Here is a 72,089-nt window from a genome sequence, read left to right as displayed (position 1 = left end):
CCATAGGCAGGACCTAGTCCCGGGCCAGCCCCTTTTCTTAGAATAAAGGTAGGAGCGTGTCCCCTTCCCAAATTGGATAATTCTGAATCTTGAACTACTTTCCACGAAAGGAACTCTTGACTTTTTCTGAAGACTCTCCCTTGTGGCTAAGGAGTAGCCACCCTGCACCAGCAGGCACCACCTAAGCGCTTGCGGTTTGCTGCACGTCCATCCTCCGGATCCAGACTGACCAGCTCGACGAGACCCGGATTCCCTGCCATCTCTGACCTCTACCTGCATCATCAGCCCAGCTGAGATTCGTGGGTGTGATGAGACCTGCGGGACCGGCCATCATCAAAACCTGCACGACGCTTGCCTAGCACGACCACCGAGGGACCCTCGAGTAAGTGCTCCTGGGGTTTGAGAAGCCCCAACCCTGAGCAGCTCCAGCACCGAAGACCAGCCTCCCAGCATCCCCGAGATCTGCGTGGGGGCCCTTCTGCTCTTTGTCGCTCACCGCGTTATTCGGTCACGTGCCTATTGGCTAGTGGCCCTCCTAACGACGCACCACAACATTTCCGTCGCTGGTCTGGTTGCTCCAGACTGGCCTTGGCTCCCCTCCACCAGAGGAGCACTCCGGACCCCTCTGGTCCACTCCAGACGCCATCGTGACTCCACCGCATGGGTTTGCCTTTGCCAAGGGTTGTTGCCCCAATCCTGGGTCCAGCATCGCCGACAGCCGACACCTTCGTGGGACAGCTCGCCCCTTCTGCCTGGTCGCCGACAACGCCTCCTGCACCAAGGGACAGCAGAGTCCAGCGTCACCTGATCGCGGTGACTACCTCCGGTGCCCTCCTGGTGCCCACTCAATCACTGGCTAGTGATTAAGAACTGAGTCCCCTCTGCTTTCAGGTTATCTCCATCACTGATCCAGGCTTGGATCCTTCCGAATATCGACACTGGTCGCCTGCTAGCAACTTCTTCTTTCAGGCTCCTGAGACTACAACGAGGACTCCCGACATCTTGCCGAACCTCACGCAGCCGCAGCCTCTGGGCTAGGTAACCCGAGCATTTCGGTGCTCCATCGCAGGTTCGCTCTACAAGTGTCCAACTCCTTTTTCGTTTAGTCCCACTGATCGGATCTCTCCGGAATCAGTAACTTTAGACTCTCTAACCATTCACATTCCACTGTTAGTGTATATGGTTTTTCATGCCCCTCGGGCATTTGTGTAAATTGTGCAACTTGAAGTATTTCCTTAAGAGTTTTGTATTGTGCTTAGCTCCCTGACTCATAAGGAGCCAGGGTAGTCTTGTTATAAATAAATATCCTTTATTTTCATAACAACTTGTGTGGTGTCCTTTCACGTGGTGTTCAAGGGGTAAATGTGGTGGTAAAACAGCTGGCTTAACACGCCCTCTAGAGTTTAGCCTAAAGACTGCTCTTGTCCATGCTACTAGGATAGCTGGTCTATAAGGTTGACTTACAACCAATCATCAATAAGGGTCGTTTGGAATGATACACAGTGATCACTAGAATAGTGAGCACTACATATCAGGCCAACTTCTCACAAACAACACCTCCCCTGTCTCTATAGCAGACATTACCAAGCTCTTTCATACTGCCGCGAAAGCCCCAACGCCGACACCACTCCTCATGGTAGTAGCCTACAAATGCTATTGCCGCAGCCTCTACCTCACTAGAACCCTGGTTCCTTATGCTCCGGCCATTCCACTGGAGGACTCCCCTAGCGGGCTGGGGGTGCTCACCACCCATGAGCTAGTGGACTGGCATGCTGCGGACATACAGATTTTGGGTGACCTCTATCAGGACAGCACTCTCATGGACTACGAATCACTGGTCGATGAAGCGGGCCTGCCACCTAGGCAATTCCTCAGACACCGTTCCCTGCTCGCGACATTGACTGCTAGATGGGGGGACATGGCGGTGGAACCGAGCCAACACCTCACCATACAGTATCTACAAGTGATGGGGCGGGGTAGGCACTTGATACGTCGGTTTGCTGCCTCCCTACGCACGCATGCGGCGATCAGCCAAGCTTCGCTTCGCCGTAAATAGGAGATTGACCTGAGGAGGCCACTGGACGACAGGGAATGGGGCAAGATACTGCAGAGCCCAATACGCGTACCCTGCAACATGCGGTTCCCCCAGATACAGCTGTTTATACTCCACAGGGCATACCTCACACTCGAAATGATTAATAGATACTTCCACCGCATAGATGCGGCTTGCCCCCGCTGTGCGGAGTTGGGAACTGGGCTGGTGCACATGCTGTGGCGTTGCCGCAAGCTGCGCTCATATTGGGAGTCAGGCCACGAGGCGCTGCATATATGCACAGGCCGCACCATACCATTTGAGTGGCCCGTCTACCTACTACACCTATTTCACAGGACACCAGCCATGAAAGTCACCTCCCGTTTCCTTGACTTGGGGTTGGTGGTGGCTAAACGGCTACTCACCAAACACTGGAAGGCACCGGACCCACCACACACACGGGCATGGTGGTTCTCACTCCAGGCATGGGCCAAAGCAGAAGGCATAGCTCTCCTGAGGGAGGAAACACTGGGGCTTCGCAGGACACCTATCACAACACAGAGGGAAGGTTTCTTACAGGCCTTGACGTGGATTGAGGGGGACACAGCAGAGAGACACACTGCCCAGGAGGGAGGGGTGTCCCTGGAGATGGTTAAGCGAGTGCATGCGGTAAGTTAGCCTGCCAAGTAGTCAGCAGCGTAATGACTGATGCCCAGGGTGGACAATATCAGGTTTCCTATGTGAGACTGCTCGTTTGGGGGGTGCTTGGGGGTGGGGAGGCGGAGGGGCTGTGGAAATAATGTGAAATATATGTTTGCAGGTCGGACTCTGCTGCTGTTCTTGGTTGCTGGGGGTTCTGGACGTTTTGCCTCCTGTTTATGTTCCATTTTGTTATCTGTACCCACAAGTATCCTGACGGATTTGTGTAGACTCTGTGCACTATACCACTGGACCTATCATACCAAAGCATGACATTGTGTATCGTACTGGGGATCGTATTATTACCACTTGGTCATTGACACCATTGACTGTCGGGTGAGAGGTCCCCATGTTTCACTGGTCTAGCCTACTGCTTTATGATATGGTCAATGTTAATTGAGTCCTGGTACCTGTCTGTAAGCTGTAAAACTTGTAAAACAATAAACAGATTTTTCAACAAAAAAAAAAGAACTGTTTGTGACAATAAACAAACTCAACATACATACCCTGTCTGCAAGTTACTTCCCTGCATCAGTATATCACTATGAAATGTTACCATTGTACAGTAATTGGAGGAGTCCAAAATGACAATCCTGGTGTGTATGTTCCAGCATCACAGAGAGTTAACAGGGTGTCAATCGTGCACAACTTGACTTCACAAGGATAAATTCTGGCTCACAATACATCAATGGTTGTGTCAAATAGCATGCAAACCATGATTCACAGGGTATACTTATCATTAAAAATGGAAAGTTCATGTGTTTGTAAGTGCCAAATAATGAATTTCATGGTTAATTCGGTGTTAAAGTTTCAGGACAATTCTGAAAATTGGGCATGGAATGTTGATCAAATCTGAGAAGTGGGTGTTGAACGGGGCTCAATTCGGAAAAATGGGTAATAAAATGGGTGCAAATGTTACATTTGGGTGTGAAATGGTGCCAGGCATGAAAATATATCTATGCATGCATCCAAGACATTGAATGAGCCACCAGCAGAGCTCACATGCACACCATCTCTGGACACCTTCAGGAAGACCGTCAAGACCGGTCTCTACTTTGAACAAATCAGCTCATTGGCAGCATGACCCAACAGACAAGATGAACTATCTGACCATCTCCATGCACCCCGTTGTGGACAAAGTCACTGAGAGACACATAAACACCCAGCTGACTGGCTACATTGAAGAGAACTCCGTCATGGACCACTCCCAGTCTTGTTTGGGTATCAAGCACAGCACCAAGAACTTACACCATGCTGACAATGATTAAATATGCATGTCACTTGACCTGTGTCACATTGTGGACAACACATCCTAATACACCTCTATGCAGCCACAAACACCCTCTCACACTCCACACACCACATGCCAGACACCACCACAAGGAGATACAAGGAAAAGCCCTCTCCTGGAGTACAACATGGAGCGTCACTAACACACATGTTTTGCAATATGCTCATGTCCCCACTCACTGCCATTGCTAGACAGCATGGGGTAAGCATATCATCCCACACAGATAACACACAGCTCCTCCTCCCCCTCAAGAACAATGCAGAAGACTCAAAAGCCAGCTCCCAGGAATGAATGTCGGAACTAGCAGATTGGATGGAACACCTCGGAATAAAGATCAACTGTGAGAATTCTGACCTCCTCATCTCCGCTCCATCTACATCCGAATGGGACAACCTCTGGTGGTTGACAGCCCTGGTGAGCCCGCCCTCACTGACAGACCATGCACGCAAGTTTGGCATCATCCCAAGTACACCATCATCCTGACCAGCAAGATCTCCATTGCATGCTACAGCTGCCTACAGACCGAACCTAATCCATCACAACGTATAACCCCAGGAAGTATAACAATTGACCAAAACGCACTCATCCACAGCAGACTGGACTACTGCAACAAAATCTACGCAGGGAGATAAAAAACACAACTACACAAGTTATAACACAGCATGAAAGTGGCAGACACACCTGTCTTCAGAAATCCACATCCCAAACACAAGAGGCAACACATACAGAACATCCAATATAGCACCAACAAGGAGAAAGTAAGCCGCTACTACTCACACACACATTAAATTCACTACACATCATCTGCCACAAAGACATCCATGACAGAGTCAACCTCAACATCCCCAAGAGGAACAGCTGCTCTGACAACCTTGCCCTTGCAGACTCGACCAGGATCGGCAAATCACAAGGCAGAGGGAGAGCTGCCCACTACGCCGCAAGCAAAGCCATGGACGAGATGAAAGTCAAATTCACACAATCTCACACCCAGCATGCTACCATGCGGAACAACAAGACATGTCTAATTGGATGAGTTGGAGCTGCACTCCTACTCCCCCACAGCGCTTTGGGAGCCGCACGTGTGAGTAGGGCACATCATGCCCACCCATATTGTCGGATTATATGCACACATACTCATCACCTACATATCACCCCAGGGGACTACTACCCTTACAATTCACACATCTTTTTGTAATGAATGTCTGTGAAATTACACAAAGATGTAATGTCACATGCCATTTTGGGTGTTGACTGTCTTGGAACATAAAAGGTAGTCTGCGTATACCCCTGAGGAAGTGTTGGCTATGGAACAACAATTCCCATTCTGTTGTGTGCAGTGGGATACACAGTACCTGGGCCTACAACTTGCTCTGACTCTTGCCTGTACAGCGGAGCTCGAATATGCAACACTGTTGGATGAGACGGATAAGGCGCTGGACGCCTGCTCAAAACTGAGCCTCACGTGGTTTCGAGGCATAGCGGGAATGTAAATGTTGAGTCTTCCACGCATTTCCATAGTATGTCAATTTGGACACCTGGTGTCCCACCACCGTGCACTCACACAATTGCAAGCCATCATAACTAAGTCTGTCAGGGAGGGCAAGCGGACTTGCCTCCCACATGTGCAGCTTACATGGCTGAAAATTAAAGGCTGCCTGGGATTGCCCCTCATTGGTGGCTACTAACAAGCCACATACCTCTGATATATAGTAGAATGGAATAGGCTGCTATGGGAGAAGCAATGGAACTTCATGGACCAGTCTGTGGTGGGCAAAAACATCTATATCTAACTGTGGCTAGCCCATAAGCACTGGCCCTGGGGCTTGTACTCTTTGCCGGTTAGGGCGCCCACCCACAAGGTCTTGGACAGGATGGCTGTATGAAAGGGGTGGGCCTCTTTCCCCTCACCAACGAACTACAGCATGGATTAGCCCTGGGCCAAAATTCCGTTCCGTTCGCAGTAATTGCGATAATTTGGCATTTTCACGTTCCGCGGAAAGCGCAAAAATGTCAAAATTTCCGCAATCCGCAGCTTAGCGATAATTTGTTTCTTGCTCGCGCTGTAAAAAACATACATTCTCGTGTGCGCGCGATCGCCTTACCTGAATCCCCGCGTTCGTGACAAGTTTTCCCGACCCGGTCGCGTTCTCCACGAGATGTTGGATGTTGATAGCCATTTTGCGCTGTCTCGCGACAGTTCGCGCCCGCATTAACGTAATTTGTCGCACGAACACGTCATTTGTCGCGCGATCACGTCTTTCTTCTCGCGATCATGCACCGCGAGAGTATGAGAAGATTGAGATCTCGAACACGTCATTCTACAGCGCGAGCGAGAGAGTGAGGACGCAGGCATGTCTAATCGAACGCGAAAAGGAGAAAGAGACCCCGAACACATCATATCCAACGTGACAGGGAGCGAGAGAACGCGATCAAGTCATTTTCGACATGCCATCGATATCCGGCAGAAGTCATGTGAAGCTCGAGAACGCGAACATGTAAAATTTTCAATTTGGAGAAGAATATCAGCTCTAGCAGCATGAAACCATCTGCAAAAGATGATTTTGGATGAAAACAACTCCTCAGATTGACATTTGGCTGTCCATTTTTGTGCAAGGAGCCAATTTTTAAAAAGGTGGGGAGAGGGAGGAAGTGACACAGAATCTCCAACTTCCTGTTCCTGTCCAGCAGGCTCCTCCCAGTGCTGTGCCCATCTCCTACTCATTCTGCCTTTGGATTTTGAGCTGGAAAGATCACTCTTTTTGTCTGCTGCATCATTGCAATTGGATTTGACGATTTTTTGATTTGGATATTTTACAAGTAAGTGTCTGTTTGATTGGGGGCATTGCAGTTCTTGTAACTACAATTTATTTTTGGTAACTATCATTATTCCTTTTTTTTTAAATGTTGTGGGTAGTACTAGTCAGTAGTAGGCCCGAGCATGGGCATGGCCTAATGGGTGTGTGTGTGCATGATGAAGCAACTGTTCCTTTATTGTTTTTTGAATTTATTTCATTTTCAAGCATCATTTAAGGGCATGGATGGCATTGGATTGAGTTGGGGAAGCGTGTTTTCTTGGGGTGGCCTTTCTGATGTTGTTGGGCCTGGCCATGTGGCTGGTGGCCATTTTGAAGCCTAGGCCAGCAAGCTTGCCTGGCCTTGTCTGCCAACAGGCCTGCTTTTTCATCCACTAGGATCAGAGCAGGTAGTCACAGCTTTATTAATCAAGTGTTTTCTGTGTGGTCTGTTGAATTTAGACATCATTTAGGGCATGGATGGCATTGGATTGAGTTGGGGAAGTGTGTTTCTTTGGGGTGGCCTTTCTGATGTTGTTGGGCTGGCCATGTTGCTGGTGGCCATTTTGAAGCCTAGGCCTGCAAGCTTGCCTGGCCTTTTCTGCCAACCGGCCTGCTTTTTCATCCACTAGGATCAGAGCAGGTAGCCACAGCTTTATTAATCAAGTGTTTTCTGTGTGGTCTGTTGAATTTAGACATCATTTAGGGCATGGATGGCATTGGATTGAGTTGGGAGAGTGTGTTTTGCTGGGGTGGCCTTTCTGATGTTGTTGGGCCTGGCCATGTGGCTGGTGGCCATTTTGAAGCCTAGGCCAGCAAGCTTGCCTGGCCTTGTCTGCCAACAGGCCTGCTTTTTCATCCACTAGGATCAGAGCAGGTAGCCACAGCTTTATTAATCAAGTGTTTTCTGTGTGGTCTGTTGAATTTAGACATCATTTAGGGCATGGATGGCATTGGATTGAGTTGGGGAAGTGTGTTTTTTTGGGGTGGCCTTTCTGATGTTGTTGGGCCTGGCCATGTGGCTGGTGGCCATTTTGAAGCCTAGGCCTGCAAGCTTGCCTGGCCTTGTCTGCCAACAGGCCTGCTTTTTCATCCACTAGGATCAGAGCAGGTAGCCACAGCTTTATTAATCAAGTGTTTTCTGTGTGGTCTGTTGAATTTAGACATCATTTAGGGCATGGATGGCATTGGATTGAGTTGGGGAAGTGTGTTTTTTGGGGTGGCCTTTCTGATGTTGTTGGGCCTGGCCATGTGGCTGGTGGCCATTTTGAAGCCTAGGCCTGCAAGCTTGTTTGGCCTTGTCTGCCAACAGGCCTGCTTTTTCATCCACTAGGATCAGAGCAGGTAGCCACAGATTTATTAATCAAGTGTTTTCTGTGTTGTCTGTTGAATTTATACATCATTTAGGGCATGGATGGCATTGGATTGAGTTGGGGAAGTGTGTATTTTTGGGGTGGCCTTTCTGATGTTGTTGGGCCTGGCCATGTGGCTGGTGGCCATTTTGAAGCCTAGGCCTGCAAGCTTGCCTGGCCTTATCTGCCAACAGGCCTGCTTTTTCATCCAATAGGATCAGAGCAGGTAGCCACAGCTTTATTAATCAAGTGTTTTCTGTGTGGTCTGTTGAATTTAGACATCATTTAGGGCATGGATGGCATTGGATTGAGTTGAGGAAGTGTGTTTTTTTGGGGTGGCCTTTCTGTTGTTGTTGTGCCTGGCCATTTGGCTGGTGGCCATTTTGAAGCCTAGGCCTGCAAGCTTGCCTGGCCTTATCTGCCAACAGGCCTGCTTTTTCATCCAATAGGATCAGAGCAGGTAGCCACAGCTTTATTAATCAAGTGTTTTCTGTGTGGTCTGTTGAATTTAGACATCATTTAGGGCATGGATGGCATTGTAGGGGAAGTGTGTTTTTTGGGAGTGGCCTTTCTGATGTTGTTTGTCTTAAAGACATGCTTTTGTTGTATGTGTCTGGTGTGTTTGTGTGCAATGCATGCACCCTGCAGACCTTTTTGGGGCCTGTCAATGTTCGTATTTTCATTTTGTTGCATTAAAAGGCAGAGCAGTGTGCTTTAGCATGCAGCCTTTGCCTGGCGTTTACAGGCCTTTTGTCAGCTCCTGGTGTTTCCCAGGCCCCCTGCTTGTTTGTGTTTTGTGAGTGTCCATGTGGCTGGTGGGCTTATTTTGTGTTTGGACTGGGAGTTATTATTGTCCTGCTTTTGCCATAGGTCTGCATGGTTTTCCTATTGGCTATTTGGCTTACTGCTTCCATCCATCCACTCCCTTTGCCAGCAGCAGCTCCATGGATGCCGAGATGCTCAAAAAATTTAATGGCAAATAGGGTCCACCCCACTTCCATTACATTTTTATGTTGGTGGTTATTATTAACTTTCCTATTTTTCCTGAGAGTGTAGTGCACTAGTACAGTACTAAGTAACTGAATCACAACAACAAATGCAACATTTCACTGATGTTCTTCTCCTGGCTTGTTTGGTTTTAGGTGCAAAAAAAGACAGAGGAGGAGGTGTCATCAGCATCACCCGGCTATCCGTTGTACTGCCAGCCGGACAGAAGTCCTGCTGCGCATCACGTCCACGTGTGACCAGAACTTCTTGTGCATCTGCATCCTGCCTGACATCTGAAGAAGATGGCCCCAAAGAAAGTTACCAGGTCCAGTACCAAGAAAGTTGCCGGTAAGAAGAAGGAACAGAAAAAGGAAGTGCCATTAACCACGACTGGTGGTGAGCCGGCCAATGTTTTTTTTGGCACCAAAAAAGTTACGCCTGCAGCAGCGTTGTCCGGGAACCAAGCTGGGAGCAGCACAGCGGTCCAACCACACCAACCTAGGCCCAAGGGCTTTAGTGTCGCAGAGGTAGCCAGTCTACTAACCAGCAGCGATGTAGAAGAAATGTCATTACCGCAAAGTAGTACACAATCAAGTTCAACGCAGGCGCAAACTCAGCAGATAAGTGTGCAGCCGCAACAAGAACAGCAGCAGCCGCAACAAGAACAGCAGCAGCCGCAACAAGAACAGCAGCAGCCACAACAAGAATAGCAGCAGCCGCAACAAGAACAGCAGCGGCCGCAACAAGAACAGCAGCTGCCGCAACTGCCCACCATAGTAGTTGTTGCTCCTGACGTAGGGGCATTTCAGGAAATCGAGCTTCCTGCCGACAAAGTGGAGCAAAGTCAAACCACTGTTTCAGAAGATCTGTTGTCTTCCAGACCACCAGCAAGGAAAAGGAGGCTTAGTCCATCATCTTCTTCTTCAAGACCCGCTTCTGATGATCGTGAAGCCACTTGCGTCCCACCAGGTCAGTCTTAGAGTGATATTCGCCACAAGACAATGCTTCTGAAAAGGAAGGTCCCAGAAAAACTTAGAGTTATGGAGGTAGATGTAGAAGAGGGGGGTGATGATGATGATGTTGATGAAGACGAGCCAGTCATCACGCACATTACTCCAGCCCCAAAGGGATTGGAGACCAACATTCTCACCCTATCCAGAAAGGCTGCTACTGAGCGGGATGTAGCACGGATATCACCAACACAGCTTACACCACCACTACCTCCAGCTGCCATATTTTCCAAGCCCCAGCAGGGACCTACATCCAGCTCAACCATCTCAGTAGGTAGTGGTAGTAAAAGTCACAGTGTAGGTGCACAGGGTCACATTTCAAGCACACCCTCCAGTTCATCTGGTATTGAAAGTGGCACATCCAGCAGTGCCAGTAAGTTCTCCTCCCCAGTTTGGGACATTTTTTCTGTTAGTGCCAAGGAGGAGAACGTTGCTATATGCTCAATTTGTCGGCAAGTTGTTCAGCGTGGTAAGCTTGGTACAAACTATGGTACCGGAGGACAAGCAAGTCATCTCAGAATACACCACACTATTGTGTGGGAGAATCACCTACTTCAGTTAAAAGAAAGTAGAAAAACTCAACCCCTTGAAGTTGTTCAGGAAGAATCAGGGAGCGATATTATTGCGGTGGAAGGTGAAGAAGAGCGAGGCATTTCTAGCCCTGTCCCCAGTAGTGCAGTGGTACCGCCCACATCCTCCTCAGTAATATCAGAGTGGCACCGCAGTAAGAACCATACTCTGAGTCAGGCTGAGACACCAAGGCGACCGAGTACCGCAATGAGACAATCTGTTTCGTTGAGCCTAAGTGGGTTAATGAAAACAGACCCACAAAGGAAAGTAATCCAGCCTACCATTGAGAGCATGTTTAGGTTGGAGGGGCATTTCCAATGCAACCACCCAACAGCACAGTTGTACAATGCGAAGCTGGCTAAAATGTTAGCCCTGGACCTTCTTCCCTTTTCATTTGTGGAAGGGGTGGGTTTCCTTGAATTGGTGTCTGCCATCTGCCCTAAATGGAAGGTTCCCAGCCGGTCATATTGCGCAAGAATTGCTGTTCCGGCACTACATCATGATGTGCTGGAATTGGTTGGACAAGCTTTGAAGCAGAGTGCTGTTCACAATATCCACCTGACAAGAGACATGTGGACCAGATGCCAAGCCACAGATTACATATGCATCACTGCACACTGGATCTCTTTTGTGGGGGTTAGAGATAAGCTATCTGCATGAGGTGCTGTTGACACAGCTGCGATTTTTGAAGGTACTCGGAAACATGCAACTGTAGCCATGTTCGCCATGGAGAAATCTCATACGGCTGAAAACATTTTACACGAGTTTCGCAGCAAGGTTTTTGAATGGCAGCAGCCAAGAGGGCTTGGTATTGTTTTTTTTGCCACAGACAATGGCAGTAATGTACAAAAGGCCATGAAAATTGGTTCCTATTTCAGGGTTCCCTGTTTAGCGCACTGCATAAACATTATGGTTCAAGACTTTCTGGAAAAAGAACCCATAGTCAGCAATTTACTGGCCATCTGCCGAAGAATATGCACTCATTTCAGCCATTCTTTTAAAGCTCGGAAGCAGCTGAGGATCATCCAACATGAACATAGGATGCCAGTCAAGGCATTCATCCAGGAGGTGGCAACACGCTGGAACTTAACGTATTACATGCTTGATCGTCTGTATGAGCAGTACAGGTCACTCCATGAATATGTCTGGAAAAGAAAAGGGGATGCTACTGTTAAAGGCATGAACCTTGAGCTGGAGCAATGGAGCCTAATTAAATGCCTGACTGAGATGCTTTGTCCTTTTGAGTTCTTAACACGTGAAGTCAGCAAGGAGGACTGTACAATGGGCCAAGCTATCCCATTATTGCAAATTCTAGAGCATCAGCTGAATAATGTGTCTGAATCATACAAAGGTGTAGAGGGCAAAAGGGAAGCTCATGACTTGGTGGAGAGGTTATCCCGTCGCTTAGCTGAAAATGTAAGGATACAAAGTAAAATTTTGTCACAAGAACATTACATTTGTGCTACAATTCTGGATCCACGTGCAAAATTTGGACTGAAGACATTCTTTGCTTTTTCCGAGATTGATGTTGCCCGCTACAAGACTTGCATAGCTGAAGCAGCCAGTAAGTTGGAAACCGAACGGCTGCTAATTAAAAGCCTGCAAGATCAACCCACAAGAAGTACTGCAGCAGGCCATGCATGATCAAGTGCAACTTCGTCGGCTGAGGGCAGTGCGTTTGGATCACAAGACTCACCATCACAATCGACCACAGCAAAAATAACTGGATCAGTAGAGTACAATCATTACACGATTGGTATGTAAAGTTAGGCATTAATAAGCACAGTGCTAATGCACAGAGAAAAGAGCCCAAAACCTTACCAGCAGCAACCCTGAACATTGAGCGGACGGTCCGGGCATATCTGTACGACCCAACAGAGGTGTACATTGATCAAAACCCATTGCAGTATTGGTATAGGAAAAGGTCTGAATGGCCACATCTCAGCAGGCTGGCAATAAGCTATCTGGCTTGCCCTGTCATAAGTGTCTCTTCCGAACGTGTTTTCAGTGCTGCTGGTTCCATTGTAATATTGAGAAGGACCAGTCTCTCACCAAAAAACGTGGAGAGGTTAACAATGATCAAAATGAATCAGCACTTCATACCACCGAATTACACAATACATGAAGCAATGGAGGAAGATGAGGACAGCGGCTCAGGTGACGGAAGTATTCTGTCACATGATTACCTACTACTGGCTGAACCCCCAGAGTTTGAGGACGAGCTATACTTCCCTGACAATTAGGCTTGCACTTACTGTCTTCCTCCCTTTTTTCCCCCTTTGTTTGTGTGTCTGTCGTTCCGGTTACAAACTTGTGAATCACAACAAATCCATTACCACCGTCTTCTACTCTTCTAATTTAATATACAAGTTTCAGGTGTCTGCAATTTGACAGTACAGTCCTCATTATCCAGCTCCTCCGCTCCATCATACTGAATCTCCTGCTCAATTCCATTTCCCTCATGAATGATGATTGGATGATGGTAAAATAATACAACAACATATTCAAACTTTCCTAGTCCTTCCAAAAGAAGTGGAGCATGAATCAGATTACTACTATAGCTATCCTCCTTTCAGAGCCGAGAGAGACTGGCCATTAACTGAAAATAATGGAACAGGTAATGATTGATGCCATGCATTGGACGCAGAGTCGCAGACTGAATGATTTAGATTTTGTTGTGTTTGTTGTGCATGAATTTATGTAATTGTGCACTGCCACTAATAAACTTTCTACAGAACACACTTAACTTAACTCAAGGTAAATTCAATTTTCCCCTTCTTGCAAATATTAATTTTGTACTTCACCTACAGCTAGGTGATACATTGCTTTTAATTCAATACAGTAAGGGTACTCACTCAATCTGCGCAATGAGTATGATTGACACAACAGACCCGTCCATCATGACGATTAGGCCTGGGCAAAAATTTCGTTCCGTTCGCGGAAATTGCGATAATTTGACATTTTTGCGTTCCGCGGAGAGCGCGAAAATGTCAAAAATTCCGGTTTCCGCAGCTTGGCGATAATTTGTTTCTTGCTCGCGCTGTAAAATGATACATTCTCGCGCGCGCGCGATCGCCTTACCTGAATCCCTGCGTTCGCCGACAAGTTTTCTTGATCCGGTCGCGTTCTCCATGAGATGTTGTATTGTTTTTAGCCATTTGCGCTGTCTCGCGACAGTTCGCGCCCGCAGTGACGTCATGCGTCGCGCGATCACGTCTTTCTTCTCGCGATCATGCACCGCGAGAACAACTCAAAACAAGATGGCCGCGCCCGCAAGCAACCACATGGGTAAGTTGGCGACCCGCAACCATGCAGAAAATCTCGCGAACATGCCGGAAAAAAACTTCCGCATCTTCGCGATATTTCTGCTTGTTTGCGATAATTTTAAACATTCTCGCGATAATTTGCGAAGGTTAATTCCGCAAATTCCGCCCACCCCTAATGACGATGGCAAAATAGATGGCCCGTTAACTTAAGATGAGAAGGAACAGGTAATGACAATTAATGGCATGCATTGGACACCTGACTCTGAGCGATTGGTCTTTGTGTTTTCGTTGTTTGTTTGTTGTGCACAAAGTGAAGTCAAAGTGTACTAGTAATCTATCTTTCTGTACATACTAAAGAATGACTCAAGTCAGTAATATTTCTACTCTTGTTGTGTAATACAAATTTTACTTATACTGCAGGCCGATCTTCACAGTCAGTCAGAAAAAGTATCGGCGATGATGATGAAGTCAGGAGGATGTTTCATGAGTGGCATAAAACGTAAAAGCCTAAAGGTAAACACGTCAACAACAACCACAGCAGACCCAAATGTCTGTGTAGAAGTGGAATAGAGTGTAGCGGTGGGATGACTGCGGTGCATTGATTTTACTAACTTAAACTGTAAAATGCTATGTTTGGAATGGATAATGTGCTTTGCGTTTGTCTATCTCTTTAAAAAAAAAAAAAAGTACTCTAAAGTCTTAACGTAGGATGTGCTATTGCTAAGCACTGTGGGCCTGCTCTCTCCTGGTATTGTTTGAGGTCAATGCTGGAAACAGACTGGAGTAGACTGAGATGATGCATACATGCCACCTCGGAAAGTGTTCTTGTTGTACTACACCATAAGGTGTGCATTTGTTTCAACTTTGTTTCTCAATATCCCCTTTGGTTTTCCATCTACAATTACAGGCCGGGCGTTGCCCTATACTTTGGAAAACATTACAATGCACACTTACCTTACCAATAAATCAACATTTTTTTTCCAGCCGGGCAGTGGCGAGTGGCGAGGCGACACACCCAAGATTGATGGACGTGCGGAGCAAGAGGAATGCCGAGATGCAAATCCAGTCCACATTTTTTACCAGGATAACACAGTAACAGTATCCACTTTAATCTTCTTTTAAATAATTTGATTAATATTTTGTACACAATCTTTACAACAGTGTGTTCTTGGAGTTGTTATTATCATCATTAGGTTTGCTCTGTGTTTACGATTCTTCCCTACCAATATTTAAAATTTCTATTTGCTATCTGTAAAAGTATTAAGGCCGGAACAACAGAACAAGAACTAGAAGTGTATGTAATCCGGGTCTCTCATCATCATGCATACATTTCCTTTTTCACCCTTAACATATGGATATGGTAGTCTTCAATGATTGTCGTTTGTTTGTCCATGCATACTGTTTTTCTATGTCAAACCTTTCCCAAAAACCCCCTTCCCATCCATTCAACAAACCCTAACCCTCTTCCCCCGGGCTGTGTGACTTATTGTCGAGGTGTGACTAAATTAAATGTACACCAATACTTAACCACACACTTGCTGGGGCGGATGTGGCGAAAGCAACAGTACTTCAATTTCAAGGCAGAGCGATGATCTTCTTCTGCTTGCCCGCCCATGAGTAGGATATTTCAGAGGTCATTTTATTTAACAAAGGAACATATACCCCAGCATGAATTGCCGGCATTGATTGGATTTGTTTGTTGTCATTCCTCATATACAGGACTAACTGTTAGGCTGTAGGCCTAGTCAAGTGACTCGACACAACTATAGTTTGTAACTCTGTCTAGTAGGCTATCCCAACCACCATTATGTCTTGTTGTCAAATATTTGAGCATATTATTGTTGCTCGGTAAGTTCTGTACTGTACTTCATTCTACTACTCCTCTAACAGTCTCTCAAAGGCGATTAACTGTCTCCTTTTCTTTTTTTGCAAATGCTGCCGCCCTGCCAGTGTCTACTACTACTACTATACTACCCACCACTCCCACCCCAAACATGGCATGTATGAAAAAGGAAACCATCTTCACCATGCAGCCAGTGCTGTGCCACAGTTGGACATAAACATCAAGCACCAGTAAGAGAGAAGTTTGGGGGAGGCAGAATTAATAATGGACATGTTGTCAATGATTTCATTTTCACACACCAGTCCAAATAAAGAATCCATAGACTAGAGGACAGACTAAAAGTACTAGAAGGACAAGTCAATGAGTGAGGTGTGTCGCATCTATCTGTTTGTGTCTTATACAGTCAGCCAATTATTTAAATCAAACACAGGCTATGGGCGGCCATGCACCAGCAAGGAAAAAGTGTGATGTAAAACAGTTACCCCACCTACAAAACATTAACAACATTGCATGTAACATAGGAATATATATTTAATTTACCCTAACAAAAATAAACTAAACCCACAAAAGCTAACCCACCCCCTCCCTAACCCCAACCAATGTCCATAAGAGAAAAATTCCGTAACGCCCAAACAAGTTCCCACCCACCCACCCAAACAAGAATTAAAAAGGGGGCAGAACAAGATGACAGGGACTAAGGTGTGGGGCGGGACTCAAGGAGGACACGCATCTGGTCCTCTAAACGGCGGTGTCTAAGGGCGGTGTCTAAGGGCGCGGCAGTTGCAGCCACAGTGGGGGGGCACCGGAGATGGCACTACGGTGGCGGCGGGTAGCCGCCAGACGGTGGCGCCGTACCGCTGGAGGGCGGTGGCTGGGGCCCGGGGCACTAAAGGAGGCTTGAAGAATTGCTGCCGCAGTCAACTCCTCCTCCTCGGCTAAGACTACCAGCCGCCGGTATTCCCGCTGGATTGCCTCCAGCTTCCGGCGCCGTGCCTTGGCAGCCAACTCCTTACGATTTTTTTTCGGAGTAGCTGCGTATCAAAAAGAAAAAAACAAGACAATTGCAAAATATATTCTTAGAAATACAGTAAGACAAGTTAATTATTTATACACATAGTGGCATGGTAGAGTAGCACTATAAAGCACAGTAGTACACAGCATTTTAAATCTCGCCCGTCCTTCTTCCTTCCACCCGTCTTTCACTTTTTAGTTGAACAGTGCACCAGGTGCTCTTCTCCATAAAACTTTCAAAGCGGAGTTGAAATCAGATAGATGAGGCCATTGGTTACTCAATACTCCCGCTCCTATGCCAATTAAAGGGATTTCAAGTCTTCTAGTTCACTCTTCAAACGTCCCCAACAACTCATACTTACTTACGACATCGGATGGCGGGCGGACTTTGTCCGCCCGCCATCCTCATGCTAAAAAGGGTGGGGGTCCCGTGGGGACAATTAATTAGGATGATGCACCCGGCACAGTGGTGGGCGCATCCTGTTTTTTTTACATTCTGGTTGGCGTTGCCGAAAGCAATGCTAAAAATACATGTTGTGCTGCTTTTCCAAGCACAACATGATGGGCCCCGCACGGAGCCTGTCATGTTATGCTTTGAAAGGCATGGGGGGTACCATAGCATAGGTAGGTACCCTCCATGGGGGCCCCCAAGCATACTCTGCAATGTCTGCATGCCTTTCCGTGGCGGACGGCAATGCCACCATGCAAAGGCATTCCAAAATGCAGATTATATGGCTGGCGGTGTGTTCAGAGAGACACCACCGCCATATTGAACCCTTTTCCGCCTGGTCGACATGTGGGGGGTCTGAATATTTTCTACAGGGATGGCGGGAGGTTTGCTCCTGCGGTGTCGGCAGTGAATACCGCCGGCCCGGCGGGGGTAATATGCCCGCCATCCTAATGGGGCCCCAAGTCGCAACTGTACAGTATACATATACATACAGTACACCCTTGCAGTGAGTGTGCTGTCAAGTTCAACAATAGTTAAGGATTATGAATCTAACTTACCACCGCCAGCCACTGGTGCTGCCACTCCCCCTACCGCTCCGTTGCTATCTGCAGCAACTGCCGCATCCTCGCCCTCCGCGTCGACTTCGCTGACCCCGGCAATGGTGGTCGGTAGTGCGCCTAGAAAACATTACACATTTATTAGGCGTCATATACACCTCCCCCCTATTGATCAGTAGCAAGGTTGAAAAATGAGTTAATACTAACATACATCACTAGTACAAATCAGGTAGTAGTAGAGTAGACACTAATAGTTATATATGATCATTGTAGCCTTTGCTTAATTAGCCCTAGCCATGCTACCATTTTACCTTTGTGTCTTTTATTTTTGCACATGTGACGTTACCTTGCAGCTTCTTGTATAAGACACCTTTGAGCCCACATGACCTGCCTCACACTGCTACTATCTAGTCTACGCACTGCGTACAAGCGGTCAACAAAAACATTAACAAGCCACTTTTTTAGGAAGTACTGGTGTACTGTTAGTCCATATTGCTTATCCATAAATGCTACACTTTTTGGCACGGCTGAGAAATGCTTGCAAGTTGCAATATACTAACGCACACCATTTCATTTTTCGCATTACAGACGGAAGATTCCCTTCTACGAACCAGAGCTTTGCAGAGCTTCTGAATGATGCAACAACTACCAGTACTAGGTTCTTCTAAGGTGAGGGGTCCCTTCACTCACATCTTCATTTATAAATTTATATAAACTAAATTGCTATGGGATGGTGGTGCTGCCTTCCACCACTGTTCAGTTATCATGATTTAATTCCCAACTATATAATTGTAAAAATGTATATTGTTTTAATGTTATTGATTTTCCGGTTGGTGCTGCATTTTATAATAAAACAATGTACAGAGCTTCTCAATTCAAAATAAACATTTTGAACTTACATAGACTTGGTGGTATTTGGTGTGAGCTAACTTACACGAGTGAGCAAATTAAAGTAAGGGTGTGCATGTGCATTGCTTCCACGACTGAGAGGTTGGGTGTGTTATGTTCTGGGTTGTCTACTTGTTGGGTATCTTGGGGGGAGGGTTCAGAGACCTAATAGTTATGACAAGACAGTACTATAGTCGAGCAGTGGAATTGTGGTGGATGCTGAATTTCTGATTGAGGTGTGTGAGGAAGGTCCAACCTACCATCACCAACATCCTATTTTCTGGTGCAAATGTATGTGTATGTGCAAGATCCCTACAACAGTAGTAGTATGTCCTATAGGCTATCATATCAAAATAGTAATACATCTGGTTGGGGTTTTGTTGCTGTGAATTGTCAAAGCCTCAAGATTAACAAAGACTCAAGATCAATAAGAGTAGAAGTAGTACAAGACGACGACCCAACGGATTGGACTCAATGGCTCGAGCTACTGGTGAATATGAGTTTTATATTACAACCTTTCACAAAGAGTGGCACTGGCCAACTGGGCAAGACTCGCTACTACAGTACAGACAGACTGATAGTATGTAGTAGTAGTAGTACTGAGAGTCATCATAGCGGAGGCAGGGATAAGATTTTTGAAACCGTACAGATCAAAGGATAATTGGTGGTAAAAAAATAGCATTTGGAAACAAACAATAGTTCGTGAAAAATATGGGGCAGTAAAAGTTATGGAATAAGAAATATTATTAAAAACAAGAAGACTTACTGGGGCCAGCAGAGGAGCCCTCATTGGTGTCCTCCTGGTGCTGTTCGGACTGTTGTCCCGCCGAACCCCCACTCCCTGTCTGTCTGCCCCTGGGTGCTGATGAACAGGAAAGATATAAGAAAGAGACAAACATTGATGGATGGTGTCAAACAAATACAATATTTTTCAACAACTGGCAAAAAACACTTATGTAAACAACAATTGCAATAACTAAATTGACCGATCTCATCTGGTCAACAAGTAATACCGGGGGATTCGCAGTTCGACTACTTAAGTTACTATTTATCAACAGTAATCCAGTCTTCCATTCTGATTCCAGAATACTAAGTTACAACTAAGCCTAAGTACGACGTACCACCCAACCTAGCCCACCTATTCCAGGCATGCCAATTGTACATTAAGTATGCATTTCCACTTTATTCCTCAACAATGCATATGGTCAAATCATGGAGGACACATGACTACATTTTTGTATACACCAAATTTTGGGTTGATTGATTGATGCTGATGTTCGGCTAGTGCTAAGCCTACCACCACTCATTGAACAAACTAGAAAAGGTTCTAATAAAGACTGCCGTACTAGCAGCACGTCACGTAACTGAGGGCGCATCACGCATACCACTAACAAATTAGAAGCTCATACAAAGTACCTAAACCTAAGTATCAATCCGCCCCTATCTATTAGTGACAGGACAAAGTAAGGAGTGGACTAGAGTCACTGTAGCATTACGTAACTTAATTTCTCTAAAATAAACTCATAAAGAATCACGCTAAGCAAGCGCAAACGCAAAGTTGCAAACAAGTAAGATTAGTAGTAGCGCAGAAGAGCACCTGTGTCATAATCACAGAAGACTTTTAAACGTAATTAACCTGGAATGTAAGCAGCAACATTCTAGCTGGTTGGAAGAAAAAAAGATATTCGCAATATATAACACAGAGCAGAAGAACAGACACAAAGTTGTAATAATTAAATAGGTACTCACCAAGCCCCGGGACCTCCACTCCTAGCAGGTCCAGCAGGTCCTGCTCACGGTCCAGGATATCGGACCACCGGTGCGTCAGCTGCGCCTGGGTGCGCCGGACCCCAGAGAAGCGCGACACTGCCCGGCGCACCTTCCACCCACCGCTGCTGACGCTCCCGGAGGCCGTACCCGGACCCAGGCCTGCCACCTGCTGCCAGGGTTGAGGGGAGGTGGTGCTGCACAAAGAAAATTAGTGCAGCCAACTCCACCTCCCCAAATAAGGCCCTTGCCTGCACCCCTTGTGGCCGCCGCCTTCCGCAAGGAAGGCGGTCGCTGCTCTGGCTGCGACGACGACCAGCCCTACCGGTAGACATAGTTCTGGGGACGGGGCGGGAAAGGAAAGGTAAAAAAAATAAAGGAGTAAAGGAAATAAATAGCAGGCAATAGAAAGTAGAAAAAGTAGCTAAAAAACAAAAAAAAAGTAGACAAAAACCAAAAATATAGAAGCAGGAAAATAGTTAGAGAAATAATAAATAAGAAAGATCAAGAAAAAGTTTTTGTGGAGATTCTTAGCATTTTCGCGATAATTTGCAAAAGGTAGCAAATTCCGCCCACCCCTAGCGTGGATAACCTGGACTTTCCAGGAATCAGCGATATTCCATTGCTGGCTGTTGGACCTGTCAGCCCTAGGGTGGTCTCCCCTTCTATTTTTGTATCGTGCCTCATTTTTTCCACCCTCATTTTTATGTTGGACTAGGTCTCCGGGCGCCTTTTCATTGCCAATCAGTGTTAAGGTGCAGGTGCTCCCTTCTCCCAAGATGTCTGCCACAAGACCCCTGCTACTGCAGGGTGGTCGTTTTTCATAGTAGCACCCTAGCTGCCAGGAGCTGGCTGGGACACACAACAATGTTGCGACACCAGCCTGCCTTTTTGTCCCATAGGTAGAGTGGGGAAGCTCCTGGAAGATGCTGGAACCTTCTAGAAGGGAGGTGGGGTTTTACTTTTGCCGCCTTGGCTAGAGGTCACCTGACCTAGGGCTACTTAAGAGTCGGAGGGAAACTTTTGTAGGGAGTTGGCCATTGGGGTGAAGCAGAGCTGGAAGATTCCACCAGGAGTATAGGCGGTAGGGCCTAGCCAGGGACTTATGCCTCTGAGAGTGACAGGATTTAGGTACTGCCTCTTAAGTGAGTGAGGTGCCCTGTGAATCCCACTGATCTTGCCCAGTAGTAGGAGGACCCAGAGACTCTCTGCCAGCCTGACTAGGAAGGATCTAGTCGCCCTCTCCATTCCTACCCCCAGTAACAGAACCCCTTAAGGGCGCCAGATACATCTGCGCCACAAGACTTCATCTGTCAACTGAGAACTGAAACCTAACTGTAAGAACTGAGACTGCATGACAAGAGCGAGCTGTAAGCCTTGAATGCCAGAGCTGAGACTGCGTGTCCAAGCTGACCTATCAAACTAAATGCTAAGCCGATTGCCAAGCCACCGGGGATCGACCAGGTACTAGCGCTGTGACCCCCGTGCTCCCTGCCCTGGTCTGGGACCCCCGGCAGCGTGCTCCGCTGAGCACCATATCCCCATCCTTAATTTGAGCCCCCCCCTGCGACGACGAAGCCAGCGCACTCACCGCCACGGCCTGGAGGCCTGGAGAAGTGCCCTGCTGTGCCGTGAGGCCCTGGAGAAGTGCCCTGCTGTGTCGCGAGGCCCAGGAGAAGCCCGGGGCCCCGTCGCTGCCGTGTGAGGAGGTGCGCAAGGTCGGGCCGAGTTCCCCCATCGTCGTGAGGACGGACGCCTGCTGACGCCGAGACGGAGGTAAGCCCGGAGGCCGGGATCCACCCCTGGTGCAACCCTGCTGGTCTGGAAACCACACCGCACTTGGCCCGGGTTGTCCCCTCCGTGGGAGTCCCCTACCCTGCCTGCGCGACGGAGAGACCCCGCCGAGGGATCCGTTCCGTGCCCCCCTTTAGTGAGACTGAGTGCGGTGCCTTGTGAACTGCACCGGAGCGTAGATACTCGCTCCTCGAGTCCTGTTGCACTCCCCCCCGGAAGCCTCTTCCGAAGGACTGACTAACATTGTTCACGAGAGGCGCTTTCACTTCACCGGCTCCGCTGCAACGGCCTCGGAGTCCAGTACGAGTAGTACGTTATGTTATATGCTCTGCTCGAAAGTATTCACATGCCGATGATCACGAATAGCGTGTTATGTTATATGCTCTGCTCGAAAGTATTCACATGCCGATGATCACGAGTAGCGTGTTATGTTATATGCTCTGCTCGAAAGTATTTACATGCCGATGATCACGAGTAGCGTGTTATGTTATATGCTCTGCTTGAAAGTACTTACATGCTAAGGATCACGAGTAGCGTGGTATGTTATATGCTCTGCTCGAAAGTATTTATATGCTAATGATCGCGAGTAGCGCGTGGTGGTATATGCCCTGCTCAAATGTATTCACAGGTAAATGATTGCGCGTAGCGCTTGGTTATATGCTTTGCTTCACAGGATTAGGGGCCATCGATTACGAGGAGCGCTCAGTTCTACAGGCTCCATGTTAATGTACCCGATGTCACCCATTACGAATATCGTGCTGTGTTAGACGGCCTGTTCAGGGAAAGGCCTCACTTCGCGCGCACAGCGATATAATCACCCGCACTTAGCCAACTGCCGTGGGTATCTGAATGAGGTCAGGCACTGCATATATATCGCCAAGATTGCAGTATTTACTGATTGATGGTATTATGATGCATGTATCGCCTTGTTATTTCCTGAACTGCAACTGACCAGCTATACTTGGATAAACTTGAAGTATTTGCATAATTTAAACGGTGTGACGTCACTTATTGTGTGTGTCCCTAGTCCATGAGGAGTGTGTGGTGTATGGTTGCTTAACACATAGCCCTCTGGTTGCCCGACCGGCCCGCGCCACGTTACCGCCCTTAGGGCCTGGTGACCCCAGGTTCCTACATTGTCGGCCAGCGGTGGGATCCTTGGGACCTGTGACCATACAGCACCCTTCCGTGAGGCGAAGGGCGCCACAATTAAACGCCTATTGTGTTCCAAAGCTCTAAAAACATTGATTGCTGCATTGTTAGTTCCACTGTCCAGGTTGAGAGTGCAAGAAGCCTGGTGAGCCGTTAACTGTTGCCTATACCCTAGGAATTTTTCTCCTTAGTGTCTAGGTCCCCACCTGCTAGAATGGAATTCCGGTTGGCTGACCTCGAGGGGTACACTGTGAAGCAACTAAGGGAGTTCGGGCAGGGGATGGGGGTGCCTGGGATGCGGAAGGCCAAAGGACCGGAACTCCGCACCGCCATTAGGGCATGGGTAGAAGCCCACCCAGAAGGGAGAGGGGATGAGGGGCAGGAGGCGCCAGATGCACCTCAGGAGGAGAGCGCCCAGGAGGTGGTTGACCTCTTGAACGTGGATATGTCTGAAAATGTGCCCCCAGGGAGACGTTCTGTGGCCAGTAGTAGGACAGGGTCTAGTAGGAGCGCGTCTCCAAAGGAGTATGAGGACAGAAGGGAGGAGAGGCAGTTAAAATGGGAGCTGGCCAAACTGGAACATGAAAGAGAGAGGGAAAGAGAGAATAAGAAATGGGCAATGGAGGAGAAGAAGCTGGCGCACGAGCTTCAGTTAAAGGAGCTGGAGCTACGCGCCCTCCAATTGAACGCGTCTAACAAAGACAATGGTGGCAGCATACCCAGGGAACCTCAAGAACCAAAATTCTACCTACCCAAAGAAGTCATAGCCAATTATACATTAGGGGATGACATCATGAAGTGGTTGGAGGCATACGAGGTAGCCTTAACGGCCCATGGGGTACCCGAGAGTAACTGGGGAGGTGGTCTCTACCGGTATATACCTCCCACTGTTAGGGACACCCTGTTATATTTGGCCAAGGCGGATCAGGTTAAGTACGCCCCCATGAAAGAGGCCTTGTTAAAGAACTTTGGCCTGAACCCCGAGAAGTATAGGCAGAAGTTTCGTGGCAGCCATAAGCTGTCCACCCAGACATGGGTAGATTTTTTTGATTACGCGAGGAAGGCACTAGATGGTTGGGTGCGTGGCAGCGAGGTGCAGGACTACCAAGGGTTGTACGATCTTTTTTTAAGGGAGCACCTCTTGGATAAGAGCTTTCCGGAGCTGCGCCAACATCTGGTGGACCGCAAGCTGAAGGATCCTCGAGAGCTTGCGGAGGAGGCAGATATTTGGGTGAGCACCCGGGTGTCTCACAAGGGCCCCGGGGGAGATGGCTCGAAAGGCGGACAGGATTTCCCCCAGAAGAAAGAGGGGGGAGATAAAAAGGTGGAGTTCTCGAAAGGTCCCCAAAATAAGTTTGGGAAGGGAGTAGGAACCCCACCCCCGTCCAATTCCACAAGACCCACTTACCCTGACAGGAGTCAGCAGCCAAGGATTGTGCGGTGCTACGAGTGTGGGGAGATTGGACACTACAGAGGAGATCCCAAGTGTCGCAAGCGACCACCAGCCCCATTGGGCGGGAAAAGTCCCGGGGTGAGAAGTATAGCGCTTGGGTTGGAGCTGCCCTTAGATAGGGAAGGGGAGTGGACAGGCCTGACGCTGGTTTCACTCGGGGATAGAGAAGTGGTCCCCGTAGTGTCCCTGCCCCCGAACACTGCTAAATATCAGCAGAGGGTGAGAATTAATGGGGAGGAGGTGGAAGCTCTGAGGGACACAGGGGCCAGCATGACCACTGTCGTGCGGCGGCTGGTGTCCCCAGACCAAGTAGTCCCCGAGGAGTTCCATCCGGCCGTATTGGCTGACGGCAGTTTGAGTCACTATCCAGTGGCTCGTGTTCCATTCGAGTGGGGAGGAGTCAAAGGCCTACTGCGAGTTGCTGTGAGCCCTGCCTTGCCTGTGGGGTGTTTGCTAGGGAACGACCTGGAGCACACCAAATGGAAGGACGTCGAGTTTCACGCTCACACTGAGATGCTGGGATTACCAGGGTGGACTTGCGTGAGCATGCGGTCCATGGCTGCCCGGCATGGAACTCACCCGGAGTTGGAGCCTGGAATCATGGCCCAACCCAAACCCAAACGTGGGAAGAAGAAGGTGGTGGAAGACATGCCCCGTGAGTCGGATGGGGAGGCCGCAGAGGTGCCCCCGGAGTACGCGGAGGTAGATGTCGTTCCTGTGGAGGACTTACCGACCCTTGCTGACTGGCAAGTGGAAGGAGGGCCTACCCGGGAGGAATTTTGTCAAGCACAAAGGACGTGCCCCACTCTTGAGGGTATGCGGCGGCAGGCCGAAGCTCAAGTGGCCAGTCAGGAACTGGGAGGTTATCATGTGTATTGGGAGGATGGTCTCCTATACAGTGAGCCCAGGGTGCCGGTACATGGATCTTCGAGGGCCATAGTGGTCCCCCAATGTTACCGGGCCTTCCTGCTGGAGTTAGCGCACGAGATACCCTTAGCTGGACACCTGGGCCAGGACAAAACCTTTGCACGGTTAGTCCCCCATTTTTATTGGCCCAGGATGAGGATTGCCTCAGACACCTTTTGCAAGACCTGCAAGTCTTGTCAGGCTAGTGGCAAGACTGGGACTAAGTTGAAGGTCCCGTTGGAACCGCTCCCCGTGGTCGGGACCCCTTTTGAGAGGGTCGGTATCGATATTGTTGGGCCATTGGACCCTCCGACCGCAGCGGGACACCGGTTCATCTTGGTTTTGGTGGACCACGCCACAAGGTACCCAGAGGCTATTCCTCTGAGGACCATCACTGCACCGGTGGTGGCACGGGCACTGTGGGGAATTTTTACCCGAGTGGGATTCCCGAAGGTCGTGGTGTCGGACAGGGGCACAAATTTCATGTCGGCCTACATGCAGGCCATGTGGAAGGAGTGTGGAGTGACCTACCGGTTCTTTACTCCTTACCACCCCCAGACTAACGGACTTGTAGAGCGCTTCAATAAGACATTGAAGGGGATGATCCGAAGCCTTCCAGAGGGCTTGAGGCGTAAGTGGGACGTCCTCCTCCCCTGCTTGTTATTCTCCTATCGGGAGGTACTGCAGAAGGGAGTCGGGTTCAGCCCGTTTGAATTGCTCTATGGCCATCCCATTAGGGGTCCCCTCAGTTTAGTGAAAGAGGGGTGGGAGAAGACTTCACAAAAGCTTCCCCGTGACATTGTCAGCTACATGCTGGCGTTCCGCAGCCAGATGGCCAAGCTGTGGAAGGCAGCCACAGAGAACCTGGAGGCTAGCCAGACCGTGATGAAGGAGTGGTATGACCGCAACGCTCGGACGGTCGAGTTAGACGTTGGACAGAAGGTGTGGGTTATGGAACCTGGGGAGCTTTGTGCCCTCCAGGACCGGTGGACTGGCCCGTTCGACATTGTGGAGAGGCGAGGCCAGACCACATATGTTGTGGATGTAAAAACCCCCGTCAGCCCCTCAAGGTGCTCCACGTCAACCGCCTGAAGCCGCACCATGAGCGATCGGAGCTTGCTCTCCTTATGGTGACGGATGGGAGCGAAGAGGAAGAGAGTGAAGCTCTTCCTGACCTTCTTGCGGTACAAGAGAAGGATGGTTCGGTGGAAGGTGTAGTCCTCTCCCCATCCTTGACCCCAGAGCAGCAGAGGGACTGTCGCCATGTCCTGGGACAGTTCGCCTCGTTGTTCTCACTCACGCCTGGAATCACTCATTGGTGTACCCATGATGTGGACACAGGGGACAGCCCCCCGGTGAAGAACAAGTCTTACCGGCTCTCCGACCGAGTGAAGGATAGCATCCAGCGTGAGGTGGCAAAGATGCTGGAGCTGGGGGTGATAGAACCTTCCAGCAGCCCGTGGGCTAGTCCAGTGGTGTTGGTGCCGAAAGCGGCCCCACCGGGTACGACGCCAGAACTTAGGTTCTGTGTGGACTACCGGGGGTTGAACTCTGTCACGAAGACAGATGCTCACCCCATCCCACGTGCAGATGAGCTGGTTGACCGGCTGGGAGCAGCCCGGTACCTCAGCACCATTGACCTGACGTCCGTATATTGGCAGATTGCCATGGCCGACGGAGCACGGGAGAAGACAGCGTTCTCCACCCCAGAGGGCCACTACCAATTTCGAGTAATGCCCTTTGGGCTCAAAAATGCTCCGGCCACATTCCAGCGGTTAGTGAATCAGGTACTATCTGGCCTGGAGTCCTTCTCAGCAGCCTACTTGGATGACATAGCTGTCTTCAGTAGCAGCTGGGAGGACCATCTGCAACACCTCCAGGAGGTATTGCAGGCGCTGCAACGCGCTGGCTTAACCATTAAAGCCAGCAAGTGCCAGATTGGACAGGGATCTGTCGTGTACCTGGGACACCTGATGGGCGGAGGTAAGGTGAAACCCCTCCAAGCCAAAATTTAAACCATCTTGGCTTGGGAGCCCCCCAAGACCCAAACAGAGGTCCGAGCTTTCCACGGCCTCACTGGGTATTACCGCCGGTTCGTCAAGGGATATGGTACCATCGTGACCCCCTTGACGGAGTTGACCTCAAAGAAACAACCTCGCAAGGTCATATGGACAGCTGCATGCCAAGAAGCCTTTAATACGCTGAAAAATGCGATGTGTACCGCTCCAGTACTAGCAACACCCGATTTCAGCAAGGAATTTATTGTACAGACAGACGCCTCAGAGCACAGCATAGGCGCGGTGCTCTCGCAACTCAACACCGAGGGCCAAGACCAACCTGTGGCCTTCATATCTCGAAGACTCCTCCCTCGGGAACGGCGATGGAGCACCATTGAGAGAGAAGCCTTCGCGGTGGTATGGGCTCTGAAGAAGTTGAGGCCATACCTCTTTGGCACTCACTTCCTTATCCAGACCGACCACCGCCCCCTTCGCTGGCTCATGCAGATGAGAGGCGAAAACCCCAAGTTGTTGAGGTGGTCCATTTCCCTACAGGGGATGGACTTTCGGGTGGAACATCGGCCCGGAGTTGACCACGCCAATGCTGACGGTCTCTCCAGGTTTTTCCGCCTTAGTGAAGAGAACTCCCTAGAGGTTGGGTAGCTCTCCCCTCTTTCGGCTGGGGGGGACGCTTGTTGGACCTGTCAGCCCTAGGGTGGTCTCCCCTTCTATTTTTGTATCGTGCCTCATTTTTTCCACCCTCATTTTTATGTTGGACTAGGTCTCCGGGCGCCTTTTCATTGCCAATCAGTGTTAAGGTGCAGGTGCTCCCTTCTCCCAAGATGGCTGCCACAGACCCCTGCTACTGCAGGGTGGTCGTTTTTCATAGTAGCACCCTAGCTGCCAGGAGCTGGCTGGGACCCACAACAATGTTGCGACACCAGCCCGCCTTTTTGTCCCATAGGTAGAGTGGGGAAGCTCCTGGAAGATGCTAAAACCTTCTAGAAGGGAGGTGGGGTTTTACTTTTGCCGCCTTGGCTAGAGGTCACCTGACCTAGGGCTACTTAAGAGTGGGAGGGAAACTTTTGTAGGGGGTTGGCCATTGGGGTGAAGCAGAGCTGGAAGAATCCACCAGGAGTGTAGGCGGTAGGGCCTAGCCAGGGACTTATGCCTCTGAGAGTGACAGGATTTAGGTACTGCCTCTTAAGTGAGTGAGGTGCCCTGTGAATCCCACTGATCTTGCCCATTAGTAGGAGGACCCAGAGACTCTCTGCCAGCCTGACTAGGAAGGATCTAGTCGTCCTCTCCATTCCTACCCCCTGTAACAGAACCCCTTAAGGGCGCCAGATACATCTGTGCCACAAGACTTCATCTGTCAACTGAGAACTGAAACCTAACTGTAAGAACTGAGACTGCATGACAAGAGCGAGCTGTAAGCCTTGAATGCCAGAGCTGAGACTGCGTGTCCAAGCTGACCTATCAAACTAAATGCTAAGCCGATTGCCAAGCCACCGGGGATCGACCAGGTACTAGCGCTGTGACCCCCGCGCTCCCTGCCCTGGTCTGGGACCCCCGGCAGTGTGCTCCGCTGAGCACCATATCCCCATCCTTAACTTGAGCCCCCCCTGCGACGACGAAGCCAGCGCACTCACCGCCGCGGCCTGGAGGCCTGGAGAAGTGCCCTGCTGTGCCGTGAGGCCCTGGAGAAGTGCCCTGCTGTGTCTCGAGGCCCAGGAGAAGCCCGGGGCCCCGTCGCTGCCGTGTGAGGAGGTGCGCAAGGTCGGGCCGAGTTCCCCCATCGTCGTGAGGACGGACGCCTGCCGACGCCGAGACGGAGGTAAGCCCGGAGGCCGGGATCCACCCCTGGTGCGACCCTGCTGGTCTGGAAACCACACCGCACTTGGCCCGGGTTGTCCCCTCCGTGGGAGTCCCCTACCCTGCCTGCGCGACGGAGAGACCCCGCCGAGGGATCCGTTCCGTGCCCCCCTTTAGTGAGACTGAGTGCGGTGCCTTGTGAACTGCACCGGAGCGTAGACACTTGCTCCTCGAGTCCTGTTGCACTCCCCCCCGGAAGCCTCTTCCGAAGGACTGACTAACATTGTTCACGAGAGGCGCTTTCACTTCACCGGCTCCGCTGCAACGGCCTCGGAGTCCAGTACGAGTAGTACGTTATGTTATATGCTCTGCTCGAAAGCATTCACATGCCGATGATCACGAGTAGCGTGTTATGTTATATGCTCTGCTCGAAAGTATTCACATGCCGATGATCACGAGTAGCGTGTTATGTTATATGCTCTGCTCGAAAGTATTTACATGCCGATGATCACGAGTAGCGTGTTATGTTATAAGCTCTGCTTGAAAGTACTTACATGCTAAGGATCACGAGTAGCGTGGTATGTTATATGCTCTGCTCGAAAGTATTTATATGCTAATGATCGCGAGTAGCGCGTGGTGGTATATGCCCTGCTCAAATGTATTCACAGGTAAATGATTGCGCGTAGCGCATGGTTATATGCTTTGCTTCACAGGATTAGGGGCCATCGATTACGAGGAGCGCTCAGTTCTACAGGCTCCATGTTAATGTACCCGATGTCACCCATTACGAGTATCGTGCTGTGTTAGACGGCCTGTTCAGGGAAAGGCCTCACTTCGCGCGCACAGCGCTATAATCACCCGCACTTAGCCATCGGGCGTGGGTACATGAATGAGGTTAGACACTGCATATATATCGCCAAGATTGCAGTATTTACTGATTGATGGTATTATGATGCATGTATCGCCTTGTTATTTCCTGAACTGTAACTGACCAGCTATACCTGGATAAACTTGAAGTATTTGCATAATTTCAACGGTGTGGCGTCACTTATTGTGCGTGTCCCTAGTCCATGAGGAGTGTGTGGTGTATGGTTGCTTAACACATAGCCCTCTGGTTGCCCGACCGGCCCGCGCCACGTTACCGCCCTTAGGGCCTGGTGACCCCAGGTTCCTACACTGGCAAAAACAGGGCTGCAAGAGCATAGGGTCTATCTTTGATCTAGAAGGGCTTGTGCCATGTCTGAGGCCCATACAGGATTATGATTTTCCCGCTGCTTTTTTTATTTATAATGCCAAATAACACACTGGGTCACGGGACTCGACGTTGGTTACATCACATGCAAAGTGGTCAGCGCGTAAGGAAGACAAACATTGCCCCATATCTGAGCTGTACGAATTGCTCATCACCACTCTGAGTGGTCAGTGCACAAAAGTGCAGGTTTTGATGGAAATGTAGCTGCGGAGGCCAACATAAGCCAAGGAATGGGAACGTACCCTGTATTGCGCACACCACACTGTGCACAGTGTAGCGGGGGCTGGAACCCCCTACAAGATTTGCTCTCATTGTTGTCACACACCTGTGCAACTACATGTCTGGTATAACAGCCAGCCAGATTGCTGCTGTCAGGGATGCACGATGACTGGTACCCTCGTGCACTTACTCTGGCATTGTCCAAAATTGTAGAGATATTGGGGTGAGTCCTTAGATAACATAGATACAGCGTGCGACATAGCAATGCCCGGCGCACCGGAGTACACTCTCCTTGACCTCTCACAACCGAAGACCTTCTCACTAACATCCCTCAGGGCTAGGCAAATAGTCACAGCTTTGCTGGCGGACAGGCCGGTTATCCTAGCGCAGTGGGGGACAATGGCAGTTCCAGGGCTCCTGTTCTGGTTACAATGTCTAAGGAACCTATTAGCTCTTGAGCGCCTGTCTCGGGCTGCAGAAGGAAGGGTGAGAGAGTTTGTCCACTCCGTGTTTCCCCTTTGTGACTTCATTGTCGAGAGATATGAGGGAAGTCACATGCCCAAAGTACTTGCAGGTCTGACGCATATCAATGATGGGGCAATCATCCTCCGCCGGTCACACAGTGGAGTGACGAGGGGGCTCCCTTACACACATATTGTGTATGCTTACTCTCATCTAGGTAGGCTGAAACTATTGTGGAAGGTGGGGTTGTGGGAGGGTTATTGGGGGAGGGGTGTCTTTTCTCCCTTTTTCATGATTGTTCCACTTCTCTGTTTTACATGGTTATTCTTTGGAAAATGGAAGACACTCCTAGTGGCTTCTTTGCTCTTCCGGTATGCGTCCGGCCTCCGTGTGGTGGCTTAAACGCTATGTAAATGCACACAATGCGTGCACGTCCGACATCCGGATGTAGCCAGCAAGCTGGGTTGCCAACATTAGCCTGCCTTCCTATAAAAATAGGTAACCCTCAAATGGAGTCAGCCGTCATTGTGCAAACCTATCTTCACATTGTATTATTGTGCAGTGAAGAGAGTATTGGCCTGAATGTCCATCATTGGCATATAAATTCCAGGATGTGAGATCCTCATCGCAAACACGACTATATATCCCCCACGCATTTAAAGGCACATGGCTGGACACACTCCCCAATACGGTATCAGCATCAGGCCAGTAGCAGCCTCTTAGCGTGAAGAAACCCATTGAAAGCTATGAAACATGCCGCATACACATTACAGTAAGCATATTGACATTAGCGGGTCCTTAGCATGCAGATTCTGTTCGCATGTATGCTGCATGATTACATTAGCTGCCCCTTAGCGAGCAGATTTTGATTGCTTTTCATTAAACTGTATGCATACACATTACAGTAAGCATATTGACATTAGCGGGCCCTTAGCGTGCTGATTCTGATCGCATGGATGCTGCATGATTACATTAGCTGCCCCTTAGCGTGCAGATTATGATCGCTTTTCATGAAAACGGGCCGCATACCCATTACAGTATCAGGCAGAGTACAGGATCAGCAGTTTCTTGTCGCATTGTAAAAAAATTGTCTCTGACACACAGGGAGTGATCTATGCCTGCTTCCTGTCTCCATGTGTGTGGCATTCACTTTCACTTTCTCTTTTGAGCACATTGTGTTGGATTTGAATGAGTGAGGAGGTGTTTTTGGCATTGTGCTGGTGGAGAGTGTAGTTTGGAGTGTTGCTGTGTTGCTGTGTCCTGTCTAACGTGCTTTTTGGATTTTTTCACATTTAATTTACTTTCTACTGTCTACTGTCCTCAGTCTTGTTGTGTTTTGTGTGGGTTTTTTTACTATTGTCCTACTTGGGTTTTCGGTTTAGTATTCTGGGGTCGAGAACTGGGGTGTGTGGAGATGCTGGGGGGATGGGCAGGTCAGGGCGGATATCTGAGGAGGCATTGGGGGACTTCCTGTGGCTGGTGCGGTGCTACCTGCCTCTGATGCTGGAGAGGGGAGGGCGCATCCTCCAGGGGTGTAGTGTTGCGGTGTGCAAGTTGCGGTGGGAGCGGGTGTGGGTGCAGATGTTACGCTGCTTTAAGGTGTCCCGGACCGTGTGGCAGTGGAAGCACCGCTGGCAGGATATGTTGGCGCGGGAGGCGGACCTGCTTGTTTACACCGGTGTCCTGCCTGGCATCCAGGGTTGTAAGTACCAATTCCCTTGTTGTCCACAACTAATGTTACGTACATATATGAGTGATGTGTGTGAGAAGAAGATAAGGGGGCATATGTATCAAAAACCGCATTTGCGATTCGCAAATAGCGATTTTTAGAGAATCGCTATTTGAGAATTGCAAAACGTGAGGTATGTAAAAAATTTGCACATATTTACCAAATTCTGATTATTCCTTAATTGAGATTACTAAATTGCAAAATTGCAATTAAGGAATACCTTCCCATTCATGCCTAAGGGCCAGGAGGCCCATGGGAATGAATGGGAAGTCATTCTCAAATTGTGATTCCCAATTTGCTAATCGCAAAATCTGAATAATTTCTAAGGTGCAAGGGTGTCATGATGACGTCCTGATGCACCCCTGAAATGAGCATGTGTGCGCATATGGCGCACATACATGCCATAAGGGCATGAATGTGCGCCACATGGCACCTAGAAAAATGCAAAAAAGTGCTTTTTTATAAGAATTCGCAACATACCACCAACTTGAAGTTGCTGGTAATTTACAATTTCTTAAGGAGAAGTCACACGACTTGGGTGCTTGTTACATAGCATTTAAGGAATCGCAATTTGCGATTCCTTAAATGCTTACGCCAAATTAATGAAACCCAAAAATAGCGAGTCATCATTAGTGCGATGCGAAAAAGGCTCATACATCCAGTTTTGAGATTTTGTATTCGCAAATGCTGTTTTCTTGCGAATCGCAGCGTTTGCGAATACAAAATCACGTGATACATATGCCCCAAGATGTTTTAATGCAGTTCCAAGACCGTGATACTGTAACAACGTGGTTAATGCAATGCGACTTGCGATAAATACTTGCGCATGATGTTCTTGACCTTGGATTTGCATGACACACTCTTCCCACTACAGAGTGTGCAACAGTACGGAAGGTGTTGGAATAGTCTAGAAAAATACACATTATTGATGTGTGCCATGCAGTGCAAGGTGGAGTGATGAATGGCGTTGCAATGACCACGTAGAGTAACTGTGCCACTGGCAATACCACATAGGAATGGACATTCCCGGTGTCAAACATCCCAAAACACACATGCCTAATGTGAGCGAATACTCAGCAGGAAGGGTTGCAGGGGCATGGCGGTATTTGCATGTTGAAGTATATCAAGGAGTGTGTCTGTCGAAGAGCAATGTTCAGAGTTAGTGCTTGGAGATGGGGAGCAATGTTGCCTGTCAGAGGTGTAGCGGAAGTGTGCCACAGGCCATATCTACAAGGTAGGAAAAGGAGCAGACTCACAATCAGGTCCCTCTGGGGCGGGGAACATGGCATAGGCCAGCTGGTTGGATCGTTGGGTCCTTTGATGTGCCATGGAAATAGAGTTGGATGTTAAGGTATGTTTACCCAGTTTTGTGGATGGCTGTGTGATCCTGGGTGCACATCTTGAATGTGACTCTAGCTTTGATGTGGAGACAGTGGAGTGTGCGCAGGTGGTGGGAGGTGTGACAGGATCCTGGCAGTGTGATGATCAGTCCTGTGGTTGCATTTGAGATGTCCTGCAGCTTGCGGTTGTGGTTCACGTTAAATATGTCATGGACTGTGTTGCCATAGTAGGGTGAGCTATTGCACAGGGCATGAGTGAGTATCTATGTGTGTCTGAGTAGGAGTCATTTGAGGGTCTGACATAGGAGGCAGAGTGTGTGAAAGCACAATGATGAGACCGGATAGATCTTGCAATTATCTTGGACATTGGAGTCCATGATGGATTACATGTCACATGCTTGGGCCGTGTTGGAGTGTGGGTCCCCCATGCCGTGTGAGGAGCCTGTGTAATTACATGTGTGGAGGCTTTGGTGCATGATGGGTACTTTTTGTGTGTTTTTGCACACTTGTATGCAGCTCTTTGACATTCATCTAGGAAGCTCTGCCATGGATTTGCAATACTTTTGTTTGCTCTAGTTGTGTGGGCTGGATGTGTCGAGGAGGAGTTGGCAGTCATATGCCTATGATACAATGTTCAGTCCATAGCTAATCACGATTGTGGCGTGCGGAGACATGTAGATGTGAAAGATTGTAGGGCTGAAAGAGGATCTCTGGGGGACTCCACGGCTGTTTGTTGGAGGCTCCAAGACAACAGAGGGGTGTCTGCCCCACACGTATGTACATTGAGGAAGGAGCGGATCCAGTTGAGGGCCTTGTCTTGGATCCCTTTCTTGTGGAGTCTGCATATTGGTGGCCTTTGTGAGACAGTGCTGAAAACCGCTGCGATTGGTCAAGGATGATGAGTAAAATGGTTTATTGGCGCTCCGTGTGGATGAGGTGCCTTGATATTGGGTGAAACAACTCAGATGTGCATCTCGGCCACCAGTGATGTTTTGGCTGTGCAGCCTCTGCTTCCACATGTTTGTGTGTGGATGCCATTCAAAGTAGGCCCAGTCATGTTGCCAACATGAAGTCCACACCACAGGGATGTTGCATTGTTTGTCACTGTAACAATTCATATGGTGAATATGCCACGTTTGCTGGGGTTTTACATATAACAACACATATTTGCGTTTGTCCTCTCACAGATGGACGCCAACCGATCACCCAGGGGGACATTGACCATTTCCGGGACCCACACGCCACTGGTGAGTGGTGACAAGAAATATTGGCATGTTGCGTGGTCATGAGTGTCTGTGCCAAATACAGCACGTTGTTGATTAGCAGCATGGATGTGTATCGCATGTCAATTGCCTATGATGTGCAGAGGTATTCAGCCTTTCCGTACTGTGTCTAATATGGTATTGTAAAGGAGTACAATGCATCTCATTTAGGGGGAACCACCTTTACAACGCAACTTTTACAACGCTATGCTATTACAACGCATTTTTTAAAACGCAAAAACTTTTACAACGCATGCTTTTACAACGCGTGCCATTATATGGTAAGTACTGTTACAACGCATATACCTTTACAACGCATTATGTGAAAATGCCTTTACAACGCATTCATTTACAATGCATGGCTTTACAACGCAAGATGTTATATGGTAAGTACTTTTACAACGCATATACTATTACAACGCATTTTTTTTTCTTTGTGTTTCCATTTAAATAAATATTTATCTTGTTTAATTATTTTTAAAAAAGCATTTGTAATTTGACAAAAGTTATTTGTTTTTCAAAATATTAATACTAGAGTATTTTGTCTAGTAGAAATGTTTGGATGTATAGTAGTTAAATTTATACTTGAGTAATTTAATTATTTATAATAAAGCAATATTAATTTTTAAAAAGTGAGTAGTTAATTAAAATATTAAGGCTTGAGTATTTTGTCTAGTAGTAATGTTTGGTTGGATAGCAGTTAAATTAATACTTGAGTATTTTAATATTTATACTTGGCCATTTAGTTTAGTAGGAATGTTTTGTTGGATAGTTAAAAAACTAAAAGATTTTTAAAATATTAAAAGATGATACTTAATAATTACCAAATTTAAGAGTTGAGTATTTTTCTAAATTGAATGTGTTTTTAAAAAAAAATAATGGAGTATTTAATATTATAATTTAAATAAATATGAGTGAGTACCTAATTTAAAATACTAGAGTATTTTTATCACATATGAAAAGACTAGAGTATTTATAAGTACAAAAGACAGTGCCCTTTTTTAAAGTAATGGAAGAGTATTTTTGGTTTAATTATTATAAAAATAATATAATTTTATTTTTAAAATAAAAAAAAATAATATAAAAATTAAAAGAGTAATATATTTACAAATTTATCATTAATAAAGTTTTAAAATTAGAAAAAACATTTATAACTTACTTTTTGTAATAAATTCCCACGCTTTTCCATTGTAGTCTATGAGCGTCTTTGTCCTTTATTTATTTTGGCAGCCTTAGAATATACAACCCGCGGAACAAGAAAAGAAGGTACAGAAAGTGAAGTAAGAGAAAGTTTTGAAGGGAAAAGAAAATAGAGTCAAGGTAAGGAACATATTTAGTTAATTTACATTTATTTAATTACAATATTGGTGTTTAGAAAAATTAATTTAAAATAATGATAGTAAACAATTTTTGATTTCACATTTTTATTTGTTTTAAAAATCATGAAAAAAATAAGCATATTTTTAATAAATTTTTCAAAGTAACTTTGATTTTTATTACAAAATATATATATTTTATTTACAGATATTAACATTTATTTACAGTAGAATTAAAAAAAGTAGTCCGCCATAAATTGAGATGCACGCGATGACGTAAGGACGTGAGCGTCGACGTAATGCGCCATTTTGCAGAGCATCGGAGGAGGAAGCAGCAGGAAGCTGATCTGCGTCCAGGTAGGAAATGTTTTCAGTTGATATTATAGATTAAACATTTAAAAGGGATACATATATAGTAAGGAAAGAATAAGGGGAGGTTGCTGGAAAACTAATAGATGTCTTAAATGTTGTTAAACATGTCCACATTAATGTCATTAATACATGACTATGTCGGGTCGCTTAAAGTAAGTTAGTTATTTAAAAAAAGTATGTAACTCTTACAAAATTAAAAGTTACTGTTCAGACAGTTGATTTGTTTATTTACGAAGTAAAATACGTATTGTCGAACTTCATTTCTAAGTTCAAAAATTGTGCGTACTTGTAAATTTTGTAAATGAAAAACTGAAATACAAATGATGATTCAGCTGCAAAGTGCATTTCGGAATATGGTTTGATTTGTATATTATACATCTGTTTGAAATTTGGTGATTGGTTTTGACGGGATTTAAATTGGATTTTTTCGGTAATTTGAAAAATGGAGTTCCGATAATGGAAAGTGGTTCAAATTCGATGGAACAGTTAATTTGTACTAATTGGTTTATTTTGGTGGAAATGAAGATTTGTATTAAATAAAAAAAAAAACCCGATTTGTTTGTTTGAAAAAATTTGTAGAAAAAAAAAATTTGTATGCCAATTGAATTTTAAAAATTACTATAATTTAAAGCAAAGCAGGAAAGTAAGTACATTCATTGTTTTAAAAAGAAAGAATGTTAGATAGATTTTCCAGGTAGTCTATAGCCACACACAACGAAAACTGTTGCAGAATTGCCAATAGTCTCTCAGACATTTCCCTTGTTTTGACTGTTACTCGTGGGTTTAGACTACCTGCGAGTGTTTGTGCTATTCTCATTTCTTGGAAACTTTGCTCCTTCTTCAAAGTTTCCAAAAATGAGTAGAAGTTAGGATGTGGTTTTCCAATTGTATGATTGAAGGAGTTATGCCACCCCTCAATGGCATTGTTTGTTTTGGCCTCTCCCTCTAAACAACTCGTGTAGCAGTTCCACCACTCCACATGGAATCGTGGCTTCCTCCTGCGACCCGATCTGCTTAGGTGTCCAATCCATGTGTCCTCAAAATAATTTAGAATGGGTGCCAATTTATCCTCGTTACTCGTATAATAAACAGATTCTATAATTGCAGTGTAGTACTCGTCCACACTATCGGGAGGAACAAAACAAAGTGCAGTTAATTTTTTAAGTTCAAACTGTAGTTTGCTATCCCGAGAATATTCTGCAACTAGGGATGTTTTCTGTAGTTTACTCCAAAATGCCTGCGAAAAATGGAAGAAACATCCGTGAATTTGGGTATCCGTGTACGTTTTGGTGATCACATTGATCATGCTCAATTCGAAATCAATAATTATTTTTCGAGGACTTGCAGATGTTTTGCTTTTAATCACTGATAAAAGTTCAGTGTATGTTGCAGAAGTCTTATCAGGTAGCAAACTATACACTAAGGGAATTACACTATTGTTAATTTTAGCATGTATAGTGTAAATTTGAGTGAAAGGATGGGGTGTACTTTTAAACGTCCCATCCATCATCCAAATTTCACTACTTTCTAACTTAGCAAGGTTACGTGGGGTACTAAAAATTAGAATACGTTTCTGAGGGTTTTCGTTGTCATGCAGAAGGAAAGGTTCATCAGAAAAAGAAATAGAAAGATCATGAGGTATTCTAATGTCAGAGAATGTATGTGGTGTAGACAATTGAATATTACTTGCCTGCTTTTGTCTCTGAATAATTCTTCTCAAATTGGGTATTATAGGCATGTTACTAGCAACATGACTGGGGACATGCTGTGCAACCTCCCTTAAAATTGATCCTGTAGAATCATTGGAGGTGCTTGCAATTGCTTTCATCTCATTTATTGTCTCTCTGATTTCTACATCCATTGCAGAGGCAGAGTGGTTATGTTCAGTGGTTTTCACAACCAAATTATCAACAGTAACCGCTCTGCCACTGCAATGGGTAGTGTAGTATTGCACGCACCTCCAATGATTTCTAGTTAAACTTATTCTTTCCTTACTATATATGTATCCACCATGGTTTAACAAATTTTTGCCCTTCCTGGATTTAAGGTAGTTGGCTGGTCCAAGGCTAGACATTATCTGAAAAAAGGAGAAAAGTTAAAAAAATTAGCATGATATAATTTACGATTTTTTGACAACATAACTTTTACTCTATCCATTATTTTGCCTACTGATGCACCTTCATGGAGTAAAAATAGTAAATTGTTACCCCTACACTATCCAACACTTTCCCTACTGATGCACCTTCCTGGAGTTAGAATAGGAAATTGATACCCCTACACTATCCAACACTTTCCCTAGTGATGCACCTTCCTGGAGTTAGAATAGTAAATAGATACCCCTGCACTATCCAACACTTTCCCTACTGCTGCACCTTCCTGGAGTTAGAATAGTAAATTGATACCCCTACACTATCCAACACTTTCCCTACTGATTCACCTTCCTGGAGTTAGAATAGTAAATTGATACCCCTACACTATCCAACACTTTCCCTACTGATGCACCTTCCTGGAGTTAGAATAGTAAATTGATACCCCTACACTATCCAACACTTTCCCTACTGCTGCACCTTCCTGGAGTTAGAATAGTAAATTGATACCCCTACACTATCCAACATTTTCCCTACTGATGCACCTTCCTGGAGTTAGAATAGTAAATTGATACCCCTACACTATCCAACACTTTCCCTACTGATGCACCTTCCTGGAGTTAGAATAGTAAATTGATACCCCTACACTATCCAACACTTTCCCTACTGATGCACCTTCCTGGAGTTAGAATAGTAAATTGATACCCCTACACTATCCAACATTTTCCCTACTGATGCACCTTCCTGGAGTTAGAATAGTAAATCGATACCCCTACACTATCCAACACTTTCCCTACTGCTGCATCTTCCTGGAGTTAGAATAGTAAATTGATACCCCTACACTATCCAACACTTTCCCTACTGCAGCACCTTCCTGGAGTTAGAATAGTAAATTGATACCCCTACACTATCCAACACTTTCCCTACTGATGCACCTTCCTGGAGTTAGAATAGTAAATTGATACTCCTACACTCTCCAACACTTTCCCTACTGATGCACCTTCCTGGAGTTAGAATAGTAAATTGATACCCCTACACTATCCAACATTTTCCCTACTGATGCACCTTCCTGGAGTTAGAATAGTAAATTGATACCCCTACACTATCCAACACTTTCCCTACTGCAGCACCTTCCTGGAGTTAGAATAGTAAATTGATACCCCTACACTATCCAACACTTTCCCTACTGATGCACCTTCCTGGAGTTAGAATAGTAAATTGATACCCCTACACTCTCCAACACTTTCCCTACTGATGCACCTTCCTGGAGTTAGAATAGTACATTGATACCCCTACACTATCCAACACTTTCCCTACTGCTGCACCTTCCTGGAGTTAGAATAGTAAATTGATACCCCTACACTATCCAACACTTTCCCTACTGATGCACCTTCCTGGAGTTAGAATAGTAAATTGATACCCCTACACTATCCAACATTTTCCCTACTGATGCACCTTCCTGGAGTTAGAATAGTAAATTGATACCCCTACACTCTCCAACACTTTCCCTACTGATGCACCTTCCTGGAGTTAGAATAGTACATTGATACCCCTACACTATCCAACACTTTCCCTACTGCTGCACCTTCCTGGAGTTAGAATAGTAAATTGATACCCCTACACTATCCAACACTTTCCCTACTGATGCACCTTCCTGGAGTTAGGATAGTAAATTGATACCCCTACACTATCCAACACTTTCCCTACTGATGCACCTTCATGGAGTTAGAATAGTAAATTGATACCCCTACACTATCCAACACTTTCCCTACTGCTGCACCTTCCTGGATTTTGAATAGTTAATTGTTACCTCTAAAGCATGGTACATTTAAAAATCTGCTGCACCTTACAATGTTGCTTGAAATTACCTTTTTCTTTTGAAATTGCTTTTCTTGCTGACTCTTGTTCAGTGGTATTGGTGTGTAGGCTTGTGTAGACACTTACAAGGTGATTTGTTGTGGAATCGATAAATAAATGTCTGGAAAAGTGAAAAAAGAAAAAAATTTGGAAACAGAACGATGTTGAGAAATGTGTATTTTAAAAATTTCCTTAAAAAATCGCACATGTGATATAAGTTGCAGCACATAACAATTTCCGTAATGCTAAACCATCCTTTAGACATAAAATATAATTCTGAAATGGGGAAATGTAATCATAACTGCATTGATTTTTTTTTGAAAACTTTAGCAATGTCATAGTTATTGTAGTATTTTTAAGGTTAAGAATCCGTGCTGAAAATAAATACCTTGTTTCGTAGAACTCGCTTTTCTGGATGAGGTGGCTGAAGATGATTTCCTTTGTTGGCTCAAGATTTTCGTTGTGATTTAAAGTTGTTTTCTTTGGGAAAAAAAAAGAGGAAAAAAAAATAATTAACGGTGGTTACAAATGTTGAAACTGAGTATCTTTAAAATTATACTGACATACAATATAACTAGTACTGCATGACACTGTCCTAATCAATGCACCTTACTGCTGTAGAAATAGAGATATGTATACCTACACTACACTGAAATATCCCTAATGTTGCTCCTTCCTAGAGTAGAAATAGTATATTGTTTCTCTAAACTATCCATTAGTTTTCAAATTTGGTCCGTTAGAGGAGGAATAATTGCAAAAGGAAGGATTAATAATGTATAGTACTAAAAAAATGGAAAAGGTTACATACCTTTTCCAGTGGTTTTTTTGTTATCGTCCCTTTAACCTTATGCTTGTAGGAGGTTGAAATTTTTTGGGAGAAAAGATGTTCTCTGGTGGAAAAAAAAACAAAAATAATTGTTCCTTTGTCAACGTTGGTTAGAAAAAAAAAAAAAAAAACACACTTTGTTAATATGAAAAAGGAGTATGAGTAACAATTGGTGAGAGTAAACATACTAGACATTTGATGCATTTTTCAACTAAAACATAACAGGTAATTTCGAAACTGTTACTAAATTAGTAAAATGCAGAACATTCATGGACTTAGAATACAAATATTTGCCCTAGTAATATGAAACGCTGTTGCAGATGTGGTAACTAACTGAAGTCTTATTAGAAATTGTTACTCCAGCATCATGGTAATTTTTCGTTTACTATGTGGTGAGATTGAGTAATAAAAAAAAAACACCTTTGCCAAACATGACTTTAGAAAATTTATAAAAATAAATTTAATAAGTAAAACCATTATACATAAATAACATTTACCTGAACAATTGAGTTTGACAATCGTTAACGTGGTGAGGATGCCAAAATAGGTGCAGCTAATGAGGAATGTCAAAATCTTCCGATTTTCTGGTTGTGGAAAATAAAAAACTTCTTTTAATTTTGAGTTTAATTTTGTTGATAATATATTGAAACATTAGATTTGTAAAGTTTTTATTATTAATTAAAATTATATTTTTTGTGGGTTATGAAAATATATTTTTATAAAAACTAACGTTTAGAAATATATTAATAACTTACTAGTAGTTGTTCTGCTGTTATGCTTTCACGAGTGAATTCTGTGCTCTCTCTGAGGAGGTCGCAGTGCAGGTGACAGAGGGTCAGCTTATTACGTCTGCTCTCTCTGCTAGTTGATAATCAACTGAGTGCAAAATGGGGTCTCCCTTGTATTTATAAGTTTTACTCTGTGTCACTATTAATTTTTTAAAAAACTGCGTTCGATGTGTTTTTTTTAATGCTTTGTTTTACTGTGGAAAATGATAATTTACAAAATGCTTTTTAACAAATATTGTTTTCATTCATTTGCTCCTTTTTGGCATCCATTTTGGAGCATGTCTTTTGGTATTGTTTACATAGAAACTGTGGTAGGACAAGTTTTACAAGTGAGATGGGTAAAATGGCGCCTATGTGTATGTGTGTTATGTTTCAGTTGGTTTACTTACTTTGCGATCTAATCATGTTAAAAATGTGTTTGCTCTGTTATTTATTGTTTCGTTATTTTTTAAAAGCTTAGTAATGTGTGAAAACGGATTTTTTGGGGAATGTTGAGTATTAATTTTAATACTCGAGTATTAATTTTAATACCCGAGTATTAATTTGGTAATGCGTTTCAGGCGGTTTACGTACAGTTATTCTCCACGTTTTAATACACTTCCCCACCCTAAAACCCCTAATTTCCCTGCATCCCGTGCCAGATTTTATTGTACTTTTAATTAAAAAAAAAAAAATATCGCGTTGTAATGGTATGCGTTGTAATATACTTCGTTGTAACAGCTGTTTTCAGTATTTATATAGGTTTGGCGTTGTAAGAGAATTCGTTGTAAAGTAATGCGTTGTAGTAGTACTAGCGTTGTAAAAAATGCGTTGTAAAGGTATGCGTTGTAATAGCATGCGTTGTAACGTCATACATCCCTCATTTAGAGTTGTGAGTTTGTCCATCAACAGTCATTGATACACGTGTCAATGTATGTGCCTATTTGCGAGCTAATAATGCGGCCAACCAGGCATTTACACTGCAGTTGTGATGGCAATAGGCCACTAGCATTTACTCCCATGTTCATTTGCGCAGCCTAAGCAAGATGGCACACTTACATGCGGTTGACATCGTCCAAGGGGCGTACAGTGGGTGTAGCATTGTGCACAATGAGGCAGTGCTATTATGTCTGTACAAGGTCATACATCTTGGCACAGTGATACCTAAGGTATGCTGCATAGCACAGAAGCAGAAGTGGCAGGGTGTAGCTCAGATCCAATATTGTCAATGGTGTGTTACACAAACACATTCCATAGATGTGTACGTCAATTGAGAATTGATATTTGTGCACTGCAATGGTGTTGACAGGCTATGTCCGTGTGGACATACCAGGCTGTAATCAGGATCATGTGTACCAACTCATCTGACACAATTGGTGACATCACTTAACACACATTTCATAGACATGCATTAGCTCTGCATCATTTTATGTCACATAGATGAGGTAATCAGGACTGTGGCAACAAGGTCTGTGTGTACACATTAGCCATAACAATTACACAATCCTCATGACCCCAGGGTGCCATTACAATGTGTAATCCGTTGTAACAGTTTGCGTAGTTGAAGCATGCGTGCTCATCTCTACTATGGAGTGCAATTGGGGGTTACAACACATGCATGACTGGCAGTTGTGGGTCAATGATGTATCCCCCTCGCAGTGGATGACTATCACCAATTGCATAGTAATGCTGGAGTGAGTAAGTGCCTAAGTCCGCATTCATACCCTAAACATGTTTCCATGTGTGCGGCATGATGCAGCATGATTACAAGTGTGAGTAGGGCAGTCCCAGGCCTGTTATTGTGCATGTAGTGTGAGACTACAATAGGTAGGTATTCACACCTGCACACATTCACCCTTGCCTGTCTTGGAACTGACTTGATGTTCTGCACACAGTTCCTGGGGGACACACATGGCTGCACATGTGCATTTTAATTCTGATGCAGCTGTCTGTCACATGTCGGGAGAGGGTTGAGCTGTGCATGTAGGGGTTATGCCTCCCGAATGAAGTCAATTGTACAGGTCACACACAGCCCGGTTGTCCAAAGGTGTTATGTTTGTAGCGTATCCTTAGCTTTCAGTTGTGTCAGTGCATGTCCCATGCCATGCACTGTCATGTCAGCCTCAACAGCATGTAGTTATTTAATCATACATAGACATTGTGTTTAACATGTCAGTCCTTGACTTAACATGTTGTTTTCCACTTGTGATACGGTTACATAGTGTAGGGGAAAGAAAACTGACATAGATTTTTATTCTCTCTCAGACGACATGACACCTGAGGAACAGCACCGGTTCCAGGTCGCCAAGGACCGGTACCTCCATGTGCGGAAGGGACACAAGGGTTACTGGTTGATGGCACGGAGGTACCGGGCCGAGAGGAGGGCAGGGACCTGGCGTCGCTGCCAGAATGTATCACCACTGGCAGCGGCTCTACACCATCCACCACAGGTGTCGTCGTGGGATCCCGGGATGTCGATCCCCCTGCTGCCACACCCGCACCGGTGCCAGGCCAGCATGCACCGCCACCTGCACCAGCCCCAGCCCCAGCACCAGCCCCCACACCAGCACCAGCACCGGCACCAGCACCAGCCCCTGCACCAGCACCAGTACCGGCACCGGCACCAGCCCCCACACAGGCCCCCATGGACCCTGGAGTGGCACAGATAATGAGGATTCTCCAGGGCCACACTAGCCTCCTACAGGACCTCCGCCATGAGTTCCTCTACTTGAACAGGCAGATCCACGAGATCAGGGCCCACCTCGGACTGCCCTGAACACTGCCCCAGTTCTCACCCCCCTCTTCTCCCTTCCCACACTGTCCCCCTTTTATTATTATGTTGTGTGATGTCCTAGTTGTATGTGTTGTTTAGCATAGGTTAAGTGTAGGCTTAGTTAGGGTTAGTTTTAGACTGGTTTTACTAATTGTATTTTATAGGATTTGGGGATAGGTTTTATTTATCTGTGGGTGGGGTGTTGATGTATTTATTCTTTTTCTGTGTTTGTAAATAGTTAGTTAAGATAGTTTTAGGTAGAATTCATATTTGTACTTAGGTTAGGGCTAGAGTTAGGGACATAGATTAGTGTAGGTTATCATTTTATATATATATGTCTTTGTATAATAAATCGTGTTAACCATAGATTTCTGCCAGCACTTATATCATGGCTGATGCGGGGGAGTGGGTCTTGCACCATCGTGTGCAAATCAAACCATCTTTGGATTAATCATTGTGCTTGTAACTATGGTCGTGACCTGTCACTCAGCAGGATGGATTGAGCCCAGATACCTTAGATGTGAGCACAATAACCCTGCATGTCTGATAGATTAGCAATTATGGTTTACGGCCTACTCTGGTGACAGTTCATTGTGATCTCCAACATCTCACATGTTCCTGGCCATGGCCAATCGATCTCTATTCCATGCATGCTGTTGGTCATTTGTGTGTCCATTGTTAATGTCACATGGCACAGCAGTGTCAGTGAGTCACATGAGTCATATGAGATTGAGTATTGAGTTTGGAATAGAGGTCACTCACAGGTGTCTTGGAGTATTAGCACTGTCCGGAATACAGACTTAACTTCGAGTTTCTTGCTTTTGTGACACACTTACTCATTACAGTAATGCCTTGGGACCGGATGATGTTGGTTTGCAGATACACAGTTGTGCTGCACACAAGTGGTGACATGCGGCATTGCTCCCTGTACCAACAGTGCCATAGCCACTCATCCCAGCTGTTACTATCGCATTGTCTCATAGTGATGACACCCTTGTAATCTTGCCACTGATCCAGACTATATGCTGAGTGCAGTTCAAATGTCCTCCGTGGGCACATTGGCCAATGTGTGTGCACTTCATGGCAGTGCTCAGAAGTGGCTTTTGCATAGGTTTTGCACAGGTAGGAGCTGACTGACACAATGCACTTTGGAATCAGTAAGTATTGTGGACTCAACTTCAGTGTGGCTTAGTTTGTAGTTCCATATATGTATGTTAGACCTGTGCCCTTGGGTCTCCTCAGCAATGTGAATCTGTTGTGAACACCTAGAGATGTGACAGGCAATGTGCTACATCACAACAATCTTTGGCCAACACGTCCCGTGTTTGGCTATATGCCCGGAGAGTATGCTTTGCTATCATTCTTTGTGACACTACTTGTGTCCTGCAACAGACTTGTACATGTTGTCACAGATGCATATTGTTAGAAAGTGGCTAGGTATATACTGTTCCCAAATAGGTACGGTGTGCACAGAGTCCACAGTCACCAGAGTTTGTGCAGAGGTTAAAGTTAGATATGACCTTACTCTATGAAGTGTTAGCTTGCTCAAGCAGTAAGGCAGTATCAGAGGACAGTGCAAATCCTTTGTTGTACACACTCAGTCAGCAGGTGGTCTCACACACTCAATAACTGAACTCAAGGCCACTGTTTTTGATATAAATATATATGTTTGTTTTATTTTGTAACCAACAATAGGCATCAACAGATACTTACTCAGATTGCGAGGCTTTAGTTTCATACTTTGGCAATGTGCCATTGACTTTGGTAGGTAATAGTTACAAGTTGTTGCAATAGGCAACACAATTTCAAACACAATAATACATTGAGCTCAATGTGAGTGTGAAGTGATTTGGTAATGATTACTTCCAGGATAACTTTTGTAAGTCATGGCCTGGATCCTATATTCAGTCCTGTGCAAGGTCTTGGAAACATGTGAGTATATCCGTTGTAGTTGCTTGTGTGATTTTCCTGAAATAATTTGCAATTACTAAACTTGACCCCAAGAAGAAATTTGACAGTGAAACCGCCAATGATTTCCTATGGAAGAAAATAGTGTGATTGGTAAGTTCGGTTGTGAGTGGTTTTCAGGGTCAGTGCTGGGCAACAAGATCCAGCATTGGGATCTCTCCTAATAGCAGTTGAGTTGTTCCATTTCTGTTAGTTGGTTGTTTATAAGCAAAAACTTTAACTTTTAGAATCTCAACACTTACAAGGAATTTCTTATGAAACCAATCAATGTTACCCTATGGAACACATTTGGGTTATCGGCTTTTTGGTAAGTACTTGATTGGCAGAGTTAAGGTTCTGGGCACAGACTCAAGGTTCCCCCAGGCTCAGGTTTGTACAGTTGTTACACCATCTGTGGGACTGTGTCGGACGGGGCAGAGTGAGTTTTGCACCATGTTATCCCATGGGAGGCAGGGGGTCCTTGGTTGCTGGCTGCTGACTAGCAGGCCACATGGCTGTGGGAGCTGGGGTCCTACTCACTTGCTCAGGGCAAATGTGGGAAGTAGGTAGGAGTAGAAGTTACACTGCCAGGGCCAATTGGGCAGGTGGGTGCAGGGTGCCTTCGACCCTTTTTGCGCTCAATGGATTGCAATGGGAAAGCTTCTGGGCAAACCAAGGCTGCAAGCTCGGGGTCGCAGTTTCTTCATGTGCCCCCACCACTTTGTGAGTTAAATTGGGTATTTGGAGGGTGGGTATGTCCCCAGGAGTCGGGCATAGGGGGCCGTAGTGCGCCGGGTGCTGGGGTGACTTTTGGTCTTGGTAAATCTTACCCTCTGTTGATTGTGGCCGGGGGGGTCCCTGGTTCTGAGGCTGCAGGCATCCTAATGAGCATCGCGGTGAGACCTTGGTGGCCAGATTCGGGGTCACAGTTGCCGGGGGGGTCGTCAACGATGTCTTTGTCCACTCCGACACAGGCCAGGCTTGTCCAGTACAGGGTGTGCAGGCTTTGCGGTTCCGTGATGATGCCAGGGGTTAGAAACTTGCTTTGAGCAGAGTTACTGCTCATGGGCCTCCCATATGATCAGAGACACAAGATAGCCAGGTCCGCAGGGGTTTGTGAGGTTGCTGGCCACAAGTGGGTCTGGGCTGTGGCAGGAACAGTTTCAAGGGTCGACAGGCCGGTAGGGCTGGGGCCAAAGCAGTTGGTGTCTTCCTCTTCTTAGCAGCTGCATGGTAGTTTCTTTCTTCTTGCTCTTCCTTGCTTTTTCTAAATCAGGCAAAGGAAGCTTCAGGGTGCCTCTAAATACAATGTTTATTTGCATTTCAGGTAGGTACAGGGCAGGGACCAATGGGTCTCTGCCCTGGGGTGGATACACACACTATCCTGCCACTCACCTGTGGGAGTGGGTCAGTAGCCTAGTCCTGATTGTGCAGGGCTTCACATCTTCAAGATGGAGAGCGCACGGAGATGGGCTTCACCTTGCCTCCCCCACCTGAGGGTTGGTGTGGGCAGGCTGGAACATACCCTGTCCTTATTTTGTGTTTCCGGCCAGTGGGTGTCAGAATGGGGTGTTGGGCGCAGTTTTCTGGGTACAGCCGTGGCCTGTAGAAGCTCACTGAGTCTGCATGCCTTTGAAGGTTCCCCCTGGCCATTCTGGGGGAGGAGACCTAGCACCCCGCCCAGCATGTGCATTATTGCAGGCCCAGGGGAGCGGGGTCTGTACACCCTGGGGTCCAGCAACATGTCTGATGTGTGGCAGCCTAGGCAGCCTCGAAACCAGACGTGGATTGTAGGTTAGTTGTCCATGGTTTGACAATTGTGAATGTTAGTGTTTAGGGGGGGAACATAGGTCCTGGGCACCTGTTTGGCAGGAGTCCAGGGGACACTCAGTCAAAGTCCATTCAGCAGTTCCTCAACAAGTGGGTGAATACCATGCATGAAAGATTGTAATTTCTCACACATATGTCATACATGTTGTGTGACCAGAATTGGGATATTGCTAGTTGTGCCATCGGATCAATGTTGTCAGTGCAATTTGGGCCGTGTAATCTTGTGGGGCACCCTGTTGCCCTTCTTCACTATCTGACTCCGGTTGTCTCATCTTTGCCATCATTGCAAGTGTTATTTATTTTGCAACACTGTGCCCCCTTCTGATGGGTTTAGTTGTATTGCTCATTTACATTTCTTGGCCTGTATTTGGACACGTGTTTTTCAAACCGCCTCCGCTCTCCCTTCCCCCACAGTTTCCCCTGCTGAGCCACACAGCAACACGGACTTTCGTAACACCCACATGCCAGGGTGATCCGCCCACCTCCCCTTCCACTTGCGTACATCCACGCCGGGTCCGCGCAAAGTGCACAAACATCCTGGGTCCGCTAACGCAACTACACACGTTGCCACTACGATGCTAGCACACTCAACGCCCTCAACATAGGACGATCACACACCTGCTTCCTGCCCAGAACAGAACGCACACAAGGACACATCTCCAGCCGAAACTGCATTGTCACCAGCATTGACTCTGCAAATCCACCCACTGTGTTGTAAGCAAACTACCTAAGATGCATTGTCCCCAACACCTGCCACAGATGCCAACACACAAGTGAACTCTCGGACCTACTCAACTCTACCTCCCCAGACATGGTCTCCATGACAGTGACCTAACTGTACCCCTCCTCAGAACACTACCTCGCCATAGCCATCCTGTGCAGCTACAAGATCAACCACAGGGACCGCACCAACGGAGTAGGTCTATGAATTGACATCGTCAACAGGAACACTCGCAGAGTCTCAAACAACCACGACATCATCCTCATCAACGCCAGAAACATGCACATCCAGATCCACAACAATCCAAAAACAACCCTCAGAGTAACCTGCGTCTACATAGCCTCCAGACCCCGAACACAGTTCTGCATCTCCATCACCAACTTTGTCGGTACACACGCCCTCACATCCACAGACTACATCCTTAACTTAGAGCTGAACTTCCACCTCGTGTACATTGACAGCACCATATCCACCACCCTGACCGACACCCTGGCCACCCTCGGGCTCATACAACTTGCCACAACACCCATCCACCACAACAGCCACACGCTTGACCACATATTATCCGCAAGCTCCCACGTTTACTCCAACCACCCAGCCAACCTCCACTGGAACAACCATCAATGCAGCAAATTTGCATTCCATGAAGACATCACGCGCCACCACACCGAACAGATCCACTGGCACTGCTGGAGCAGTCACAGAAGCACAGCTAACCATCAACCGTGCCTGGAGCACAACCACCGACACTCACTCCAGTGCCCAGAACGTCAGACAAGGGATAGGTAACAGCGCAAACCCACTAGCCCAGATTAAGACATACTCCAACAGATACACCAGCAAGTAAGCCAGCTGGTTCAATGCAGAACAGCAGGCCTCAATGCTGCCCTGCCATGAGCTAGAGAAGAAAGACACCATCAACTCCTCAGATACGCAATTGGGCCTCCTTCAAAGTCCAAATTGCCAACAACGCACACACCAGCTAAGTGCTCTTCAACCTAGTGACAGAACTCTCCAAAACCAGCTCCAACGACAACACCTTCCCACCTTTGCAAGACCTGTGCAACTCCTTAGTTACTTTTGTCCATCGCAAGGGTGCAGCCATCCACGATAGCTACAACGCCACGACTGCCACGACTAGCACTGAAACCTCCATCACCACGGATCCCATACACGCCAAGCCCCTGCTCTCCTGGACCAACGTAAACAACACAAACACAATGCACATCTGGTACTACATCCACTACGGATCAACGTCAGGCACATGCCCACACCACATCTGCTCCAAAGCCAGCCCCACCATTGCACCCCATTTCCAGATAAGCATCAACATCTCCCTCGTAAATTCAACATTGACGCAGAGCTGGAAGCACGCCGATATCAACCCCTTACTCCACAAACAAAAGACTGACCCCCAAGGACCGCCTTTTGCTTACGTCCCATCTCCCTGCTACCATTTGTGTGAGGTGTCATTGCGAAGACCATCAACAGACAACTGACCAACTAACTCTATGGGAACAGCATCCAGGATCCGTCCCATTTGCGCTTCAGCGACAACTCCTGCAGCAAACTCGACACATCTCCGCCACCAATGACATAATGCCATGGATGGACAACAGTGAAAGAGCAGCACTCATTGACCAGTACCTGTGATTTGACTTCAACACTGTCTTGCACTGCACACTATGCACGCGCATACATGACAACGAAATCCGAGACCAGGCTTGTGACTGGACAAACTCCTCCCTCTACGGCAAAACCCAGTCCACCCTCCTCCACCGTTCCTGCTCAGAGTCCACAGTAATCTTCTGCAGATTACCCCAGGGCTCATCCCTCACACAACATTGCTCTACATGTACATGTCACCACTTGCACACGTTACCCAACTGCCCAACCTCAACATCATGTCCTACGAGAACATCACCCAGCTGATCTTCTCCCTCACCATGGCCACCCTCACTTACACAACCATACACCATGTAGGACTGTAAGACATTGCTGAGTGGACGAAGGACTGCCAAAAGGAGATGAACATCAGACAAGACAGAAATGCTCATCCTCAAATCCACCCCCTACACATTGAGGCACCTCCTGGTGTGCGGCTGCCCTGGGAACAGATCCAGCACCAACCACCCACGCATGCACCATGGGGTTCAACATCTCCATGCCAAAGCCGGAAAACACCATCTCGTCCTCCTACTTCATCACCCTCCAGATGCTTGTCAAGTTCAACAGGTGGATTACCACCAAGACATGGAGTACAGTCACACAGGCACTCTGCAGCAGCAAGTTGGAATACGGTAACATCCTCTATGCAGAAGCCTCGACCAAACTCTAATAACAACTTTAGATGCATTAAAAACGCCTCTGCACGCCTGGTCCTTAACATCCCTCGCCGATAGCACATCACACCCCACCTGTGAGACCTGCACTGGCTCACCGCCAACAAGTGTCTCACCTCCACGCTCAAGAACCACGCACACAAGCCACTCCACAACACCGGATATGCATACCTCAACAGAAGACTCAGCTTCTGCACCCCAATCCAGCAGGTCCGCTATGCTGACATTGCAATTGCCACAGTCCCCCGCATCTAAACAGCTAACTCCTGCAGGAGATCATTATGCCACCTCAACATAAAAAACTGGAACACTCTCCCCACCCTCCTGCAGCAGGCACATCTTATGCTGACATTAATGTGACTCCTCAAGAACGGGTTTTCCAAGCAGTGGCAGATTCCCACCCACCCCTGCTCCTTAAGACTCTCAGGGGTTAGTGGTGCACTTTAAAGATGTTGTCATAGGAAAATTATCTAGATTGCTTTTGCACATACACGGCCATCTCACTGCCTATCCGTGTCAGGTGACACATGTACATTGATTGAATTAGCCTTGCTGGACCTTCTTGTGAATTCACAGCCCCTTACTTATTACCTAAGTTAAATACTTGATTGGTCATGGAAACCCGCACCTGTGTGATTAACATTTATTTACAAACAAAAGAGGTTTTGCAATGACCAGAACTTGACCATAGGACATAGGATTTGCAGTCCATTGCGAGCAACAGAGCCAGGGGAGGAGGCGGATTTAGCAGTGCCAGTGCCATTGTCAATGAACAAGAGGAGATTTGCTGTGGGTCAATGTGTGGGTCCACGCTAGGTGTTGATGGACGTCGGCAGACAGTGGGAGAGGAAGGGCAATAAAATGTTGTTGCGTACAAACCGACAGGCCTTTGTACATCACTGCTAGCTGGACTTGCGCATCACCATGGTGGCAGTTTCATCCTCAGATTCGTCCGATGGTGTCTCACATGTGGGAGGTGGTATGGTGGGAGCAGCACTGTGAGGCACAGACACATCAGGGTGTGGAGCTGAGGATGTGGATGCGCAAGCATCAGATGTCACAAGACCGTGGGGAGGTAAAGCTGTCATGTGGAGAAGCATGGACTGTCATATCTGTTCCAGAGTGCGCTGGTGTTGAGCCGTGGCAGCCATCTGTTGGAGCTCCCTCCGCTCCCTGGACTCCAGTCCCCTACCAGTCTGGATAATGCAGCAGAGACACTGCTGGAGCTATCCTGCCGGGACACTGTTTCCACTCTCCGGATCAGGACCCCAGCAATGTCATCCAGGGAGTGATGGATGTGATTGAGGGAGGTGTGGATGTCTGGTAGCCTCACAAAGTTGTTTTCAAGGCGATTCAGACACCCGCTGAGCTCCTCAAAGTTGGCTGCCAGGCTCTCCAAGCCCACCCACACAAAGTCCTATGTCTCCAGTTGGACCTCCAGCACCATGGTTTGAAAGTCCTCATATGTGTTGGCTGGGTCCTGGGAGGCAGCTGTGGTTGGCGGTGCTTGCTGCTGGGTGGTTTGTGCAGGGGGTGGGCTGGGTGCAATGCTGGTGGGTAGCCCTGCTACTGGAGTTGGTGTTGCTAAGGAATCGAGAAGACGCTCAAACCCATGCATATTGATAGTCGGTGTTTGGGACGAGTCATCGTGGTGGAGTGGGTCGTCTCGCTGTCCAGGAGGTGTTGTCGCTCCCTTTGAAATTTTCATGGGAGATACAGTTTAACAGTGTGATCCATGTATGGGCAAGCATTATTTGACTTAACAATCAGACTGAGGGAGACTGTACATGATAGATATTTTGTACAATATGCATGCTAGTGACTGGATGGTGATTATTGCAGAGACATCACAGATGTGTGTGTGTACTTGTACGTTGTAATATCACTAGTTGCCTAGGTGAGAAATGTGTCTTGACAGTGTCTACACACAAATGCTACCTGTTGTGTCTTGGTTTGTGTTATGTGACTGATGCAATGTGATTTACTCCGATTAGTATGTGTGTACACTGCATTGTGTGATGGTGGCACCTGCTGCCTTTGTTTAGCTGCCCCTTGTCCCTTTCATGAAATGGGCCTTTGACTTCTGTGTATGGACAATGCAGACATGTGTAAATCTGTGTGGATGGTGTATCCTTGTCAGAGTAGTGACACTTGTGCATAGTAGGTCATCTAGTGTCTTGGTCACATCAGGGGTTGTGTGTACATAAGTTTGTGCCAGGGTGTGACATGCTCCCTCGAGGATGAGTTCTACACTCCGCAACATCAGTGAGTTGTCCTGCACCATGAATCTCTTTGTCCTGCAGGCATGCTATCCATCATGCCCTATCACATGCCTTATCAGTGTGGCTAAAGGAGTTGCAGCTTTGCAGGGGCTTGCACATGTGCATGTGTTTAGTGTGCTATTGGTGATGTGTGATGAGTGCCCACTTTTGGCACATTGGCAATGGGACCCTACTTGGGGGCATGTTATCATGGACATCCATGGTGTTTTCTGTGCTTTAGCAGCAGGAGACTTCCGCTACAGGCAGCAAAGATGTCCCTGGAAATGTGCCACATAGAATTCCAGGAGAAGCACATGTTCTGGTGTGAACATGGGCTTTGATTAGAATTCTCTGCTGCATGTTATCAGGCACATTATCACCGCTTTGGTGTCTGTTTCATGCCGCTGAAGTGGCGATAATTGAAAGAACTTCCTTGATTATATATGCTGTGTTGTTCTACAAAGCTGCACTGTGTAGGACACATGTGCCTCTAAGTTGCTTTGGCTCCTTGAAATTTGTGTTGTGTGCATTGCGTCTGTTTAATCTTGCTTCCTGCACTTCTTTTGGATTACCCTTTCAGAGTATGGTGCAGCATGTATGGCAAATGCTGTTGCTATCTGAGCAGACAGTGTCACACCCATTACCCACAGATTTTGTCCAACATGTGGAGTGTGTGTGGCAGTGGTGGGCCGTATTGTGCACCTTACCAGGCGCAAACATTCTAGACTCTGCATGAGCAGTTTGAGTTTCGAAGGGGGGACTACATACTCAATGCAGCGATCACAGCGGATATTCGTGCGTATTGTAAAGGGGACCAAGCATGACCTGAGCTTTCTTTAGGGTGCCAATACATATTGACAGCAGCTGTAAAGTTTAAGGCAGTCACATGCCTGTACATGCGCATGGGTCTCGTGGAGCTGCCCCCTTTGGACAAACTGAATTGAAATGGGAGGTAGATGTAGTTCAAGAGATCCCGGAAAGGGCTTGTGCAGAGATTGTAGAGTATGCATAGAGGTCCAGCAGGCACACCCGCTTCCAAAGGCTTATTTTAAATGTTTTACATTGCCTTACCTCACACCGGAAGGAAGTCAATGCATGTTTCTACACTGACTCATAGGCATGCACAAGGGTTCAGGGAGAAGGGGCAAACTTTCCTCACATGATTTGGGGGTGACCACTTTAGGCAACTTATTGGACCATAGTGATAACAGTATTGAAGGTGTTGACAGACAGGGAGGTTGATCTGTCGTAGGGGTCTTGTGTCCTACATTGCTTCCCACACACGGCTCAAAGTGGGCTTGCCACAAGTTTATGGTTAGGGTATTGTTATTGGCCATGAGGGGATATTACGATGCACTGGAAGGCAAGTGGGGCCACGAGTTTAGATCAATGGAGTTCCAGTTCACCAAATGAGCAGAGTGTGATGGGATAGTTAGGCTACTACTGGTCAAGGGTACAGTGGGCAAGGGATCACTTCATGCGGCTAGGGCATTGGACCATTTCTTTTGACCATTTGTAGATGAAGACAGCGAGTGCGATGTCAACACTGAGCCAGGTGAGCTGGTACCATACTAGTGCCTTTATAGCACGTAGATGTGACCATTCCACACCATTGTAGACATGCATGATGGGTGAATTTAAAGCGGCAGCCTGTATATTGTGTTTTTAGTGTTTAGCTTCTGGATAACAGGGATTACCACAGATTGCGCACTGGTAAGGCTATCAAGGAGTACAGAGCAACATGGGTAGTGACATGCCTTGAGGGATTGTGAAATAGACTTTTGTATGGATTAGTGCTGGTGATGTTGGTTTATATGGCCTGTGTTGTTAATTTTTTGGTATGCCCCTTTTTACATGGTTCTTAATATTGAAGGTAGTAGAGGAGACATGTAGCTACGGCGGCGATAAACAAAGGACTTGGCCGGCAATAAAATTTTTTCCTGCTAACAGCGCTTAGCGATAATTATCGCAATTTCTTGTTGATATGCCCCATATTTTGCAACCACATCCTCTTTTTCTACGGATCGGAGAATGTAGCGACTCCCTATGCATTGAGCTGTGCTGTGAGATCTGCTTCTCCCTGCATTCCCATGTGACATGTGACCACAATAGCATCTCCCTGATGTCATTAGAACATGTTGCTTTGTTCCTTTGAAACAAGCATGTCAGGCGGTCCGGCTTCCTTGCTCCTGGTGATATGTGGACTCCCCTAGGACGACAGACGGGTGAGAGGCATGGTAACACATGTTGTATAATGTTTTTATGCAAGATACTTTTGTTTCCATGAGTTCGGACTTTGATGGGAACTTTTGCCCGCATTTTCCCTCCCAGTCGATGCGCAGGCATGGCATTGTAAACAATGAAGTTATTTTGCATATAATGGCATGGATATCGTGTTTTCTACTATGCGGTATTGGTGTTTCATTAACATTCTGACTTTAATGGTAATGTTAGCCCGCTTATGCCTTGACTTTACGTGTGAACATGCCATTGCGAACCATGTCACAATAAGTGATCTCACATTAAACAGTAATGGGCCACTTCTAGAAAACACCCAGGATTGTATGTTGGGGACCATATCCTGCTTGAGCTGCATCAGATGGTTTTTACGTGGCCTTTTAAATCATGTTGTGCATAACACTACTAGCACAAAGTAGCCGCTGGGCTTGTTAAAAAGGAAAACACAGTTACAAAATAGAGGCTGATTATGAGTTTGGCGGTGCTGAGCCTGCTTTGCGCAGGCACAGCCCGCCAGATTCCGATTACGACTCATGTCTGGCGGGTTAGAATAAGTTTTATATAACTGGTTGGTTTGATTGTATTCTATTCTCTTACCGGTCTGGGAGAAGTGCATTTCTTCAAATTTTTGGTGACCACTTTTTTCTATATTCTGTATGTGATTATTCATTTGCACTAATTAGAGCATTGATAGTGCGCAGAAGAGTGATTTAAGTCTTGGTGAATGCCTCAACCCTTTAAACAAGGGTAACTTGTATGAAGAAACATGTTGACCATAGATCATAGTACAATCAGGGTTTTAGAATCCTTCCCCTGAGCACTCGCTCTTGTGTATTTTTAATCCTATCCCCACCAGATAAATATAAAGTCAAATATATTTTTGCAAGAATAGTTTTAATTGTACCTTGTTCACCTCTTTTATCTTTTTTTCACAGTCTGTGCCACTGACTTACACTGACTTACATTCTGCACTCATATAGGAAATCAGAATGACCTAAGAGCTCCCACTAATTTAATTAGGAGTTGTAGCCCCCACCACAAATCTATTGGGTGTGAGGAGGACCTTTGAACGGGCAGTGGTATTGAGCTAGGTGAGACGGCACCACTCAGGAAAATCGCACATATATTAATAGATCCTAAATTCTAGACGGTGCTGTAAGGTGAGGAGAACCACCACCCTCCCCCAAAATTGTGGCGGAGGCCACTGAATACACAAAGGAAATCCTCAGCACACGTCTGTAGTGGCTCTAATCAATTATCTGCACATTGTTTGCATAAATGTTAACACAGTATTGTGAGTTCATTTTATTTCTTTATTCATTCTTATGGTTTTTCTTCAGCCAACATGTGTTTTGTCACATACACTGGGACTGGAAACCCATGCCTGTAAGGGCCAAGACATATTAGTAAGCCAAATTACAAGGGGTGAAAAAGAGACATCCTTGATCACCTGCTGATTGGTGATGGAGGAAATCATTTGCGACGACAAAGTGAAAGAGCTAAATACCAATCTATGACCGTATGTTGGTCAAAAAACTGTGATGACACTTTTCTGACATTAATTAAAGAACAGCCCAACATAACTACTGTAGATTGTCAGATGCAAGCACAAAAACACAAAAAACTGACAATAGGTGATGGAAGAGTGATCAATATGTCCACCTTAAAGCCCAAAGTCATGTGTATCTGAGAACGCATTTCAAATACCTCTACAATCTTTGGTATATATTCCTCTGTGAAATTAAAGAGAACTATCATTAGGACACACTCTTAATATACATGCCTACTTCCATTACTGAATCTGACACGCAGATGGAAAACCTACTTCTTGTGGTGATAATTCCAAACCACAATGGGTAAAATATCTGTCCTCTGCGTTAAAATATGATCATCATTCATGAAGGGTCTCTGACCAATACACGAGCTCTGAAAATATATATATATCTGGGGATGTAAAAATGTATAAACTTCTCCAAAGAAAATGCTCGTATCTATCATTAGTTAAGATCCATATGGTACTGAAAAGCACAAATATCAACTTTTGAGCCAGAAATCACTAGGTCCCATGTGCGCAACACCGCCTTATTCATCTCAATAACTACCATAACACACCGTCCAGCCACAACCTCTATGCGGTCATGCTTGCTTGTTCAAAACGCGAACGCGTGTCCCTGCTCTGCATATCCATAACATTGTCAGAGTTGCAAAACGTGCGCTAACGTATCTCACTATTTCTAACATCTCAGAGAGTGTCAACCATCACCACTATCTGGCTCAACATCCAAGACTTAGCCAATAGAACCGTATATGCCCCATTGAGATCACAACACATATCCATATATCAAGTTGGGCACTTGTGCGCAACGCCACCTTGTCAATCCCAATCACTAAAGGGAGTATAATAAACCCGCTATCATAACACACCATCCAGCCACAACCTCTATAAAGTCATGCTTACTTATTCAAAATGCGTGTCCCTGCTTTACATCCAGATTATATTGTCAGGGTTGCAGCACGTGCGCTCATGTATCAAACTATTCCTAACATCTCAGAAAATATCCACCGTCACCACTATCCGAATCAGTCGTCCGAGACTTAGCTAATGGAACCATATATGTCCCATCAAGATCCCAATACAAATTCATATGTAATGCACCCAATAGGCACCAAGATATTTAAAAGATGCCTTCATAACACATGCCAAATTCGTATTTGTACATCGCACAAGTATACTATTTCAAACTACCCGCATAGTCCTTCAAAGTTTAACAATGTATCCACAATCAATTATCCCTTACCGTAAGGACAGCTCCATCATCCACGTAGCCCAAAAAATGCCTCTCAAGTCCGAGAACACAGAGGAAATGAGTGTTACCTCCTTTATACAATCTCTCACAGCTGGGAGTCATCAAAATAGAAAAAGGACACATATTGTCTCTAAAACGGGTGCCATCTTGAAATTCCAAATAAGCACCAAAATCTTCAAAATCAACACGCAACTGCACTGTATTCAACGTTTTTACAGTGCTATTTGACCCAAACTATGTCATATAGTTACGCTACTTATATTCTTCTGTATACAGTGCAAAATGTTCAGCAAATTAATTGTGATTAAGAAAGTACCAAAATGGGCCCCTTCTTAAACGTGTTTCACCGTGTTTATGGTATGCTTTTCAATAATTGAGGAGGCAAACATCACCCTTTAAGTATATGAAAGGGCGTAAGGTCACTTTCAAAATTCATCAAGATGGTGTGACAAAACATCTAAATCCAGTGTTGGTTGTGATATATTAACACTGCATTTTTCCGTCCCGTAAATACTTTTAGTAAGATTTAGGTTCCTATATTTTTTATATAAGAAAAATATAACCGAAAAGTAGACATAATGATTTTTAACCGAAGAGAAAAAGAGTGTTCAACTTGAGTTAAGGAAATGGGCAACCAAAAATCATTTATTGTATTACATACTTATGATAACTATTATCCACACAGAAAATGCAGTAATGGGCATTTCATCTTCTCAAAAAATAATGCAGCTGCTGATCCACATTTAACCCAATCTCCTTAGTATAATAATCAAATTGCAACCGTCCTGTGCCATCGCGCGTTGCTCGCTGAAGATGTCGTGGGACGATGAGCCGCAGGAGCAGACCATCGCCGGGGACCTGGTGGTGGCCAAGTATAAGATGGGCGGCGACATCGCCAACCGGGTCCTCCGGACTGTAATTGATGCCGCCACTTGTGGGTGCTCGGTCCTGAGTCTTTGTGAGAAGGGTGATGCTCTGATCATGGAGGAGACCGGTAAAATCTTCAAAAAGGAGAAGGAAAATGTGATATTTTTGGGTCGGATGCCGAGAACTTCAAGATGGCGCCCAACGGGACGCCTTTGGAGTCAGCGGTGAGCAGTCTAGCTTCTGGGCTGAGGGGAGGAGCGGGCTCGCGAGAAAAGGAGCGGGCCGATGGCGAATCGAGAGAGGAAGAGCGAGCGGAGGAAGACGGGCGAGAGGAGCGTGCAGGACAGAGGTGGACGGCAGTTCACGCCTTGAACACTGGAGCAGAGACTGGCGGGACGAAGAACACCGGCGGGAGACCCGAGGAGGACGACCCAGCAATACAGAGGGAGAAGCACTCTACAAATGACACGCCCGTATCCGGTAGTTCCCAGAGGCACCAGGACACCGAGATACCCACTGCTACAGTTCAAGGGGGCCGTAGCTCCAGGCAAGTGACGTGGAGGGAAGGGTGCAGAAGGAGGTTGGAGGGAAAGGGTTTCTTGGGTTTGTGGAAAAATTAGAAACCCTCACATTTTGAAAAGAACTTTGCACCATCCTCTCCTTTTTTCCTACTATATAAGTCCTGACTACCCTGCACTCACCCCGGTGACCTAGGGAGATTGGTGAAGGGGAGCACCCTGTTAAGCTATAAACCAAGTAGACCACTTGTGACAGTAGTGTCCTTTGTTTCTTTTTATTTTCCGGTTGGTCTTTTGGGGAAGCACCGGCCCGGGCAGTGTTGGTTGAAGAATAAAGCCGGAAGAAGCCGAAGACTCTCGGATAAAGGACAGATACGATAGACGGCCAATTATGTGAACTTTGTATACTCTGGTACAACACCCTATCAGGACTGTTTGTTAGAAATAAAAGTCCTACGTTAAAACAGGACTTGTGAGCCACTTGGTTACTCCTAAAGGGAGGGGACGTATACTTCCGGGTGTCAAACACAGACGGAGAAGGGGAAAATCTATCACAGAAAGGAAAAAGGGTATTGCTTTCCCAACCAGTATATCTGTGATCATTGTGTCTGCCACTTCTCTCCCTTGAAGAGTGACCAAGATTATTTACTCAAGGAAGATGACTTGGTCAAAATTGATCTGAGAGTCCACGTGGATGGCTTTATTGCTAATGTTTCCCACAGCTTCATTGTGGGTGCCACAAAGGAAACTCCAATTATTGGACGCAAAGCTGATGTTCTCAAGGCAGCACACATATGTGCAGAGGCTGCATTGCGTTTGGTGAAACCAGGGAACCAGAACTCTAAGGTAACCGAGGCCTGGAATAAAATTGTTCAGTCGTTTAACTGTTACGCTGTTGAAGGGATGTTGTCACATTAGCTGAAGCAGCATGTGATCGATGGCGAGAAAACGATCATCCAAAACCCAACCGACCAGCAAACGAAGGACCATGAAAAGGCTGAGTTTGAGGTGCATGAAGTTTATGCCGCAGATGTCCTTGTTAGCACTGGAGAGGGAAAGCCAAAGGATGCTGGGCAGAGGACCACCATATACAAAAGGGATCCTTCCAAGCAATACGGTTTGAAGATGAAAACCTCCCGTGCCTTCTTCAGTGAGGTTGAACGACGATTTGATGCAATGCCGTTTACTCTCATGGCGTTTGAGGATGAGAAGAAAGCTCAAATGGGTGTGGTTGAATGTGCCAAACACGAGCTGTTGCAGCCCTTTAATGTCCTGTATGACAAGGAAGGGGAGTTTGTGGCCCAGTTCAAGTTCACGGTGCTGCTGATGGCTAATGGCCCTATGAGGATCACCAGTGGCCCACTGGAGCCTGAATTATACAAGTCTGAACTGGATGTGCAGGATATCGAACTGAAGGCACTATTGCTGAGTTCCGCAAGCCGGAAAACCCAGAAAAAGACAAAAAAGAAGGCCTCCAAGAATGCAGAAAATGCCACCAGTGGAGATGCCGAAAAGATTGAAACCACTGACTGAGGCCCTTCCCAATTTCCTCACTCCAATTTGCCAGTGGTTTTGTAGTCAAGTCAAGTCAAGTCAGAGAATTTATAAAGCGCACTACATACCCAGAGGGTCTCAAGGCGCTAAGGAGGGGGGGGGGGAGGATTACTTGTCAAAAATCCACGTTTTAAGTTGCTTTCTGAAAGCTAGGTGGTTCTGGGTAAGGCGAAGGTGAGTGGGGAGTGAGTTCCATGTTTTAGCAGCCAGGTAAGAGAAGGATCTGCCTCCCATGGTGGTCTTGTTGATGCGAGGTACGGTGGCGAGGGCTTGGCTGGAGGAACGTAATTGGCGGGAGGGGGTGTAGAAGGACAGTCTTGAGTTGAGGCATTCTGGTCCGATGTCGTAGAGTGATTTGTGTGCGTGGGTTAGCAGTCGGAAAGTGATTCTCTTATTGACGGGTAGCCAGTGGAGGTCTTTCAGGTGACCAGAGATGTGTTCGTTGCGTGGGATGTCTAATATGATTCTGGCTGAGGCGTTTTGGATTCGTTGGAGTTTCTTTTGGAGTTTAGCGGTAGTGCCTGCGTAGAGGGTGTTTCCGTAGTCCAGTCGGCTCGTGACTAGAGCATGGGTGACTGTTTTCCTGGTTTCGGTGGGGATCCATCTAAATGTTTTTTTGAGCATGCGAAGAATGTTGAAGCAAGATGAAGATACGGCGCTGACTTGTCTGTTCATTGAGAGTGAAGAATCCAGGATAACGCCTAGGTTCCGTGCGTGGTCTGTCGGGATGGGTGCTTTTCCAAGGGCTACCGGCCACCATGAGTCGTCCCATGCAGAGGGGGATGTACCTAGGATGAGGACTTCTGTTTTATCTGAGTTCAGTTTCAGACGGCTATGTTTCATCCATTCAGCAACTTCTTTCATTCCTTCGTGTAGGTTAGTTTTGGAGGTGCTGGGGTCCTTGGTGAGAGAAAGGATCAGTTGAGTGTCATCCGCGTAAGAGATGATGTTGAGGTTGTGTTGGCGGGCGATGGTCGCGAGGGGGCTCATGTATACGTTGAAGAGGGTGGGGCTGAGAGAGGATCCTTGTGGTACGCCACAGATGACTTCGGTGGCCTCGGACTTGAATGGTGGAAGACGGACTCTCTGGGTTCTTCCGGTGAGGAAAGAGGTGATCCATTCAAGTGCTTTTCCTTTTATTCCGATGTTATTGAGGCGTTGTAACAGGGTGCTGTGGCAGACTGTGTCGAAAGCAGCAGAGAGGTCGAGGAGGATGAGGGCGACTGTGTCTCCATTGTCCAGTAGGGTTCGAATGTCGTCTGTTGCTGCGATAAGGGCGGTCTCAGTGCTGTGTTTTGCTCGGAAGCCAGATTGTGAGGAGTCGAGGGATTTGTTGGCTTCGAGGAAAGCGGTGAGCTGGTTGTTGACAGCTTTCTCGATTACTTTGGCCGGGAATGGAAGGAGCGAGATGGGGCGGTAATTTTTGAGTTCGGTGGGGTCCGCTGTGGGTTTTTTCAGAAGGGCGGTGAGTTCAGCGTGTTTCCAGGTTTCCGGAAAGGTGGCGGAGTTGAAGGAGCAGTTGATGACGTCTCGGAGGTGCGGTGCTATGACGGAGTCTGCTTTGTTGAAGATGTGGTGAGGGCATGGGTCTGTGGGGGATCCTGAGTGGATGGAGTTCATTAGGCGGATGGTGTCCTCAGTGGAGATTGGGTTCCAGTCGTTAAGGGTGTTCGCGGGGGGAGAGTGTTCAGCATGTGGTTGGGTGGGTTGGGCCCCGGGTTGGTTGTCGAAGCTGTTGTGGATGTCTGCAATCTTGTTGTGGAAGAATGAGGCTAGGGAGTCGCAGAGGGCTTGAGAGGCGGTGATGTCGTTGGAGTTGGCCGAGGGATTGGAAAACTCCTTGACGATGTTGAAAAGTTCCTTGCTGTTGTGGGCGTTGTTGTCGAGTCGGTCCTTGAATGCTGTTTTCTTGGCCTTTCGGATTAGTTGGTGGTGAGTGCGGGTGGCGTTTTTGAAGGCGTCCTTGGTGCTGGTGGTTGGGTCTTTTTTCCACGCTTTTTCAAGGGTGCGGCAGAGTTTCTTGGACTTCTTAAGATCATCGTTGAACCATGAGGCCTTCTTGTTGCCAGGTTTGCTTTGACGTTTTTTCAGTGGTGCTAAGGTGTCTGCGGTGTTGGATAGCCATCGGGTGAAGTTGGCGGCGGCTAGGTTTGGGTCCGAGGAGTGGGCTGGGGTGTTTAGAAGGAGCGATGAGGAGATCTGGTCGGAGGTGATTTTGTTCCAGATTCTTTGCAGAGTCGGTTGGAGGTGGTTGGTGGGTTTGGGCTTGTTGTAGGTGAAGTGAACGCAGCTGTGGTCAGTCCAGAGGAGATCCGTAGTGTGGCTGAAGGAGACATGATTGCTGGAGGAGAAGATGGGGTCGAGTGTGTGACCTGCGATGTGGGTGGGGGAAGTGACCAGTTGTTTAAGTCCGAGGTTGGCGAGGTTGTCCAGGAGGGTGGTGGTGTTGTGGTCGTTGATCTTTTCAAGGTGAAAGTTGAGGTCTCCCAGAAGGATGCATTCTTTGGAGGGGAGCGCGAGTGGAGTGATGAAGTCCGTGATGTCTTCACTGAATTTTGCGCGGGGTCCTGGTGGTCTGTAGAGGAGGGTGCCTCTGAGTGTGGTCTTGGGGTCGATGTGGATCTGGAAGTGAAGGTGTTCGGAGTTGGCGAGGTTGGCGTCATAGCTGGTTGAGATGCGGATTGATTTCTTATGGACGATAGCGATTCCTCCTCCTGTGTGGCTGGTACGGTCTTTGCGAGTGATCTTATAGTCTTCAGGGATGGCAATGGTGATGTCTGGGGCGGAGGAAGCGTTCATCCATGTTTCCGTAAGGAAGGCGATGTCCGGAGAAATGGTGTCTAGTAGATTCCATAGGTCAATGGCGTGTCTGTGGACAGATCGGGTGTTGAGAAGGATGCATTGTAGGTGGTTGGGGTCGGGAATCTGTGGTGTGGTAGTAGCGGAGATGTTGTCGGTGCCGATGAATTTGCAGGAGTAGCAAGAGAAAGGTCCATGGGTGTGTCCAGGAGCGGCTTGGACGCAGTTGGGGGCGCGACCGGGGTCGAGGGCTAGGAGGGAGGCGGCATCGTAGGTAATGCGGGAGGGCTGGGCAGCGCGAGGGGCAGGGGGACTGGCGCTGGGCGCGGTCCAGGCGCAGACGGGCGTAGACGGGCTTACCTTTGGCGCACCTTCGGCGCGGGTTGGGCGCGGACGCTGCGCGTGGACGCTGCGCGCGGGAACTACTGTCATATATGGATAGCGGAGGGGGAGGGGCGAGGGCGTCTCAACTGGGAGGCGGGGCGGGCTAGAGATGAGCACAACAACAACAACAACACAGGCAAAATGGAGGCGGAGGGGGGAGCCCAGCGGAAATGCGCAAATGCTGAAAAAGCGGCGCTTTAGCAGTACAGAAATGCAAATTGTTCAGCGCGGCAACCAGGCACACAGCAGGCAGCAATAATGATTTAAATGAGCAGATAGGCAGCCAAGCAACGATACCGACTGAAGCAGGGAGGCACTGGGGAGCGACCACTCAGCCCGAGGGACAGGAGCGAGTCACGGCGCTTTCAGGTATTGGAGCGCTGTTCTGGTCAGTGGGAGGGCGTCTCAGCTGGGAGGCGGGGCGGGCTAGAGATGAGCACAACAACAACAACAACACAGGCAAAATGGAGGCGGAGGGGGGAGCCCAGCGGAAATGCGCAAATGCTGAAAAAGCGGCGCTTTAGCAGTACAGAAATGCAAATTGTTCAGCGCGGCAACCAGGCACACAGCAGGCAGCAATAATGATTTAAATGAGCAGATAGGCAGCCAAGCAACGATACCGACTGAAGCAGGGAGGCACTGGGGAGCGACCACTCAGCCCGAGGGACAGGAGCGAGTCACGGCGCTTTCAGGTATTGGAGCGCTGTTCTGGTCAGTGGGAGGGCGTCTCAGCTGGGAGGCGGGGCGGGCTAGAGATGAGCACAACAACAACAACAACACAGGCAAAATGGAGGCGGAGGGGGGAGCCCAGCGGAAATGCGCAAATGCTGAAAAAGCGGCGCTTTAGCAGTACAGAAATGCAAATTGTTCAGCGCGGCAACCAGGCACACAGCAGGCAGCAATAATGATTTAAATGAGCAGATAGGCAGCCAAGCAACGATACCGACTGAAGCAGGGAGGCACTGGGGAGCGACCACTCAGCCCTGTCCCTCTTTCTCCCCTTTCACGAAGAAACAGCAAAGGGGGCCTGTTTTGTCGTATGAGCTTCGGACTTCCCACTGCGTACAGTTGGCTTCTGTGGACAATGAGAGAGGCGGCTCTACTTCAGACTATTTAAAAACACAAATTAATAAAAAAAGCAGTCTAAAACTGCTCTCTTCCTAAAAAAAATAAAAAAATAATCAAATTGCAACAACGGCGGACCTTTCTTGCCGCACCTCACACCAGTTCAAATAATTGTAATGACCATGCAATCAACCCCAACGCCAGCCGTTGAGAGGCGTCACTGTGTTCCAGATCAGAAGAGATTATGAATAGATGGGGGTGCACAGTTCAGAGAGTCCAAGGGGCAAGTAGTTGTAGAAAAATAACTTCTTTATTTTATCTTTAAAGAGTTCAAATGGTATAAAAATGTCCAGACAACTTACACGACAAACAAATGAATCAAAATTGTATCTAAACACTATCTCCAACAGACCATCACAAAAAGAAAAACAAACATCCAACATTTGACAAATACACATAAAATTACATATAAGATCTCAAATCAACACTTAATTTAAATATCAACAATTATATATACAAAAATAGCAACCTGAAGGTCTATTAATACATCATATATATAGAACAGAAAGTACACTTTCGGTTATTTCTTATTTGAAAAAACACACTCCACATACCAAAATTGCAACAATCCCAAATTATGTAATCCAGAAATGTAATGCATACTTTGAACAAATTTCAACAGCCAACAGGTGAGTCGATCATATTCTAAGTTTATAATTGTTCAATTCTATGTATTAGAATAGAAGATATAAAACTGACTCAAAACTTGTAAATAGTCCCAAATCATAATATCGTATACCTATAGTCAATAATCATACCATAACAAATGGACATTAACTTGTAAATGGATGGAAGCATACCTTTTATTTTCAAATTTTGAGTCACTGTGTAGTTTCCAAAACATTCATAGGGTGCAGTGTATTGCACTTGAACCCATAAATCCTGTTGAGAAATGTGATATCTAATATTTTACCTTATTAGTCAAGAATTAATATCTGACGTATCTTCAAAATTGGTATTTCTCCAATAATCAAAACAACATCACACAACATTCGTATTTTAGAAAAAGAATAAAAGCAGAATCGGGTACATATAAAAAAGAGGGACAATATCATAGACAGTAGTATATTATCAGAAAGGAAATATTTTATTTTTAGGAAAATAAAGGCAATGTAAGGGCCCCACCAGATAATCATCATGAGTGCAGATTTTTTCAAGATTAGCAACGCTCACACCTTCACCGTGCAAGGTGATGCGGTGAGAATTGTGAGGGAAATTGTCAATTGAAAGACCCTCTATAATATATCACCTGCCAAAGACTACAACTCCCATCATGCACTGTGCAAAGAATATCAATGATGTGTCAAACAGAAACGCACTGGCAGCTTTTCTTCTTTGTGCTGCCACTATAATATTTGACTAACAGAGGAAGAAGTAAATCGCCCCTCACGGGAACACACATAAGAAAATGGAAATATCTCAATTCCAAACACTCACATATTCACTAAGAGAACCAAGCCACAATGTTTATAACGAAAAGGGTGAATCTGATGTTATATTCCGTTTCATTGATGTATTTGAAAAAATCCATCAGTTTATCTGTCGTGCCTGTCCAAATCATGAGGCAATCATCGATGTACCCGATCCAATACAGGATAGAGTCATTCCATTCGGCTCCCATCAGATCCCAGATTCTTATCTCTTTGAACGAACCCATGAACAGGTTGGCATAAAAAGGAGAAAATCTGGACCCTATGGCAACCCCCTGTTTCTGCCTGTACCACTTTTCTTTGAACAAAACAACATTATTGTCCAAAATAATCTCAATCATACTGATCAGCATCTCTGTGTGGTTCCATGCGCTAGCCGAACTAGTGTTGATTATCTTTCTGATGGCACGCAAACCAATCTCTCTTCTAATGCTTATGTACAACGCCGTAACATCTAGGGTAACCAAAGTCATGTTTTTTCCCCAATTCAGGTCTGTCAGTATCCCCATAATATGTTTTGTGTCGCAGATGTACGAAGGCAAGTTCTTATCCATTGGTTTCAGAAATGTGTCCACATATTCCGATACTCATTCGACCGGCCCATCATTACCAGATGTGATAGGTCTCTCAGGAGGAGAAGAACGGTCTTTGTGTATCTTGGGAAGCGTGTAAATGCAAAGAGAACCTAGGACGGTCAACTCTCAAGTAAGCCAGCTCATTGTCATCCAGCAATCCCAACCCAGGCCATTGTCTCAAATGTCTGTTTATGTGGTCTGTCAGAGCTCACATTGGATTGGTTGTAAGAGGCTCATAACATTCCTGATCACTCAATTGCGAGAGGATGTCAAGTTCATAGTCAGTACATTGCATAATACCTATGTTCCCCCTTATCTGCCTCATGTATCGTGATGCTCTGATCACTCACAAGGTTCTTTAGCGCTTCACGTTCTCTATGTGTCAAGTTGTCTCTCATACTACCTGTATGTTTCCTTTTGTCCACATGTTTGTCAAGGTCTAAGAGCACCAGTTTATGAAAGATATGTATATTATTACCTGTTAAGAGAGTCAGTGTCCATTTGGACTTTTCCTTCAAGTTACTGGTGATACTCAGATCGCTAACCATGTGCAGATCTCGCATGATCATATCCGAGGTCACGACCTTGTCTTCACAGTTAGTGATACCCACAGTCTGGTGTCCAATGCATCCTGTGTCAAAAGTGCACTGGAGACAAAGACCCTATGACTTGGTTATAAAATGTCATTGTCAAGATTCATCATTTGGAAATGTTTCTTAATTTTCATCCGTCTACCAAATTTATTTAGATCCATTTTCAGATCACAAATATCACCAATACTGTTAGGGCAAAAACTCGTCCCCTTCATCAGAACAGATGGAACATCATCTGAAAAACATTTGCCAGTGAAATTCACCACATTTATGTCATCTATTTCTTCTGGTTCTGCTCTTCACCCAGAGCCCCCTCTCTTTCTCCTCCTTGTTTTGCCATCGGTACGGGGCGTTTGTTCTCTCTGTTGCCTCTCTTTATTCTCTGAACCTCTTGTAAAAAAGGATTCTCGCTATTAGGTGCATTGTTAGAGCCCTCCCCCCCGTCTGACTCACTGCCACTGGCCTTAACAGTATCCAATGACGTGGAACTTGAACTGATTGTCCCTTTTAGGTCTCTGCTGATTGTCTTTAGGCACTAAGTGATCGCACTTTTAGCGAAAGTGAAGATCCTGCCGTTTAGATAATCTTGCTCATCTCTCCTTAGTTTCCTGGTTTTTCTCTGTTTAATGTCAGATAGATGACGATGCATCACGTCATTCGACATTGCAAAATTATTTTCGGTTGCCTCCACCAAATTCAACTGTTTCATCTTCTGTTCAAATAAATCTATATCTTTCTGTAATTGTGAGACCTTCCTCTCACAATTTTCAATGAGAATCCCGATTAATCAGTTGGAATTCTCTGTTAGTTCCTTCTCCCAGGCGATTAAAAGGTCCACTTCGAGGTCATCGTACGTGGGTATTATTTGTCACCTTAAACCCCTGGGAATTCTCTTCACCTTTATGTATTGTTTTAAAGTGGCAGAGTCCCACCACTTGGACATTTCACTCTTCCTCATCCTCTTCAACCTAATGAATTTCTCCCCTAGACCCTCATCTCTAAGCGGTTGTCCACCCTGTGCTGACGAAGTTGTGGCATTGCTACCTGACACATTATTAAAAGGATCCTCTGCCTCTCTGTCCCTGTTCATCCTTTCACTTGTAAAGGTTGTCATCGTGACGTCTGGGCTGCCACCTATAGGACTTAATGACCTGTGAATGGGCAGTGGTATTGAGCTAGGTGAGAGGGCGCCACTCAGGAATATCGCACATATATTAATAGATCTTAAATTCTGGATGGTGCTGTAAGGTGAGGAGAACCACCAACCTCCCCCAAAATTGCGGCAGAGGCTACTGAATACACAAAGGAAATCCTCAGCACACGTCTGTAGTGTCTCTAACAATTATCTGCACGTTGTACGCATAAATAATAACACAGTATTGTGAGTTTCTTTTAAATTTTTTTCTTTATTCTTCTAGTTTTTCTTCAGCCGACATGTGATTTGTCGCATACACTGGCAAATTGTCCTGTGACTTTCTCAAGGCTGTATAAACACAAGCAAAAGACCGATGTAACACCATACATACACTGGTGTACATTATCACATTAGAAGTTCCCCATATCACGAGGTATAATTATACATCTCTAAGGTGAAGCATGTAATAAACACGCACAAGGTAGAATAAACGAACATGAAACCCATGCCAATAAGGGGCCAGACATAAAAGTGAGGAGGAACCTTATGATGAAGCATGCCACCTAATGGTGGGTGAGGGTTTTCTTCCTAAAAAAATAATATTTCCCGTACATCTTACGATACATACCAACACTTTAGGTATTTTCCAGACCTCGATATGTTGTTGAGTTTTCAAGTTTTTTGTGTTGGGAGAGAATACTCACTGATCTTTAAACCTCCTGTGGCCCTCTCTTTTGTGTGGCATTAAACTTTGTAGTATACATGGAGGGAAAACTGCCTTAGAGTACAGTTTCGCTTCCCTTTTACCTACAGAGAACAGTGTAGTATTAAAACGGGGTGTAACCTGTGCAAGAAAATCAAATCTGCAAGTTCAAAAAGATATCAATCAATCAATCAATCAAAGCTTTATTTCTACATGTAATGTCATAAAAGCACAGTACTATAAAAACACAATGACATAAAAAGATTGCATTTAAAACATGTCATAAAAGAATTTGGTTGCCTAATACACAATAAATATTTAAAAAATATATTAAACTTAGCAGCTTTGGCATAAGAAGAAAAAAT

General features: G+C 46.3%; 1 long non-coding RNA gene and 1 pseudogene across 1 annotated transcript; one reads left to right on the top strand and one right to left on the bottom strand.

Annotated features, from left to right (window-relative positions):
- Window positions 1–16,518: 16,518 nt before the first annotated feature.
- LOC146859542 (uncharacterized) lies at window positions 16,519–60,120 on the bottom strand. The gene is made up of 4 exons (XR_014980140.1): window positions 60,033–60,120; window positions 19,516–19,611; window positions 17,862–17,981; window positions 16,519–16,873 (listed from the first exon to the last, which is right to left on the bottom strand). It is a non-coding gene; the product is annotated as an uncharacterized LOC146859542 (long non-coding RNA).
- A 734-nt stretch (window positions 60,121–60,854) lies between these two features.
- Window positions 60,855–62,999, top strand: LOC146859541 (proliferation-associated protein 2G4 pseudogene; annotated as a pseudogene).
- The last annotated feature ends 9,090 nt before the right edge of the window (window positions 63,000–72,089 follow it).

This window comes from Triturus cristatus, chromosome 3_2 (genome assembly GCF_964204655.1).
Source record: "Triturus cristatus chromosome 3_2, aTriCri1.1, whole genome shotgun sequence".
Lineage (NCBI taxonomy): Eukaryota > Metazoa > Chordata > Amphibia > Caudata > Salamandridae > Triturus > Triturus cristatus.
This window is presented reverse-complemented; position numbering and strand designations above follow the sequence as displayed.